The sequence below is a fragment of the Procambarus clarkii genome, chromosome 48 (genome assembly GCF_040958095.1).
Source record: "Procambarus clarkii isolate CNS0578487 chromosome 48, FALCON_Pclarkii_2.0, whole genome shotgun sequence".
In the NCBI taxonomy this organism is placed as follows: Eukaryota; Metazoa; Arthropoda; class Malacostraca; order Decapoda; family Cambaridae; genus Procambarus; species Procambarus clarkii.
Window position 1 is genome coordinate 19,550,625 of NC_091197.1, and position 66,964 is coordinate 19,617,588.

The 66,964-nt window shown below is 44.6% G+C and overlaps 4 protein-coding genes across 4 annotated transcripts in view; 3 read left to right on the top strand and 1 right to left on the bottom strand.

Moving 5' to 3' along the window:
* The window catches only part of LOC138351134 (repetin-like), a 1,182-nt gene extending 823 nt beyond the window's left edge, over positions 1-359 (top strand). The window contains exon 1 of the mRNA XM_069302767.1: positions 1-359. This exon is cut by the window's left edge and continues 823 nt beyond it. Coding sequence (XP_069158868.1) covers positions 1-359 — 359 coding nt within the window.
* A 21,530-nt stretch (positions 360-21,889) lies between these two features.
* On the top strand, positions 21,890-23,083 carry LOC138351135 (streptococcal hemagglutinin-like). Its single transcript, XM_069302768.1, has one exon. The coding sequence runs from the start codon at positions 21,890-21,892 to the stop codon at positions 23,081-23,083; it is 1,194 nt and encodes a 397-aa protein (XP_069158869.1).
* Positions 23,084-23,092: 9 nt separating this feature from the next.
* LOC138351136 (mucin-22-like) lies at positions 23,093-52,976 on the top strand. The gene is made up of 6 exons (XM_069302770.1): positions 23,093-23,267; positions 23,717-23,811; positions 23,934-24,064; positions 27,848-28,049; positions 32,143-32,439; positions 51,885-52,976. Exons 1-6 carry the CDS (start codon positions 23,093-23,095, stop codon positions 52,974-52,976), a joined length of 1,992 nt encoding a protein of 663 aa, XP_069158871.1.
* Positions 52,977-57,038: 4,062 nt separating this feature from the next.
* On the bottom strand, positions 57,039-58,550 carry LOC138351137 (golgin subfamily A member 6-like protein 7). The gene has a single exon (XM_069302771.1). The coding sequence runs from the start codon at positions 58,548-58,550 to the stop codon at positions 57,039-57,041; it is 1,512 nt and encodes a 503-aa protein (XP_069158872.1).
* Between the last annotated feature and the right edge of the window lie 8,414 nt (positions 58,551-66,964).

The following is a 66,964-nucleotide window of genomic DNA, read 5'->3' on the forward strand; positions in this document are numbered from 1 at the left end:
GCCAGCCACCGTGGGAGAGGAGAGACAAGAGGCTGCCAGCCACCGTGGGAGAGGAGAGACAAGAGGCTGCCAGCCACCGTGGGAGAGGAGAGACAAGAGGCTGCCAGCCAACTTGGGAGAGGAGAGACAAGAGGCTGCCAGCCACCGTGGGAGAGGAGAGACAAGAGGCTGCCAGCCAACGTGGGAGAGGAGAGACAAGAGGCTGCCAGCCACCGTGGGAGAGGAGAGAGACAAGAGGCTGCCAGCCACCGTGGGAGAGGAGAGAGACAAGAGGCTGCCAGCCACCGTGGGAGAGGAGAGACAAGAGGCTGCCAGCCACCGTGGGAGAGGAGAGACAAGAGGCTCTGGCTACAAATTAATCAGTATTAATTTTCTCCTCTCACTCGCTGTGTACACCAGTCTAATGACGCTCTCTCCCTCTCCCTCTCCCTCCCCCCCCCCCCCTCTCTCTCTCTCTCTCTCTCTCTCTCTCTCTCTCTCTCTCTCTCTCTCTCTCTCTCTCTCTCTCTCGTATTGTTTACAGTAAGCCAGGGATCATTAAGGCTGTCAAGGCAGACAACTACGTGCAACAAACAAACACTGGTGACCTTCCTCAGCTCATCTGAAGCCTTCCTCTACAGACTCACTTGTCTCACCACATTATAATTTAAACCATTAGTAATAAACTTAATTTAAATTTAAGAACCATATAACGAACAGTACTGAAATTTAAATGCGTTTCTTGAGGTATAAATACATGCAGAGAGATGAGGTACCTGAAGCTAGCCTCGCCCCGTTCAGTAGAACGTATTCATATATCTCAACATATCAACGAGTCAACATGCAATCATTCAACATTACAGAACATTTTGAATGATAAACATATACATTTCTTCCCTTTACACTTGTCATATGCTACCAGCCGTACACACTTCTATGACCAGGGACACACACACATTATGTGCGACAGACACCAGTAGCTGGTACTGTAGATTTGTGGACACATGCGAGGGCTTAATGGTGGGTCAGTAATGGTAGTGGTCCAGGACCACACCGTCCTCGTGTCTACATCTTCTGATGTTTGGCTTAGTGATGACGGCGGCTGTGTGTAGACCCGCTGTGTTGAGGCACGAGGCCACCTACTGGGCCTGGGTATGGACACAAACATTGTTGACGAGTAGGAGTGGCCATCAAATGTGAATAATTCTTAGAGTGATCCCAGATAAGGTCTCTAAACATTTGGTCCTGCCTATCCAGAACCCTTTTGGTTCGACAAGTGTGCTGGTGATGCCCTCCTCGCTGGCAGTGACGGCACCTGAGATCACTGCGACGGGTGTCAGCCGTATGCCCCCCCAAATTTCGGGAGGGAGCCGGTCGGCCGAGCGGACAACACACTGGACTTGTGATCCTGTGGTCCTGGGTTCGATCCCAGGCGCCGGCGAGAAACAATGGGCAGAGTTTCTTTCACCCTATGCCCCTGTTACCTAGCAGTAAATAGGTACCTGGGTGTTAGTCAGCTGTCATGGGCTGCTTCCTAGGGGTGGAGGCCTGGTCGAGGACCGGGCCGCGGGGACACTAAAGCCCCGAAATCATCTCCAGATAACCTCCAGATAACCCTGCGGCTGCATGTAGAGCAGGGCCTTACTACGAGGCTGGCAAGTTGTCCAGACTGATTACTGACTGAGCTAAGCCACTGATTCATGAGTTGAGAGCCGCGCAGAGTGTGTTGCTGGTGTTGTGTTGAGAACATCAACATGAGTATTGCAGCGCCTTGCTGTGATGGCTGCTACGGGGGTGAGGGTAGAGAGAGACGGAGTTATCAGCAGGAACCACGAAGCCATTACGACTGTACAGCAGTTGAAAGGGATAAGGGGAGAAGGATCTAGGATAGAACGAGGGAAAGGAATGGTATCCAACCCTTGGACGGTCGGGGATTGAACGCCGACCTTCATGAAGGGGGACCGTCGCTCTACCGTCCAGACTAAGTCGTTGGGAGAGTGAATGGAGGTAGAAAATTTTGATGAGGGCGGTCACGCCTGCGTCCAGTCTCTCCAGGTCTGTCCTGGCTAGTGGAGTTTCAGTTGACTCTCATACAGGTTCAGCAGTGACTGCTCGAGTGCCTGCTGGAGGTGTAAGTGGGAGTGTGTCTGAGGCGGCAGGAGTGGAGGTCACAGAGGTGTGTGGAGGACCTGCAGAAGGCGCCGCGGGTCTGGAGTTGTGTGCCGCTGCTCCCTGTATACTTTAAGATGGAGAGTATCTCACCGCCCTCTAGCCTCTAAAGGCGCTAGCCGTGTGAGGGGCCCAGGAGCTGCAGCCTCTTGCTACTGGCCACCGACACTTGTAAACATTGGGCATGATAATCAGAGCCTCCCTCTCTTTCTCACTTCATTCTCTCTCTCTCTCTCTCTCTCTCTCTCTCTCTCTCTCTCTTTCTCTCTCTCTCTGATCTCGGCTCACCAATATACACCTTCCACTTGGACTGGTCAGTATAACAACTGCTTCTTACTGGGTTCAAATTTAAGTTCAAATATGTTTACTGAGACAAGAAAAAATACAACTGAAAGGGATAGAGCAGCTTAGGCTATTTCTACCCCCGTTTAATGGGTTGGCGTTCGATCCACGAAGGTCCAAGTAACAGGGCACTGCTCTTTCACTGCGTTCTCATATCCCAGCTCCTTGTCCTCATATCCCAGCTCCTTGTCCTCATATCCCAGCTCCTTGTCCTCATATCCCAGCTCCTTGTCCTCATATCCCAGCTCCTTGTTCTCGGATACTTATCAAGAGCTGTGTAGTTATACTACCTGACGGCTCCTTCCTAATAATCACCTCACCTCTCAGCGTCCTCAGATCACTCTCCCAAATATATCTCCATCTTCTCATATGCCGTCAGACAACACCAGGGAAAGAAAAGTCTTGCCAGAGTCGCTGCTTCAGTATTGCAAACTTCTGCAACACCTGCAGACATCTGAGGTAAATTAGCGAGAGGCGGCGAGACTAGGTAATTCTAGCAGCTGTCTGAGTGATTGTTAAGAAACGATGTAGTCTTGCCAATCAGAGTCCTGTACAGATTGACAGGAAACGCCTGCCTGTCAATCAATGGCAAAGTAACAGCATTAACAAGATCGCTAAGCAAATGAGTCCACGTTGTCAGTCCTAATTGACCGAGACAGCTATAAAAAGAATGTTTCAAAGGATTATTCTAGAAAAGTGTGTGAGCTGCCATATGGCTGACACAGACCGCCTCACACATGTGTTTATTTGCACATAAAATAGCAAAATATTATTATTAGACAGAGTGAGAGTGAGGGATGGAGGGAGGGACAGAGGGGAGGGTTAGGGAGGGAGAGAGAGAGGGAGAGAGGGAGAGAGAGAGAGAGAGAGAGAGAGAGAGAGAGAGAGAGAGAGAGAGAGAGAGAGAGAGAGAGAGAGAGAGAGAGACTGACGGACAGAGAGCAGGTAACAAGACGCCATCGGTTGTTCACGACAAAAATAAGTCTACTCTGGGTTGTGTGTGTGTGTGTGTGTGTGTATATATATATATATATATATATATATATATATATATATATATATATATATATATATATATATATATATATATATACATTAGTATATTTTGGTAGCAGTCTTTCTTGTAAACATATGTTGTTGAATATGACTGAAAAGATAAGATTAATAATTCTAACACGAATTTTCTCAATATTTCTTATGTTTTTCTTCACTGTCGGTGGTAATAAAAATATAAATTCTCCAAAATTAATTTTTTAATAATGGTTTGACTCCTGAACGCGTTTCGTAATGGCTTATTACATTTTCAAAGATTAATTAACACACAAATTCATCGAACTTATACATATTTTGGGTGAGGTGATATGATAGAAAAGTTTTGGGTGAGGTGAACAAACCTATGACAAACACAAGACAGAACACGAATCAATGGGTATTACTTGCATACGTGAACATAATAATGGAAGTAACTGCAGAAGGCCAATTGGCCCATACATCCTCTTGCTGCTTCCATATTGGTTCGGGGTCTTGAAGTGGGTAGAATATAGTTGTGCATTAATTGGCTGTTGATTGCTGGTGTTGACTTTTTGATGTGTAGTGCCTCGCTGATGTCAAGCCGCCTGCTATCACCGTACTTATCGATGATTTCTGTGTTGTTTGTTAGGATTTCTCTGGTGATGGTCTGGATGTGAGAAGAGATTATATGTTCCTTGATGGCGCCCTGTTGCTTATGCATTGTTAGTCGCCTAGAAAGAGACGTTGTTGTCTTGCCTATATACTGAGTTCTTTGAGGCTACAGTCCCCAAGTGGGCATTTAAAGGCATAGACGACCCTGGTCTCTTTTAAGGCGTTCTGCTTGGTGTCTGGCGAGTTTTTCATGAGTAGATTGGCCGTTTTATTTGTTTTATAATAAATTGTACAATTAGCGATTTGTTATAAAACAAACAAAAATAATTGTACAATTGTACAAAAAACAATTATACAATTGACAATTTATTATAACCCCCCCCCCCCCCAAAAAAAAAAAAAAACGCCCAGTCTACTCATGAAAAACTTCCTCATCCAGCTCCTCGGAGGTAAGGTGCGTGCCCAGGATACAGCAAGTATTTCCCCTCTGAACTGCGACACTGAGGCGCTGGAACAGGAAACTGCCCGCTCTTGAGTCTTTAGTTTTCCCATTGAGTTCCTCGCCCAACTCCTTCAGGAACTTAAGTGCACATTTACCCCAGGCGCCCAGAGTCTCAGAGCCTATCGACACGAACCTGTAACAACGTCCTAGGTCCCTGTACTTGTTGGTTTTCTGGGTCTCCCTGAAGGTGGCTGCCCCGCCTCCCTCAGCTGCGCTGTAAGGTAGATAGGTATCAGTCAATGTAGACGCACACGTGTAACCTGTTTACCTTCCCTCCATGGCTGTCGGGTGACTCCATCTGGGCGTTTGTTACTGTTGTCAGGTCTGCACAACTGGGGTTCCCTTTGTGCTGGACACCCAGCTGTAACCAAACTTCTCTTGATGATGTCATTGACTGCTTCATGTCTGGCAATCTTTTCCTGTGTCTTACGACAGATGAGACCATGGCTGCCGTATTGGTCTGCCCGTGTATGGCCGCAAACACACCGGTGTTCGGTGGAGATAGGGGCGGCAAGGCGCAGAGCGACACCAATACTTAGGGCCCGATGGTCCAGGCGGGTACCCAAGGTGGAATTAGGGACTACCAACAGGAAGTCCCCGGCATGGGGGGCTTGCACAGCTAGGATACGCGCTCTGTCCTTCTGAGAAGCTGTGTCTCCAGCAATACTGTGGCGATGTTCTCCACTATGGGGCTATCCCATTTGGCCTGTTTGCCGTCGTTTGGAAAAGTTGGTCGAGGGTGAATTGACAAGAGTGTCCCACTGGCCGGCTCCGTCCGCGAATTTGGGATCATAAATCCCAATGAAGTCTCTTAGGTATTCTAGTAATATTTCATTCACTAAGTCACTTGTAGCACTGGTCGAGGATAAGAATGCCGGCAATGCTGTGTCGCCTTGCGAATACCTATACCCCCGAGTCTAACTGGGAGCGTTGCTTGGTCCCATTGGTCATCTTGCAGGGAGAGGTTTAACACTTGCATGGTTATTGATTTTAGGAGTAAGTCGTATTCTGTTATTTTTTCACTGTCGAAGGAGGGAGCATATCTTAGGAAATAGGTAAGCCTGGGCAAAGCCAGGCACCTTTTGAGAAGGTATAAAGCATCGTTGGCGTCCAAAGCCCCTATTCTTCCCTCCATCCTCCTCAGGTTGTTCAGCTTTTCTCCAAGGATTACCTCAATGGCACTCGAGTCCAGAGGTGCCGCTAGCAGCACACTGTTGGTGGGAGCGATCACTGGGGCTCCTGGCAACACGGTTCGTACTGCATGTATTATTGGTTGGCTGGATGAGATGATTTCACACTTTGAAGGGTTTAGGGTGAGGCCTAACTAACTACACTCCCCTATATTTCACCAGCTATATATCTCCTAGCAGGGATTCCTGTGCCCCTGCCAGGGTGCCATCGTCCAGGAACCAGATGTTGAGTTCGCTGGACAACCTGCTTGTGACCTCTATAGCTGCCATGCAGAAAAGGAAAGGGGCAAGTGGGTCTCCCTGCTGGACACCTTCTGCAGAAACAGCTTCATGTTCCCCAAACAACAGTGTCGATTCCCTACTGTACCCTGCTGAAACGAAGGGGAGTAGACAAGGAAAGCTTGTTCGAACTGCTTCCAGTACCACATCCCATTTTACCTGGTTGAAGGCATTTTTTAAAGTCTAATTTAATTAATGTTTTATTTTCTGGGAGGTGTTTAATATAGGCTCGTGCTGCATGACCTCTTGCTTCACAGCCATGGGGGACACCACAACCTAGTTGATGGGGTCGAAGCATCGTTGAAGGTTTCGTGCGGGTGTTTCTGACAGCTGCTCTAGCAACGAGGCGCCGAAGTGTGTCACCCACGGCAATGGGTCTGACTCTACCATCCTTCTTCTTAGGGAGGCATAACACCGGATATTAAAAGTTGTTCAATGTCAACCAAACTTTTTGTTATTAGTTGTATATGAAAAGGGCGGCAACTGTTCCAAGTTTCAGTATCGCACCCTAAATAAAAAAGGAGAAAAAATTCAACGAATTTTACACATTTTCAATAATTCAGTACAACCACAAGTTTCAAATGAAATCATTTCTATGACACTCGTCTATCACATTAGCATATATTAAACGATTTGTCAAAGGGAATTATCCAAAATATGTTTAGTTTTACTAATACAAATAGTCAAAGTTCCCCAAAAATTTATGCAAATATTTCATGTTTGCAAATATTTCTAAAATCAATCAATAAACTTAGGAATAAAGTTTTTATAAAGGTTGTAGAGACGTTACCTCTACACATAAGGTGTAAGTTTCATGTAAATTGATTAAAAAAAGAACATTCTGCCACCTGTGGTTGAGGTTGACGTCAACCAATATCCTCCAAAACTTGTTCTCCCTTACATATAGATATACGCTCATTAAAGTTTATAAGTTTAATGTATTTATTTTGGCATAAAAGTAATTATTAAAATACTTTATTATATGCTACTGTGATAGCTTAGTCATAGATATGATTTCAGTCGACACTTGTGTTTAATGATAATTTTTTACCATTTTGAAAAATGTTTGACACACAATTCAATATTTTTTCTCCCTTCCTATTTATGCTACGATGCTGAGACTTGGACCAGTTGAAGCCAATTTCATATACAACTAGTCAAAAAAGTTGATTGAAATCATTCAGTTTTCAATTATTGCATATTTAGGCATTATATATTACTAAATTAATTAAATTGTACAATATAAGAAGGGCTTAATTGTATCTGGGATCAAGCCAAAGAGGACCCAATCCAAGAGAGGAGAAGATCCAACCCGGGATATATATAACAAAATGTATCAATTATATCGCAATTTGCAGTACGTTTAATATATACATAAAAACTGGATTTGTTGTGAATAAGGCAAGACCCGAGTAATACGGGTCTGTTGTCATTTTAGGTGACACCATTCACACTCACCATTCACACTCACCATTCACTCTCATCATTCACTCTCACCATTCACTCTCACCATTCACACTCACCATTCATACTCATCATTCACTCACCATTCACTCTCACCATTCACTCTCACCATTCACACTCACTATTCACACTCACCATTCACCCCTCACCATTCACCCCTCACCATTCACTCACCATTCACACTCACCATTCACACTCACCATTCACCCTCACCACTCACCCCTCGCCATTCACCCCTCACCATTCACCCTCACCATTCACCCTCAGTAGTAGGGAGTAAGACGCACAGGCCCCTTTTTTTTCAGACCAGAGGACCCCTGTACGGTGTAAGCCGCACAGGCCCTTTTTTTTCAGACCAGAGGACCCCTGTGCGGTGTAAGACGCACAGGCCCTTTTTTTCAGGTGAATTTGGGGACTCTAAGATTTGGAATTAAGGATTTCTTATGAGTAAGTAATTTCCGAGATTTTAGAAGTATGGAATTCTTATGAGAAAAATAATTTCCGAGACTTAGAAGTTTGTTAAAGGCCTTATGGGAGAAATTCAAATAACGTATGTAGCGCTTTAGGGTTTCCAGGAGAACTCTACGGACATATTTTACATGTTTTCAACTTACAAATATCGTCTATGTAAGCCATAGTTTTCATGTAAATTTAGAAAGTTATCTGTGTAAGTCAGGGTTTTCAGGGGCTCCTACCTCACACCCCCTCCCTCCCCCCCTTACCTCGCAATCTCTCGCGTCACCTTTATTTACCTTAGGCCCTGCCAGCCAGACGCTTCTTGTAGGTCGCCTCTTATCATATCTTATCTTCTCCATAATATCTGGACCGTTCCTCTCTCTCTCTCTCCTCCTATTTCCTTATAGCTATTTTCAGAGTTTCAAATAATCATAGAAGTTTATTTATATGTTTATGACCGAATTTGTAAAAGGACCATTTTCAGAGAATATTGTCTTAGATGTTTTGTTAAGGAAAACAGACAACTTATCCATAACATTTAGTTTTATATCCGTTTACGGCTATTTCACCTGTAAGACCAAAATTAGTCAGAGACAGTTTTAAGCTCATATTTCTTCAGAGTCCAATTATCAACAGAAATTCGCCAGAGTATACTTTGAGAGCAAAATTAGTCAGAGACAGTTTTAAGCTCATATTTCATCAGAGTCCAATTATCAACAGAAATTCGCCAGAGTCTACTTTGAGAGCAAAATTCGTCAGAGACAGTTTTAAGCTCAAATTTCATCAGAGTCCAATTATCAACAGAAATTCGCCAGAGTCTACTTTGAGAGCAAATTTCATCAGTGTCCTGTAATCTGTGAAAATTTGACAGAGTCCATTTTATACCCAATTTTCGTCAGAGTCCAGTTTATGCTCAAATTCGCCAGAGTCTACTTTAATAGCAAAATTCATCAGAGTCCAGTTTTCTAGCAAAATTCATGAGAGCCCAGTTTATACCGAAAATTCGCCAGAGTCTACTTTGTGCCAAATATTCAGAGTCCAGTTTTCTAGCAAAATTCATCAGAGTCCAGTTTATACCGAAAATTCACCAGAGTCTACTTTGTGCCAAATATTCAGAGTCCAGTTCATGATCGAAATTCATCAGAGTTCCAATTGAAGACCCAAATTTGGCAGAGACCACATTTTCGCTACTAGCAGTCCAATTTCCCTGAAATTTTTACCCTCTGTATTTCAGACATAGTAAATATGAAGTAAACAATTATAAAACTCTAGCTCTTGTCCTCTGTCCAAGTTCACTCATGTAAATTCATTACTCTCAGTCCAAATCCCCCTGAGATTTAAACACCCAACTACATTTTCAGACATAGTAAATAAAAACCAGTTCAGTTATCAAGTTTCAACTCTTGTCCCCCCAGCTTAGTTCATTTTGTACAAGTTCTTTATTTTCCAACTAAATCACCCTAAGATTTAAGATCACCTTATTTTCTAACGTAGTAAAATTAATCTGGACATTAACCAAGCTCCATTTTCTCAGCCTTAGATCATCAGACATAAATATATTCCATCAAGTCCGTCTCCAGCCTAACTCTTATCCGAGTACACACATAACCCCAACCTGTGTAATTATCTTTCACCCCCTCCCACCTTCCTCCATCTCATCTCATCTCACCTTACCCTTTCCCTCCCTTACCTTCTCATCCCCAACTTATCCAAACCTTCAATAATCGTACTGTATTTGCATATTTTCTCTATATTCACTGTGTTCTTCGTATTCTCATCCGTGTTCACTCCATGTTCTACAAATGTTCACAGTCCCATTCAGTTCATATTTTCACAAGTATCTCCATTGTTTCTGTAATCTTTCTCTTAGTCTCATTACTTTCTCTACAAATTCTAGTCATATTTTCTATGTTTTCATGTTCATCACATGTTCTCTTTACAACTTTTATACTCAATATTCATGCTAACTTCCATATTTTGTGTTCTTTGTCAATATTCATGTTCCTCTACAAGTTCATATTCCCTGCATGTTCACTCTATTCATCAACTTTTTCTTACATGTTTTCTGTGTTCACCGTATGTTCACTGTGTTCATTCCCTTACTTAACCTCAATTTTTTTTTATGTTCTTTGTTTCTTCCATTCACTAACTAGTTCTTTGTCAAATATTAGCATCAGCAATACAGTTTCCTCAACAATGTTAGTCACCAAGTTTTTATTTGCAAAAACTATGTCAAAGTAATTCTTGTAGTCAACTTAATAGTTCTACCAGCCATGTTCTTAAACAAATCTACACTTTATTCAGTTCCAAATTTACAAAGACAAACCTTTCTTGTAACTTCTTAACTAAAAATCTTTCGCCAATCAACTGAAACATAGTCACTTTCCTCATTTCTCAACTAACTTATTATCCAATCAAGAAAAAATTGTCAAAGGAATCTTTCCAACACTGTTCATAACTAAACTTATTCCCTAGTCATCAGAAAATAACCGTGTTCTTCATGTTTCATTGTCATTTCATAACTAAAAAATCTTTCGCCAATCAACTAAAAAACATAGTCACTTTCGTCATTTCTCAACTAAACTTATTATCCAGTCAACTAAAAATAGTCAGAAATAGCCTCGTTCAACACTGTTCTTAACTAAAACAACCTTTCTCTTAGCTAAAAATTGTCAAAGGAAACTTCTTTCAGCACTTTCTTAACAGCCGCTATGTTTCATCAAGTAAGAAAAAAATTGTCAAAGGAAACTTTCCAAAACTGTTCATAACTAGCTTTTATCCATCGTCAATCAACTAAAAATAATAACTTTCATCATTTCTTAACTAAACTTATTCCCCAGTCATCAGAAAATAACCGTGTTCTTCATGTTTCAATGTCATTTCATAACTAAAATTATCCATCAATCAACAGAAAAAGCCATGTTCATCATGTTTTGTCTTTTTGCTTAACTAAAATTATGTTTTGTCAAGTAAGAAAAAATAACCAAAGATATCTTTCATCGCTGTTCTTAACTGACATTATACTTTGGGGAGCACAAAAATAGTCTCCCTCGTCATGTTTTGTCTTTTTCCTTAACTAAAGTATTCATCAGTCAACTAAAAAATAGTTACTTCATCATGTTTCCTTGTCATTTCTTAACTGAAATATCACTTCTCTCATTTAAAATAGTCAGGTGTAGCCTCTTTCCAACACTGTTCTTAACTAAAGTAACCTTTCACTTCGCTAGAATAGTCATATTCATCGTTGTTCCTAACTAAAATTATATGTCGTTAAGTAAGAAATATAGTCAAAGACACTCTTCGAGACATCAAAGTTAATCTCAGAGTTATCCAAAGACATTCTCAAAGTCATCTAAAGTTATTCTCTAAGACATCAAAGTTATTCTAAGAGTTATCAAAAGTTATTCTCAGTCATGTTATGTTATTCTCTAACTCACTTCCATTCATCAAAGACATTCTCTAAGCCCTCAAAGTTATTCTCTAAGACAACAAAGTCATTCCCAGAGTCATCAAAAAAGTTATTCTTCGAAACATAAAATTTGCTCTGTAAGATATCTTCGTTCATCAAACTTATTCTCAGAGATATCTAAAGTTATTCTCAGAACAATCAAAAGTTATTCTAAGACAACAAAAGTTATTCTCAGAGCTACCCAAAGCTATTCTCAGAGTCACCTTCGTTCGTCAGAGAAACTTTCAAAACATCTTTGTTCATCAAACTTGTTTTCAAAGTCATCAAAAGTTAATCTAAGACATCTTCTTTCATCAAAGTTATTTTCAGAGACATCTAAAGTTATTCTCAGAGTCATCAAAGTGATCTCTAATTCACCTTTGTTCTCCCAAAGTTGTTCTCTAAGACACCTTCGTTCATCAAAGAAACTCTCCTTCTTCCATCATGTTATTCTTTAAGACATCTTCAGTCATAAAATTTCTCTCCAAAATGTAACTAGTTCAGCTTTTCATACCAAACCTGCATTTCTGTTGAAACATATTTTCTTAGTTGCTTTACCCTAAAACTGTTCTCTGAACTACACTGTTCAAACCTACGTAACCTATCCTCTCCACCCAATGTTACTTAGTTAACGTAACGTTCCTAAACCTAACTTTACCTATCCTAACATAACTTACCTTACCTTACCTATCTTACCTGACTTTACCAATCTTACCTAACTTAACCTGCATAACCTAACTTTACCTATGTTACCTTACCTTACCTATCTTACCTAACCTAACCTAACTTTACCTATGTTACCTTACCTTACCTACCTTTCCTAACTTAACCTGCTTAACCTATCTTACCTATCTTACCTAACTTTACCTATGTTACCTTACCTTACCTACCTTTCCTAACTTAACCTGCTTAACCTATCTTACCTATCTTACCTAACTTTACCTATCTTACCTATCTTACCTAACTTTACCTATGTTACCTTACCTTACCTACCTTTCCTAACTTAACCTGCTTAACCTATCTTACCTAACTTAACTTTCATAACCTAACTTTACCTATCCTAACATAACTTACCTTACCTTCCCTATCTTACCTAACTTTACCTATCCTAACATAACTTACCTTACCTATCATACCTAACTTAACCTAACTTTACCTATCCTAACTTAACTTACCTAACTTATTCTGCTTAACCTAACTTACCTACATTACCTAACTTAACCTGCTTAACCTAACTTATTTAACTTATCTTACCTATCCTAACCTAACTTGCTTTACCTAACTTAATCTTACATTCCCAAACTGATGTATCCTAACTTATCTAGTCAAACCAGACATGATCTAACTTACATAAGTATTCCTTCTTGTCTTTTGTGTTTCGTCAATCATTGTCTCATATTCATTTACTCATTTCTTTAGTTAATTTCTCAAATGGTCACTTATGGATTTCAAGTGCTATTTGTTAGAGATTGGATATTTAAGCATTTCAAAGAATTATAATTTCTCAAATGGTCACTTATGCATTTCAAGTGCTATTTGTTAGAGATTGGATATTTAAGCATTTCAAAGAATTTTTGTTATATATGGGCATTTACTCATTTCAAGGGATAATTTCTCAAATGGACGTTTTTACATTTCAAGTGTTATTTGTTTAAGATTGGGTGTTTAACCATTTCAAAGGTTTTTGTTATATATGGGAACTTACTCGTTTCAAGGGCCAATTTCTCAAATGGCCTTTTTTGCAGATCAAGGGTTATTTGTTAAAGTTCATCAAGTTGCTCATAAGTTGTATTTATTATGTTTGTTATCATTTATTCTTATTCCCCAACCCCTTAACCTAACCTCTTGTAATCTTAGTGTATTTGGTAGGTTCTATCATATGTTCTTATTCCCCAACCCCTTAACCTAACCTCTTGTAATCTTAGTGTATTTGGTAGGTTCTATCATATGTTCTTATTCCCCAACCCTTTAACCTAACCTTTCAGATGTAGTTTATGGTGTTTTTGACGTATTTGTTGAATATATTATCCTTTTCCTAACCTTTCAGATGTAGTTTTGTTTCTCCTTTGTATATTTTTACCCAAACCTTCTTTCCTTCTTTTACTTTGATTTCACATATAAGTTCATTCTTTATCTTAGTAATAATAGAATTACAATAGTAAAGAATCAGATCTACTAAGACTTGAAATTGAGAAACAAGAGCTCAAGGGAGTGAGAGCATGAAAGAAGAGCAAGGAGTAAGAGAGAGGGGGCGGAAGAAAATGGGACCAAAGAAGAGAGAATGAGAGAGTGTGGGCATGGGGGAACTAAGACTTGAATTTGAGAAAAAAGAAAACTAAGTGAATGAGAGTGAGGGTGTGAGAATGGGAGCATTAAGACTTGAATTTGAGAAACAAGAGAGCATTTGAGCAAATGAGGAAGAGAGAGAATAAGGGAGAGAGATAGAAAAGGAGGGTTAGAAGGAGTAGGAGAATCAAAGTAAAAGAAGGAAAGAAGGTTTGGGTAAAAATATACAAAGGAGAAACAAAACTACATCTGAAAGGTTAGGAAAAGGATAATATATTCAACAAATACGTCAAAAACACCATAAACTACATCTGAAAGGTTAGGTTAAAGGGTTGGGGAATAAGAACATATGATAGAACCTACCAAATACACTAAGATTACAAGAGGTTAGGTTAAGGGGTTGGGGAATAAGAACATATGATAGAACCTACCAAATACACTAAGATTACAAGAGGTTAGGTTAAGGGGTTGGGGAATAAGAATAAATGATAACAAACATAATAAATACAACTTATGAGCAACTTGATGAACTTTAACAAATAACCCTTGATCTGCAAAAATGGCCATTTGAGAAATTGGCCCTTGAAACGAGTAAGTTCCCATATATAACAAAAACCTTTGAAATGGTTAAACACCCAATCTTAAACAAATAACACTTGAAATGTTAAAACGTCCATTTGAGAAATTATCCCTTGAAATGAGTAAATGCCCATATATAACAAAAATTCTTTGAAATGCTTAAATATCCAATCTCTTACAAATAGCACTTGAAATGCATAAGTGACCATTTGAGAAATTATAATTCTTTGAAATGCTTAAATATCCAATCTCTAACAAATAGCACTTGAAATCCATAAGTGACCATTTGAGAAATTAACTAAAGAAATGAGTAAATGAATATGAGACAATGATTGACGAAACACAAAAGACAAGAAGGAATACTTATGTAAGTTAGATCATGTCTGGTTTGACTAGATAAGTTAGGATACATCAGTTTGGGAATGTAAGATTAAGTTAGGTAAAGCAAGTTAGGTTAGGATAGGTAAGATAAGTTAAATAAGTTAGGTTAAGCAGGTTAAGTTAGGTAATGTAGGTAAGTTAGGTTAAGCAGAATAAGTTAGGTAAGTTAAGTTAGGATAGGTAAAGTTAGGTTAAGTTAGGTATGATAGGTAAGGTAAGTTATGTTAGGATAGGTAAAGTTAGGTAAGATAGGGAAGGTAAGGTAAGTTATGTTAGGATAGGTAAAGTTAGGTTATGAAAGTTAAGTTAGGTAAGATAGGTAAAGTTAGGTAAGATAGGTTAAGCAGGTTAAGTTAGGAAAGGTAGGTAAGGTAAGGTAACATAGGTAAAGTTAGGTAAGATAGGTAAGATAGGTAAAGTTAGGTAAGATAGGTAAGATAGGTTAAGCAGGTTAAGTTAGGAAAGGTAGGTAAGGTAAGGTAACATAGGTAAAGTTAGGTAAGATAGGTAAGATAGGTTAAGCAGGTTAAGTTAGGAAAGGTAGGTAAGGTAAGGTAACATAGGTAAAGTTAGGTTAGGTTAGGTAAGATAGGTAAGGTAAGGTAACATAGGTAAAGTTAGGTTATGCAGGTTAAGTTAGGTAAGATTGGTAAAGTCAGGTAAGATAGGTAAGGTAAGGTAAGTTATGTTAGGATAGGTAAAGTTAGGTTTAGGAACGTTACGTTAACTAAGTAACATTGGGTGGAGAGGATAGGTTACGTAGGTTTGAACAGTGTAGTTCAGAGAACAGTTTTAGGGTAAAGCAACTAAGAAAATATGTTTCAACAGAAATGCAGGTTTGGTATGAAAAGCTGAACTAGTTACATTTTGGAGAGAAATTTTATGACTGAAGATGTCTTAAAGAATATCATGATGGAAGAAGGAGAGTTTCTTTGATGAACGAAGGTGTCTTAGAGAACAACTTTGGGAGAACAAAGGTGAATTAGAGATCACTTTGATGACTCTGAGAATAACTTTAGATGTCTCTGAAAATAACTTTGATGAAAGAAGATGTCTTAGATTAACTTTTGATGACTTTGAAAACAAGTTTGATGAACAAAGATGTTTTGAAAGTTTCTCTGACGAACGAAGGTGACTCTGAGAATAGCTTTGGGTAGCTCTGAGAATAACTTTTGTTGTCTTAGAATAACTTTTGATTGTTCTGAGAATAACTTTAGATATCTCTGAGAATAAGTTTGATGAACGAAGATATCTTACAGAGCAAATTTTATGTTTCGAAGAATAACTTTTTTGATGACTCTGGGAATGACTTTGTTGTCTTAGAGAATAACTTTGAGGGCTTAGAGAATGTCTTTGATGAATGGAAGTGAGTTAGAGAATAACATAACATGACTGAGAATAACTTTTGATAACTCTTAGAATAACTTTGATGTCTTAGAGAATAACTTTAGATGACTTTGAGAATGTCTTTGGATAACTCTGAGATTAACTTTGATGTCTCGAAGAGTGTCTTTGACTATATTTCTTACTTAACGACATATAATTTTAGTTAGGAACAACGATGAATATGACTATTCTAGCGAAGTGAAAGGTTACTTTAGTTAAGAACAGTGTTGGAAAGAGGCTACACCTGACTATTTTAAATGAGAGAAGTGATATTTCAGTTAAGAAATGACAAGGAAACATGATGAAGTAACTATTTTTTAGTTGACTGATGAATACTTTAGTTAAGGAAAAAGACAAAACATGACGAGGGAGACTATTTTTGTGCTCCCCAAAGTATAATGTCAGTTAAGAACAGCGATGAAAGATATCTTTGGTTATTTTTTCTTACTTGACAAAACATAATTTTAGTTAAGCAAAAAGACAAAACATGATGAACATGGCTTTTTCTGTTGATTGATGGATAATTTTAGTTATGAAATGACATTGAAACATGAAGAACACGGTTATTTTCTGATGACTGGGGAATAAGTTTAGTTAAGAAATGATGAAAGTTATTATTTTTAGTTGATTGACGATGGATAAAAGCTAGTTATGAACAGTTTTGGAAAGTTTCCTTTGACAATTTTTTTCTTACTTGATGAAACATAGCGGCTGTTAAGAAAGTGCTGAAAGAAGTTTCCTTTGACAATTTTTAGCTAAGAGAAAGGTTGTTTTAGTTAAGAACAGTGTTGAACGAGGCTATTTCTGACTATTTTTAGTTGACTGGATAATAAGTTTAGTTGAGAAATGACGAAAGTGACTATGTTTTTTAGTTGATTGGCGAAAGATTTTTTAGTTATGAAATGACAATGAAACATGAAGAACACGGTTATTTTCTGATGACTAGGGAATAAGTTTAGTTATGAACAGTGTTGGAAAGATTCCTTTGACAATTTTTTCTTGATTGGATAATAAGTTAGTTGAGAAATGAGGAAAGTGACTATGTTTCAGTTGATTGGCGAAAGATTTTTAGTTAAGAAGTTACAAGAAAGGTTTGTCTTTGTAAATTTGGAACTGAATAAAGTGTAGATTTGTTTAAGAACATGGCTGGTAGAACTATTAAGTTGACTACAAGAATTACTTTGACATAGTTTTTGCAAATAAAAACTTGGTGACTAAAATTGTTGAGGAAACTGTATTGCTGATGCTAATATTTGACAAAGAACTAGTTAGTGAATGGAAGAAACAAAGAACATAAAAAAAAATTGAGGTTAAGTAAGGGAATGAACACAGTGAACATACGGTGAACACAGAAAACATGTAAGAAAAAGTTGATGAATAGAGTGAACATGCAGGGAATATGAACTTGTAGAGGAACATGAATATTGACAAAGAACACAAAATATGGAAGTTAGCATGAATATTGAGTATAAAAGTTGTAAAGAGAACATGTGATGAACATGAAAACATAGAAAATATGACTAGAATTTGTAGAGAAAGTAATGAGACTAAGAGAAAGATTACAGAAACAATGGAGATACTTGTGAAAATATGAACTGAATGGGACTGTGAACATTTGTAGAACATGGAGTGAACACGGATGAGAATACGAAGAACACAGTGAATATAGAGAAAATATGCAAATACAGTACGATTATTGAAGGTTTGGATAAGTTGGGGATGAGAAGGTAAGGGAGGGAAAGGGTAAGGTGAGATGAGATGAGATGGAGGAAGGTGGGAGGGGGTGAAAGATAATTACACAGGTTGGGGTTATGTGTGTACTCGGATAAGAGTTAGGCTGGAGACGGACTTGATGGAATATATTTATGTCTGATGATCTAAGGCTGAGAAAATGGAGCTTGGTTAATGTCCAGATTAATTTTACTACGTTAGAAAATAAGGTGATCTTAAATCTTAGGGTGATTTAGTTGGAAAATAAAGAACTTGTACAAAATGAACTAAGCTGGGGGGACAAGAGTTGAAACTTGATAACTGAACTGGTTTTTATTTACTATGTCTGAAAATGTAGTTGGGTGTTTAAATCTCAGGGGGATTTGGACTGAGAGTAATGAATTTACATGAGTGAACTTGGACAGAGGACAAGAGCTAGAGTTTTATAATTGTTTACTTCATATTTACTATGTCTGAAATACAGAGGGTAAAAATTTCAGGGAAATTGGACTGCTAGTAGCGAAAATGTGGTCTCTGCCAAATTTGGGTCTTCAATTGGAACTCTGATGAATTTCGATCATGAACTGGACTCTGAATATTTGGCACAAAGTAGACTCTGGTGAATTTTCGGTATAAACTGGACTCTGATGAATTTTGCTAGAAAACTGGACTCTGAATATTTGGCACAAAGTAGACTCTGGCGAATTTTCGGTATAAACTGGGCTCTCATGAATTTTGCTAGAAAACTGGACTCTGATGAATTTTGCTATTAAAGTAGACTCTGGCGAATTTGAGCATAAACTGGACTCTGACGAAAATTGGGTATAAAATGGACTCTGTCAAATTTTCACAGATTACAGGACACTGATGAAATTTGCTCTCAAAGTAGACTCTGGCGAATTTCTGTTGATAATTGGACTCTGATGAAATTTGAGCTTAAAACTGTCTCTGACTAATTTTGCTCTCAAAGTAGACTCTGGCGAATTTCTGTTGATAATTGGACTCTGATGAAATATGAGCTTAAAACTGTCTCTGACTAATTTTGCTCTCAAAGTAGACTCTGGCGAATTTCTGTTGATAATTGGACTCTGATGAAATATGAGCTTAAAACTGTCTCTGACTAATTTTGGTCTTACAGGTGAAATAGCCGTAAACGGATATAAAACTAAATGTTATGGATAAGTTGTCTGTTTTCCTTAACAAAACATCTAAGACAATATTCTCTGAAAATGGTCCTTTTACAAATTCGGTCATAAACATATAAATAAACTTCTATGATTATTTGAAACTCTGAAAATAGCTATAAGGAAATAGGAGGAGAGAGAGAGAGAGGAACGGTCCAGATATTATGGAGAAGATAAGATAAGATATGATAAGAGGCGACCTACAAGAAGCGTCTGGCTGGCAGGGCCTAAGGTAAATAAAGGTGACGCGAGAGATTGCGAGGTAAGGGGGGGAGGGAGGGGGTGTGAGGTAGGAGCCCCTGAAAACCCTGACTTACACAGATAACTTTCTAAATTTACATGAAAACTATGGCTTACATAGACGATATTTGTAAGTTGAAAACATGTAAAATATGTCCGTAGAGTTCTCCTGGAAACCCTAAAGCGCTACATACGTTATTTGAATTTCTCCCATAAGGCCTTTAACAAACTTCTAAGTCTCGGAAATTATTTTTCTCATAAGAATTCCATACTTCTAAAATCTCGGAAATTACTTACTCATAAGAAATCCTTAATTCCAAATCTTAGAGTCCCCAAATTCACCTGAAAAAAAAAGGCCTGTGCGTCTTACACCGCACAGGGGTCCTCTGGTCTGAAAAAAAAAGGGCCTGTGCGGCTTACACCGTACAGGGGTCCTCTGGCCTGAAAAAAAGGGGCCTGTGCGTCTTACTCCCTACTACTACCCTCACCATTCACACTGACCATTCACCCTCACCATTCACACTCACCATTCACACTCACCATTCACCCTCACCATTCACCCTCACCATTCACACTCACCATTCACACTCACCATTCACCCTCACCATTCACACTCACCATTCACCCTCACCATTCACCCTCACCATCCACCCTCACCATTCACCCTCACCATTCACCCTCACCATTCACCCTCACCATTCACACTCACCATTCACCCTCACCATTCACCCTCACCATCCACCCTCACCATCCACCCTCACCATTCACCCTCACCATTCACCCTCACCATTCACCCTCACCATTCACCCTCACCATTCACCCTCACCATTCACCCTCACCATCCACCCTCACCATTCACCCTCACCATTCACCCTCACCATTCACCCTCACCATTCACCCTCACCATTCACACTCACCATTCACACTCACCATTCACCCTCACCATTCACACTCACCATTCACCCTCACCATTCACACTCACCATCCACACGCTGAATGTAATTTGTACATTATTCACGGCAACAAGTTCGGATTATTAGATAATCCTTCATTTGATTTGACAATTAGCAATCAGGGGAAAAGTGGGTGAGGACTGGAGGGGGGGGGTTAGAGAGAGAGAGAGAGAGAGAGAGAGAGAGAGAGAGAGAGAGAGAGAGAGAGAGAGAGAGAGAGAGAGAGAGAGAGAGAGAAACAATGAAGAGGTCTTTTAGTATAGTTGCCTTCATTATCGGCTCTCAATCTGGGGCACCAGGGTTCGACTCCGGGGCAGGACAGTTGTCGCCGGAGCCCTAAGTACTGGTGCTTGTATTACCTAAGTTAATAATACTATCTCTGCCTGCCGCGATTTATTAATGATACTATATGAATTATTTATTTATGAATTATTATTATAATACAAATATTATGTATTTGTTTCCTGGAGACGTTTTGTTAGTCTTACATATGTTATGACTTCTTGTACTTCCGGAGTGATGTAAGGAGCTCCAGCTATTGTACCTGGCCACACCCTGCCCCTAGGGACGGGTGGGCACCCTAGGGACGGGTGGTCACCCTAGGGACGGGTGGTCACCCTAGGGACGGGTGGACACCCTAGGGACGGGTGGACACCCTAGGGACGGGTGGTCACCCTAGGGACGGGTGGACACCCTAGGGACGGGTGGACACCCTAGGGACGGGTGGACACCCTAGGGACGGGTGGACACCCTAGGGACGGGTGGTCACCCTAGGGACGGGTGGACACCCTAGGGACGGGTGGACACCCTAGGGACGGGTGGACACCCTAGGGACGGGTGGACACCCTAGGGACGGGTGGTCACCCTAGGGACGGGTGGACACCCTAGGGACGGGTGGACACCCTAGGGACGGGTGGTCACCCTAGGGCCGGTTGGTCACCCTAGGGACGGGTGGACACCCTAGGGACGGGTGGACACCCTAGGGACGGGTGGACACCCTAGGGACGGGTGGTCACCCTAGGGACGGGTGGACACCCTAGGGACGGGTGGTCACCCTAGGGACGGGTGGACACCCTAGGGACGGGTGGACACCCTAGGGACGGGTGGGCACCCTAGGGACGGGTGGTCACCCTAGGGACGGGTGGACACCCTAGGGATGGGTGGGGTCAGGTCACAGACGTGACCCACCCTCTTTCTGCTTCCCTTAGCCACACCCACCACCCCATCCCCTCCCCCCCCCCCCCACTGCCCACCACCCACTCCCCACCGCCCCCCTCCAGCCCCCCCCACCACAAGCCCCCTCCACCAGCCACCCCCACCAGCCCCACCACCCTCCACCAGCCCCCCCCCACCCCTCTGGGTACAGTGTTTGTCCCATGTCGGCGGATTACAGAGTTTTACTGAAGTAATCCCGCTCCAGGGCGCCTGTGTTATGTATAAGTTTAGGGAGAGCGGAGAGAGGAGAGAGAGAGAGAGGTGAGGAGAAGGTGAGAGAAAGACGGGGTGAGAGACGATGAAGAGAGGGAATGTGAGGGAGAGAGGGACGAGAGAATGTATGGAATTATTACTTGATCAAATGATACAAACTCACCCCATTCGTGCAATAGAACACAAGCAAGCGGCACTTGAGAACGGTCTTGTATGGTCAGCTCCAGCAACCCGGAGCCTCGTGCATGGTGATCCAACACGTGCTGTTAAGGCATATGTCAGCAGACACAATGGTGCCATCACGTCAGCACGTGTCAGCAGACACAATGGTACCATCACGTCAGCACATGCCAGCAGACACAATGGTAGCCATCACGTCAGCACATGCCAGCAGACACAATGGTGCCATCACGTCAGCACGTGTCAGCAGACACAATGGTGCCATCACGTCAGCACATGCCAGCGGACACAATGGTACCATCACGTCAGCACGTGTCAGCAGACACAATGGTGCCATCACGTCAGCACATGCCAGCGGACACAATGGTGCCATCACGTCAGCACATGCCAGCGGACACAATGGTGCCATCACGTCAGCACATGTCAGCAGACACAATGGTACCATCACGTCAGCACGTGTCAGCAGACACAATGGTGCCATCACGCCAGCACATGTCAGCAGACACAATGGTACCATCACGCCAGCACATGCCAGCAGACACAAAGGTGCCATCACGTCAGCACATGTCAGCGGCCACAATGGTGCCATCACGTCACCACATGTCAACAGACACAAAGGTGCCATCACGTCAGCACATGTCAGCAGACACAGTGGTGCCATCACGTCAGCACATGCCAGCAGACACAAAGGTGCCATCACGTCAGCACATGCCAGCAGACACAAAGGTGCCATCACGTCAGCACATGCCAGCGGACACAATGGTGCCATCACGTCAGCAGACACAATGGTGCCATCACGTCAGCAGACACAATGGTGCCATCACGTCAGCACATGCCAGCAGACACAATGGTGCCATCACGTCAGCAGACACAATGGTGCCATCACGTCAGCACATGCCAGCAGACACAATGGTGCCATCACGTCAGCACACGTCAGCAGACACAATGGTGCCATCACGTCAGCACGTGCCAGCGGACACAATGGTGCCATCACGCCAGCACATGTCAGCAGACACAATGGTGCCATCACGTCAGCACTTGCCAGCAGACACAATGGTGCCATCACGTCAGCACATGCCAGCAGACACAAAGGTGCCATCACGTCAGCACATGCCAGCAGACACAAAGGTGCCATCACGTCAGCACATGCCAGCAGACACAAAGGTGCCATCACGTCAGCACATGCCAGCAGACACAAAGGTACCATGACACCAGTGTACACTAACGTCAGTCACCACAGAACACATAATAACACAGGTGAACATAACGCACATGGCGCATCTGATGACAAACTCAGAATGTGAATGTATATGATGTATATGAAGTATATGATGTATATGAAGTATATGAAGTATATGAAGTATATGATGTATATGATGTATATGATGTATATGAAGTATATGAAGTATATGAAGTATATGAAGAACATCTCACTATACTACAATAGAACTGCACTGGAGTTCGTAATTGAATTAATGACATCATACAGTACGTCGGTGAACACCAAACTGACGTCATAGTGAACAAATCCACAGGGGCCGTAACGAGGATTCGAACCTGCGTGCGAGAGCATCCCAGACGCTGCCTTAATCGACTGAGCTACGACATTATATAAGAATTGCAACCAGAAATCCTACTGAATTTACTTGAAGAGGTAGAACAGCCTATTGACATAGATCGAGTGCATGGGGGAGTTGTGTAAAATCCTGGTTTGTGTCTCGGAGAGGCTGCAGGATCCAAGTAAATTCAGTAGAATTTCTAGTTGCAATTCTTATACCATGTCGTAGCTCAGTCAATTAAGCTCAGCTCAGCGTAGCTCAGCGTCTGGGATGCTCCCGGACGCAGGTTCGAATCCTCGTCACGGCCGTCGTGGAGTTGTTCATTTGATGCATCACGCTATTGTGATTTATGTGTGTATTGACGTCATAGTGCTACAGGAGACACTGGAGATAATGACTTCAGCCCAAGGTTCAGCGGTTATCGCAAGTTCTCCCTGCCCTCCGGGGAAAGAAAACGGGGTCTCATCACTTTTGTAAGTAACATTCCTGCACAGATTATTGATGACCTGCACATGGGGGATGAGTATTCATCACTGGAGTAACAATTCACTTAAACAATAATGCCCTACATATAATCAACCTATATGTGCCACAGAGTAAACTTGACTTTGACACACTACCTAAATTTACTAATGAAGAAGTAGTGTGGGCAGATCACCTACCCTGCTGGTCGGTGACCTTAATGCCAGGCACCCGCACTTTGATGCCAACTGTCATCAGCCCAATGTCAGTGGACGGAAACTGTCACTCTTTGTTAGAAGAAGTGAACACGTCAGGGTCCTGGGAGATAGATGGACGGCCAACTCACCTCAGAGGAGGAAGATTAGACTATGATAGCTGAATGTACAGGACACGGATGCCAGTACACACATTGTGCACAGTTTATGTAGTGAGCACTGGACGCTGATTACCACCGTCGACATGAGCAAGAGAAGGAAAGAGACGAATAAAAGAAAAGGGTTATCACTAGGAGCGAGTATATTTAATTCGTAAACAAGATGAGTGACTGGTTCACGGAATACCAAATCCCAGAAGACATTGATACATTTGTTGATGACCTTAATAACCAAATTGAGCACTGTCTCAGAGTTCCGCGCCGCACGACTGGGCGCAGTAACCCTCAGAAGAAGAAAATAAACTAGTATGAGAACGATTACATAAAGATGCTCAATGTAAATGTTAGGAGCATGAGTAGAGAGTACCGGAGACATCCCACTGACGGCAACCAAGAGCTGTTTAAAACTGTGTGTCAAGTAGCCGGGGAAGAGAAGATTAAAGAGTAAGAAAGACAATGGCTTGAATTCACTAGCTCCATTGGAAGAGAAACATCTGCAAGACAAGTGTGGGCAAAGATACAGATAGCTAAGGGTGGCAGAGCCCGGCCTGCGGCTCACAAAGACCCCCAGGGTAAGGCTGAAGAATTAATTCACAGTGGAGTGATGCAGCATCCTCCTCCTCCCTCCCTGCAGAAGTAAGCAGGGAACAGCTCCTGCGACATGATGACAGAAAAATTAAGATAACAAGAGCACAATTTAGTGATGACGAGTACGGCCAACCAATCACAGCCCAGAAAGTAAGGGGCACTATGAAAAAGTGTAAAAGTACAGCACCTGGTGAAGATGGCGTCACCTACGACATACTCAATGCACGGTGTGAAGTTTCTGGGAATCTACTACTCTACCTGTTTAACAAATCATTCCTATGTGGGGTGTTGCCCACACAATAGAAACATGCAGTAATCGTTCCCGCACGGAAGCCCAATGACCCTGGAAATTACAGACCTATCAGTCTCATGTCATGCAAGATGCTTGAAAGGATCATCTTAAACCGATTGTTGCACAAAATAGGCAGGCTAAGGGAGGGGGTCAATGGATTTGTTAAAAGACGGAGCACAGCCAATTGTATAGTTAATTACTTGGCTAATGACACAGCTAAGTACTCTGTATTTGTTGACATTAAAGGAGCCTTCGACAAAGCACAGGGGATTGTGATCCTGGACGAGCTTGCATGCATGGGTGTCAAGGGGAGACTCATGAAATGGGTTGAAGACTACCTCACAGGGAGGAAAGCCAAGGTCTGCTTCAATGGAGCAGTCTCCAGAACAATGAATATGGAACTCGGAACCCCTCCCCCCCAAGGAGGGGTCTTAAGCCCCACACTATTCAATGTACTTATTAACGCCATTGCAAATATTGATTTTCCGGAAGGAACACAATAAGTGGGATATGCAGATGATGTTCTAATACAAGCCCCAACCCTGGGGAAAATTAAACAGTCCAATGAACTCTTTGGAAGAAAATGTATTGAGCTCGTTTTCACTCTCTCCACAAACAAGACAAAAGCATAGCCCCATCACAAGCGGAGAGAAAATGAAGAACTACAAATTAATGGTGTAACACTTGAATGGGTTGACCACTATCGGTACCTTGGCGTCACTGTCGGCTCTCACAAGGGGAAGAAAGAGGAGCTCAACCAACTCATAAGAACATGCAAAAGTCGACTCAGGGCACTGAAAGCCTATGACCTGGAATGGACATGGGGCATCTATTGCCGTGCTTAAAATGATGTACACAGCCTATGTGCGCTCCGTCATAGACTATGCCGCACCAGTTTTATGCACCTACTCCCAAAGCGATATGAAAAGGCTTGAAAACATACGAAATGAAGCCATGACAATCATTCTTGGAGTCCCAAGATCTGCCAAAACGTCTAATCTACGAGAGGAGTTGTCATGTGGGGGATTTTTCTCCACTATTTAATATCATATAATATTTAAGTAAATAATTAATTTAGAATAAAGTTGTAGAAGTGGACTGTATAATCTTCTATTTAAAGTGGAGTGATTCCCCTACACACTTTTTTTTTTTGGGGGGGGGGGGGGTAAATACTAGAATGTTAATCTACTAATGATATCGATATGACATTTCATATAGAAGAAAAAATAATTGTAACATGGATTAGTAAGCTAACTACTAAATTCAAACGTTTGGAAGCTTAGCTGCCAAAGATGAAGAACATCCGACAGTTGTACGACTCGTTTGATCGTGTCAGTGCCTGATATCTCGGGCAACACATGACCCACAGAGCGAAGTACGCTTCCCTTGTAGTTAACTTCATGCTGAAATACCAATATCAAGTAATTTCCATCTAAGAGTGCATATTCCCACACATATTCATAAATTTAGTGCTGGTAGAATATAATAATTACATTCATGAGGTTATTTTGATGGTCATGCGTCCTGACAAGACATCCTATATATTATATAAATTGAGGCCACAACTATATAAAAGGGGTTACTTATACTTGCCGGACGTAGTGTCTGGAATAAGATGAAGCTGTCGAGTCTATTCGAGATCCGTTAAAGCTCGGATGCTCCAAGTATAAGACGATAATAAGAGGAGCTCCAGGACACTCCCAAATATGGCGTCTCTCCACCAAGTCTCTCGTGACACTGTACCGCGCGCCACCTAGCGCCGGATATTAGAAACTTGGTTAATAAATTTCAATATTTCAATTTAATTTCCAAATCGACGGAAAGATTGGCGACGTCATTTAACGTCTCTATAACATACTTTAGGTAACAGCTGCTTATATCTTGCTGTGTTTATCATTTAACCTAAATGACATTGGATAAAATATTAATATTTGTGGATGAATTTCAATTCAACATTTTGTTTACTGGATCAGCTGATTTCAGGCTGTGGAAAACTCTATTCAATAAACGACTATATAATTTGCTAAATCAAACTAAATCAATTGCCAATCTATTTTCCTTAAGAAATTCTACAAGGTTAGACTGAGTTTAATTCGATTTATGGATAACGGAAATTTATTCTCTTGAGCTGGGCGGCTGAGGCAATCGTAGCCATGAATGCTAGGCAATATTTGGCGGTATTACACCTCAGATTAATGAGAATTAATATTGCTACACTACTGGTTAGTGGTATTAGTAAATTAGATTTCTTAGTACAACAAATTTATAATATTGCACTAGGGTTTGGCATTTGGGTGTTAGAAAGTGCCAACATGTCCTTCCCCAGTGTCAAAAGCAGAATTTAGGAACTGAATGCTAAGCTTGCCATTAAGATTATATTGCCAAGAGAAAACTGAGTTCTGTGCTACTTACAGGAGGAAACAGGAGAAACAAAAAATGGCATCACAGATCAGTCTGCTTCCTCGAAGAGCTTCACCTGCTTGAGCAAGCCCGTGAGCTCCTGCCTGTAGAGAGGTTACCTCCCTGGGAGGATGACTCGTGTAAGAGCAAGCCCGTGAGCTCCTGCCTGTAGAGAGGTTACCTCCCTGGGAGGATGACTCGTGTAAATTCATCATCAATGAGATGACAACGAAAAAGTTCAAATGATTCCACAAGAAATGAGGAATCATGAGGAAATTGGCAAAGAAGCCGGAGATGAACAAGATCAAATCTACACTGTTGGAGCATTTAATCCTGTCAGTGGCAGGGCTGGTGCAGCATACACGGTAATTGGGAATAATGCCTTTCAATGCAGAAATAGAGAAAAAGCTCGTATTGAGAACTATGCCTCTTCAACGCATGCAGAGCTAACTGCTATTGTTATGGCGTTAAGATTCCTTAAACGAAACACTAATGGTGCAATGATCTGCACTGATTCAAAAGCAGTACTACAGAGCCTAAGTACAAATCGGGAAGAAAACCTTGCGATAATCGCTGAAATCAAGAGAGCTGTGAGGGTACTAACCAATTAGAGAAGAGTTGTCAAGTTTCTGTGGAGCCCCTCCCATGTTGGAATATGTGGGAATGAACGAGCAGATGACAAACATAGATACTGTTATTAAAAGATTCCCCAATTTTGCACCCGTAAGATAACGTAAGATTTTAAGGGTTGACAGATTGTTTGAGGAGCTGTTCACTCTAGGCAGTTAAGCAAGTCCCAGCTGTGTCTGGGTACTAGTGACAGGATGAACAACCCAGCGGGTTTTCTTCCTATTGGGGAGTGTTGTACATGCTGCTATGGCGGTGTGTCCACTCACAAGTTGAGTAGCGCTGCCCAATAAACGCGTCCCCTGGGCCAAAATTTATAAAATTTAAAAAAAAAACAAAGAGTAGGGAAAGAAGATGAGGTATATATGTATATGTATGAGAAAGGGGGGGGGGAGAGAGAGAGAGGAAAGGAGAGAAAGGAGGGAGAGAAAATGAAGGGGAGAGAGAGAGAGAGAAGGGAAGGGGGGCTGGCGGTGTATTGTTGGTGCACTCTATTAGGTGAATGTTAATGGCCTTGAAAATGTTGACAGGGTCGACGAAACGCAGCTCTTAGCGTCAGACCCTAACAAAACAGTAAAATGAACTTTGGAAAATACATTTTTTATCGTTCTGAAGAGAAGACAATCATGAAAAATATAGAGAAGATTCGTGCTAGAATCTGACGTATGATTCTGCGCGAGAATCACGGGTCTCACAGCCTGCCACGTGTATGTGTCTACGAGAAAGACTTACTTCAAGACACTAACATTTATACATACCAATGTCTATGAAAGAGAATGTCTGAAATATTCAGTATATTGAATGTCAATATAATGTGGGGGAGAGTAGGGGTATAAGGTATTGTGGGGGGATATTAGGGTATACTGTAGGTAGAGGTATTGTGGGAGGATATTGGGTATACTGTAGGTGGAGGTATTGTGGGGGGATATTGGGGTATACTGTAGGTGGAGGTATTGTGGGTGGATATTGGGGTATACTGTAGGTGGAGGTATTGTGGGGGATATTGGGGTATACTGTAGGTGGAGGTATTGTGGGAGGATATTGGGTATACTGTAGGTGGAGGTATTGTGGGGGGATATTGGGGTATACTGTAGGTGGAGGTATTGTGGGTGGATATTGGGGTATACTGTAGGTGGAGGTATTGTGGGGGATATTGGGGTATACTGTAGGTGGAGGTATTGTGGGGGAGATTGGGGTATACTGTAGGTGGAGGTATTGTGGGGGAGATTGGGGTATACTGTAGGTGGAGGTATTGTGGTGGGATATTGGGGTATACTGTTGGTGGAGATACAGTGGGGGATATTGGGGGAATGCTGAAGGTGAGTCACATGTCATCCATTACACAAGACTGCCTCACTAGAAGGGAAACAAGTCTAGGGTTATCATCACAATCGAGTCATGTGTCTATCATCAGTGTATGCAAATGAAATGTAATCCTTAATTGCCACAGTGGCATACATCAAGGTGGGCATCACTGTATATTCTCTGGCAGTGTTAGTTTCACAGTGTAAATTGTTCTTTATGACTAGACAGTGTTCAAAATGTCCCTAATTATCCTGACAGTGCATAGGCCTAAATAATCCTGGCTGTTCATAGGCCTAAGTGGTCCTGATGTACGATTGGCCTTCAGCCTGTACGGCTAAGTAACCTGAGGTGAACACACACACAAGTGAATGATAGACACATGTAAAATAATGCATATGAACGTTAGTGTATGGGAGTACCCCCCCCCCCCACCCCCACCCCACCACCCTGGAACTCTGCCCGGGACGCTGACAGATGATTATAAATTATTCATTTTGGGGACCGATTATTATTCATGGCGCTCAGGTATTCATGCATTTATATACATTAATTGAGTCTGGTGATGACGCTTACCTGCGTCCTGGGAGCCGCTTGATTGACAGGTGTTACCTGGAGATTATACAGGATTGGTCAGTTATTCACAGGTGATTGTATGGATCGTTTTCGGGAAACATATGGAAACTAATGCTGATCAAGCAACCGTGTTCTCTCTCTCTCGATTTGCCTCAACGTTAAATATGCAACTGTTGTCTCTGACCAGATACCTGACAAAATCCAGCTGTTTGGCCTAGTTAGAAAAGAACTAACTCGAGCTAATCATCTTGCCTATAAAGGCCGATGCATAGAAAACGTCGGTATTACGGTGGTTTAATTTGTGCTGACACGTCGAATTTTTGACGGATTGGTCAGTTCCGTTATATAAGCGACGTGGTAGGTGAGAGGGGAGGGGGGGGGGAGGGGCTGAATTATAAGTTACTTATAGTGAGGTATGGTGACTTACAGTGACATTAGTTATAGTGAGGTATGGTGACTGACAGTGTTTTATCAGCCAGGAACAGTGATGTTTAGTGACTTATCAGTCACGGATAGTGAGATAAAGTAACTGACAGTGGCTTACCAATCACGGATAGTGACGTGTGGTGACTGACAGTGCTTTATCAGCCCCGAACATTGAAGTATGGTGACTGACAGTGACTTGTTAGTCACGAACAGTGAGGTATGATGACTGACAGTGACTTCTTAGTCAGGAACAGTGAGGTATGGTGACTGACAGTGACTTGTTAATCAGAATCAACGAGGTATAGTGACATTATAATATAGGTAGCAGATAGATATGTACGATGGTAGGTGGAAGCACCATATGGGTCAAGGATAATACTCACCTCCTCACTCATATCGTTTTTTGCAGCCATTTCTGATGATGCTGTGAACTCTTACCCAGATGTTCCTTTCGCATCTCTTCGGCACATCTGTGTCTCAGGCTCCACCCGTGTCCTCTGGTCCTGCCTCATCTGTGTCTCAGGCTCCACCCGTGTCCTCTGGTCCTGCCTCATCTGTGTCTCAGGCTCCACCCGTGTCCTCTGGTCCTGCCTCATCTGTGTCTCAGGCTCCACCCGTGTCCTCTGGTCCTTCCTCATCTGTGTCTCAGGCTCCACCCGTGTCCTCTGGTCCTGCCTCATCTGTGTCTCAGGCTCCACCCGTGTCCTCTGGTCCTTCCTCATCTGTGTCTCAGGCTCCACCCGTGTCCTCTGGTCCTGCCTCATCTGTGTCTCAGGCTCCACCCGTGTCCTCTGGTCCTTCCTCATCTGTGTCTCAGGCTCCACCCGTGTCCTCTGGTCCTTCTTAAGTAGGTTGAATATAATGCACAAAGAGAGAGAGAGACAGAGTGAGAGAGAGTGAGAGAGAGAGAGGGAGAGGGAGAGAGAGAGAGGGAGACAGTGAGAGAGAGGGAGAGAGAGAGAGAGAGAGAGAGAGAGAGAGAGACAGTGAGAGAGAGGGAGAGAGACAGTGTGTGTGTGAGAGAGAGAGAGAGAGAGAGAGAGAGAGAGAGAGAAAGAGAGAGAGAGAGAGAGAGAGAGAGGGAGACAGTGAGAGAGAGGGAGAGAGACAGAGAGAGACAGAGAGAGAGAGAGAGAGAGAGAGAGAGAGAGAGAGAGAGAGAGAGAGAGAGAGAGAGAGAGAGAGAGAGAGACAGTGAGAGAGACAGTGAGAGAGACAGTGAGAGAGACAGTGAGAGAGACAGTGAGAGAGAGAGAGAGACAGTGAGAGAGAGGGAGAGAGACAGTGAGAGAGACAGTGAGAGAGACAGTGAGAGAGAGAGAGAGAGAGAGAGAGAGACACAGTGAGAGAGACAGTGAGAGAGACAGTGAGAGAGACAGTGAGAGAGAGAGAGAGAGAGAGAGAGAGAGAGAGAGAGAGAGAGAGAGAGAGAGAGAGAGAGAGAGAGAGAGAGAGAGAGAGAGACAGTGAGAGTGAGAGAGAGGGAGACAGTGAGAGAGAGGGAGAGAGAGAGAGAGAGAGAGAGAGAGAGAGAGAGAGAGAGAGAGAGAGAGAGAGAGAGACAGTGAGAGAGAGGGAGAGAGACAGTGAGAGAGAGGGAGAGAGACAGTGAGAGAGAGAGAGAGAGAGAGACAGTGAGAGACAGTGAGAGAGAGAGAGAGACACGCAGCATCACTTGCATGACTGACAAAGGCAGCCCACGAAGCGAGCCACATTATCTGTCGCTGAGCAGTAATTGCAACTCTTGAGACGATCTAGTCATTGAAGACTCCGGCACAAAAGATTGCCTTCGTGTGCGCCTCCTGCCGCTCACCGGCCACCAGAACACCGGCCCCTCAATCATGCCTCACATCTGAGACGTCCTCGTCGTCGCCTGTCAGATCTGAGACGTCCTCGTCGTCGCCCGTCAGGTTTGAGACGTCCTCGTCGTCGCCTGTCAGGTCTGAGACGTGCTCGTCGTCGCCCATCAGGTCTGAGACGTCTTCGTCGTCGCCCGTCAGGTCTGAGACGTGCTCGTCGTCGCCCGTCAGGTCTGAGACGTCTTCGTCGTCGCCCGTCAGGTCTTAGACGTCCTCGTCGTCGCCTGGCAGATCTGAGACGTGCTAGTCGTCGTGCGTCAGATGTGAGCAGTCCGTCCCGTCGGCTGTATCGGAAATCTTGGCGGGTTCTTTTCTCTTGTCAATTATGCAACCCGATCTTGAAGAGCCTCCTTGAGGCGGGTATCGTGTTTGTCGATTTGTGTAGTGGCTTGACGGATGTTGCTTTAGTATTGCTGCAGCGTGTGTTGTTGCTGCTTGTGTTGCTGCTGCTTGTGTTGCTGCAGGTGTTGTTGCTGCATGTGTTGTTGCTGCATGTGTTGTTGCTGCAGGTGTTGTTGCTCCATGTGTTGTTGCTGCTTGTGTTGCTGCTGCTTGTGTTGTTGCTGCTTGTGTTGTTGCTGCTTGTGTTGTTGCTGCTTGTGTTGTTGCTGCTTGTGTTGTTGCTGCTTGTGTTGTTGCTGCAGGTGTTGTTGCTGCTGCTTGTGTTGCTGCAGGTGTTGTTTCTGCAGGTGTTGTTGCTGCATGTGTTGTTGCTGCTTGTGTTGTTGCTGCTTGTGTTGTTGCTGCTTGTGTTGTTACTGCTTGTGTTGTTGCTGCATGTGTTGTTGCTGCAGGTGTTGTTGCTGCTTGTGTTGTTGCTGCTTGTGTTGTTGCTGCTTGTGTTGTTGCTGCTTGTGTTGTTGCTGCAGGTGTTGTTTCTGCAGGTGTTGTTGCTGCAGGTGTTGTTGCTGCTTGTGTTGTTGCTGCTTGTGTTGTTGCTGCTTGTGTTGTTGCTGCATGTGTTGTTGCTGCTTGAGTTGTTGCTGCATGTGTTGTTGCTGCATGTGTTGTTGCTGCAGGTGTTGTTGCTGCAGGTGTTGTTGCTGCATATGTTGTTTCTGCATGTGTTGTTGCTGCAGGTGTTGTTACTGCAGGTGTTGTTGCTGCATGTGTTGTTGCTGCTTGTGTTGCTGCAGGTGTTGTTGCTGCATGTGTTGTTTCTGCATGTGTTGTTGCTGCAGGTGTTGTTACTGCAGGTGTTGTTGCTGCATGTGTTGTTGCTGCATGTGTTGTTGCTGCAGGTGTTGTTGCTGCATGTGTTGTTGCTGCAGGTATTGTTTCTGCATGTGTTGATGCTGCTTGTGTTGTTGCTGCTTGTGTTGTTGCTGCTTGTGTTGTTGCTGCTTGTGTTGTTGCTGCTTGTGTTGTTGCTGCTTGTGTTGTTGCTGCAGGTGTTGTTGCTGCTGCTTGTGTTGCTGCAGGTGTTGTTTCTGCAGGTGTTGTTGCTGCATGTGTTGTTGCTGCTTGTGTTGTTGCTGCTTGTGTTGTTGCTGCTTGTGTTGTTGCTGCTTGTGTTGTTGCTGCATGTGTTGTTGCTGCAGGTGTTGTTGCTGCTTCTGTTGTTGCTGCTTGTGTTGTTGCTGCTTGTGTTGTTGCTGCTTGTGTTGTTGCTGCAGGTGTTGTTTCTGCAGGTGTTGTTGCTGCAGGTGTTGTTGCTGCTTGTGTTGTTGCTGCTTGTGTTGTTGCTGCATGTGTTGTTGCTGCTTGAGTTGTTGCTGCATGTGTTGTTGCTGCATGTGTTGTTGCTGCAGGTGTTGTTGCTGCTTGTGTTGTTGTTGCATGTGTTGTTGTTGCATGTGTTGTTGCTGCATGTGTTGTTGCTGCTTGTGTTGTTGCTGCTTGTGTTGTTGCTGCTTGTGTTGTTGCTGCATGTGTTGTTGCTACATGTGTTGTTGCTGCAGGTGTTGTTGCTGCTTGTGTTGTTGCTGCTTGTGTTGTTGCTGCATGTGTTGTTGCTGCTTGTGTTGTTGCTGCATATGTTGTTGCTGCATGTGTTGTTGCTGCAGGTGTTGTTGCTGCTTGCGTTGTTGCTGCTTGTGTTGTTGCTGCTTGTGTTGTTGCTGCAGGTGTTGTTGTTGCTTGTGTTGTTGCTGCATGTGTTGTTGCTGCAGGTGTTGTTGCTGCTTGTGTTGTTGCTGCATGTGTTGTTGCTGCAGGTGTTGTTGCTGCTTGAGTTGTTGCTGCTTGTGTTGTTGCTGCATGTGTTGTTGCTGCATGTGTTGTTCCTGCAGGTGTTGTTGCTGCTTGTGCTGTTGCTGCAGGTGTTGTTGCTGCTGCATGTGTTGTTGCTGCATGTGTTGTTGCTGCTTGTGTTGTTGCTGCTTGTGTTGTTGCTGCATTTGTTGTTGCTGCATGTGTTGTTGCTGCAGGTGTTGTTGCTGCTTGTGTTGTTGCTGCTTGTGTTGTTGCTGCTTGTGTTGTTGCTGCTTGTGTTGTTGCTGCTTGTGTTGTTGCTGCTTGTGTTGTTGCTGCATGTGTTGTTGCTGCATGTGTTGTTGCTGCAGGTGTTGTTGCTGCTTGTGTTGTTGCTGCAGGTGTTGTTGATGCTGCTTGTGTTGCTGCAGGTGTTTTTTCTGCAGGTGTTGTTGCTGCTTGTGTTGTTGCTGCATGTGTTGTTGCTGCTGCAGGTGTTGTTGCTGCTTGTGTTGTTGCTGCTTGTGTTGTTGCTGCATGTGTTGTTGCTGCAGGTGTTGTTGCTGCATGTGTTGTTGCTGCATGTGTTGTTGCTGCAGGTGTTGTTGCTGCTTGTGTTGTTGCTGCATGTGTTGTTGCTGCAGGTGTTGTTGCTGCAGGTGTTGTTGCTGCTTGTGTTGCTGCTGCATGTGTTGTTGCTGCATGTGTTGTTGCTGCATGTGTTGTTGCTGCTTGTGTTGTTGCTGCAGGTGTTGTTGCTGCTTGTGTTGCTGCTGCATGTGTTGTTGCTGCATGTGTTGTAGCTGCTTGTGTTGTTGCTGCTTGTGTTGTTGCTGCAGGTGTTGTTGCTGCAGGTGTTGTTGCTGCTTGTGTTGTTGCTGCTTGTGTTGTTGCTGCTTGTGTTGTTGCTGCATGTGTTGTTGCTGCATGTGTTGTTGCTGCTTGTGTTGTTGCTGCAGGTGTTGTTGCTGCTTGTGTTGTTGCTGCTTGTGTTGTTGCTGCATGTGTTGTTGCTGCAGGTGTTGTTGCTGCTTGTGTTGTTGCTGCTTGTGTTGTTGCTGCAGGTGTTGTTGCTGCTGCATGTGTTGTTGCTGCTTGTGTTGTTGCTGCTTGTGTTGTTGCTGCTTGTGTTGTTGCTGCAGGTGTTGTTACTGCTTGTGTTGTTGCTGCATGTGTTGTTGCTGCAGGTGTTGTTGCTGCTTGTGTTGTTGCTTCAGGTGTTGTTGCTGCTGCTTGTGTTGCAGCAGGTGTTGTTTCTGCAGGTGTTGTTGCTGCTGGTGTTGTTGCTGCAAGTGTTGTTGCTGCATGTGTTGTTGCTGCTTGTGTTGTTGCTGCAGGTGTTGTTGCTGCTGCTTGTGTTGCTGCAGGTGTTGTTGCTGCTGCTTGTGTTGCTGCAGGTGTTGTTTCTGCAGGTGTTGTTTCTGCTTGTGTTGTTGCTGCTGGTGTTGTTGCTGCAGGTGTTGTTGCTGCATGTGTTGTTGCTGCTTGTGTTGTTGCTGCAGGTGTTGTTGCTGCAGGTGTTGTTGCTGCTTGTGTTGCTGCTGCAGGTGTTGTTGCTGCATGTGTTGTTGCTGCAGGTGTTGTTGCTGCTGCATGTGTTGTTCCTGCAGGTGTTGTTGCTGCTTGTGTTGTTGCTGCTTGTGTTGTTGCTGCAGGTGTTGTTGCTGCAGGTGTTGTTGCTGCAGGTGTTGTTGCTGCAGGCGTTGTTGCTGCATGTGTTGTTGCTGCAGGTGTTGTTGCTGCAGGTGTTGTTGCTGCATGTGTTGTTGCTGCAGGTGTTGTTGCTGCATGTGTTGTTGCTGCTTGTGTTGTTGCTGCAGGTGTTGTTGCTGCATGTGTTGTTGCTGCTTGTGTTGTTGCTGCTTGTGTTGTTGCAGCATGTGTTGTTGCTGCAGGTGTTGTTGCTGCAGGTGTTGTTGCTGCAGGTGTTGTTGTTGCAGGTGTTGTTGCTGCAGGTGTTGTTGCTGCAGGTGTTGCTGCTGCTTGTGTTGTTGCTGCAGGTGTTGTTGCTGCATGTGTTGTTGCTGCAGGTGTTGTTGCTGCATGTGTTGTTGCTGCAGGTGTTGCTGCTGCTTGTGTTGTTGCTGCAGGTGTTGCTGCTGCATGTGTTTTTGCTGCAGGTGTTGCTGCTGCTTGTGTTGTTGCTGCAGGTGTTGTTGCTGCTTGTGTTGTTGCTGCTTGTGTTGTTGCTGCATGTGTTGTTGCTGCAGGTGTTGTTGCTGCAGGTGTTGTTGCTGCTTGTGTTGTTGCTGCATGTGTTGCTGCTGCATGTGTTGTTGCAGCAGGTGTTGTTGCTGCAGGTGTTGTTGTTGCTTGTGTTGTTGCTGCATGTGTTGCTGCTGTAGGTGTTGCTGCTGCTTGTGTTGCTGCTGCTTGTGTTGCTGCTGCAGGTGTTGTTGCTGCTTGTGTTATTGCTGCATGTGTTGTTGCTGCAGGTGTTGTTGCTGCAGGTGTTGTTGCTGCAGGTGTTGCTGCTGCTTGTGTTGTTGCTGCAGGTGTTGCTGCTGCATGTGTTTTTGCTGCAGGTGTTGCTGCTGCTTGTGTTGTTGCTGCAGGTGTTGTTGCTGCTTGTGTTGTTGCTGCTTGTGTTGTTGCTGCATGTGTTGTTGCTGCAGGTGTTGTTGCTGCAGGTGTTGTTGCTGCTTGTGTTGTTGCTGCATGTGTTGTTGCTGCATGTGTTGTTGCAGCAGGTGTTGTTGCTGCAGGTGTTGTTGTTGCTTGTGTTGTTGCTGCATGTGTTGCTGCTGTAGGTGTTGCTGCTGCTTGTGTTGCTGCTGCTTGTGTTGCTGCTGCAGGTGTTGTTGCTGCTTGTGTTATTGCTGCATGTGTTGTTGCTGCAGGTGTTGTTGCTGCATGTGTTGTTGCTGCAGGTGTTGCTGCTACTTGTGTTGCTGTTGCTTGTGTTGCTGCTGCTTGTGTTGCTGCTGCTTGTGTTGCTGCTGCAGGTGTTGTTGCTGCAGGTGTTGCTGCTACTTGTGTTGCTGCTGATCGTGTTGCTGCTGCTTGTGTTGCTGCTGATCGTGTTGCTGCTGCTTGTGTTGCTGCTGATTGTGTTGCTGCTGCTTGTGTTGCTGCTGCTTGTGTTGTTGCTGCTTGTGTTGCTGCTGCAGGTGTTGCTGCTGCTGATTGTGTTGCTGCTGATTGTGTTGCTGTTGCTTGTGTTGTTGCTGCTGATTGTGTTGCTGCTGATTGTGTTGCTGCTGATCGTGTTGCTGCTGCTTGTGTTGCTGCTGCAGGTGTTGTTGCTGCTGATTGTGTTGCTGCTGCAGGTGTTGTTGCTGCTTGTGTTGCTGCTGCTTGTGTTGCTGCTGCTTGTGTTGCTGCTGCAGGTGTTGTTGCTGCAGGTGTTGTTGCTGCAGGTGTTGCTGCTGCAGGTGTTGTTGCTGCAGGTGTTGTTGCTGCTTGTGTTGCTGCTGCAGGTGTTGTTGCTGCATGTGTTGTTGCTGCAGGTGTTGCTGCTGCAGGTGTTGTTGCTGCATGTGTTGTTGCTGCATGTGTTGTTGCTGCTTGTGTTGTTGCTGCAGGTGTTGTTGCTGCTTGTGTTGTTGCTGCATGTGTTGTTCCTGCAGGTGTTGTTGCTGCTTGTGTTGTTGCTGCTTGTGTTGTTGCTGCAGGTTTTGTTGCTGCAGGTGTTGTTGCTGCAGGCGTTGTTGCTGCATGTGTTGTTGCTGCTTGTGTTGTTGCTGCAGGTGTTGTTGCTGCAGGTGTTGTTGCTGCATGTGTTGTTGCTGCAGGTGTTGCTGCTGCAGGTGTTGCTGCTGCATGTGTTGTTGCTGCAGGTGTTGTTGCTGCATGTGTTGTTGCTGCATGTGTTGTTGCTGCTTGTGTTGTTGCTGCTTGTGTTGTTACTGCAGGTGTTGTTGCTGCTTGTGTTGTTGCTGCAGGTATTGTTTCTGCATGTGTTGTTGCTGCTTGTGTTGTTGCTGCTTGTGTTGTTGCTGCAGGTATTGTTTCTGCATGTGTTGTTGCTGCTTGTGTTGTTGCTGCTTGTGTTGTTGCTGCTTGTGTTGTTGCTGCTTGTGTTGTTGCTGCTTGTGTTGTTGCTGCTTGTGTTGTTGCTGCAGGTGTTGTTGCTGCATGTGTTGTTGCTGCAGGTGTTGTTGGTGCTTGTGTTGTTGCTGCATGTGTTGCTGCTGCAGGTGTTGCTGCTGCTTGTGTTGCTGCTGCAGGTGTTGTTGCTGCATGTGTTGTTGCTGCAGGAGTTGTTGCTGCAGGTGTTGTTGCTGCAGGTGTTGTTGCTGCTTGTGTTGTTGCTGCTTGTGTTGTTGCTGCAGGTGTTGTTGCTGCTTGTGTTGTTGCTGCTTGTGTTGTTGCTGCAGGTATTGTTTCTGCATGTGTTGTTGCTGCTTGTGTTTTTGCTGCTTGTGTTGTTGCTGCTTGTGTTGTTGCTGCATGTGTTGTTGCTGCAGGTGTTGTTGCTGCATGTGTTGTTGCTGCTTGTGTTGTTGCTGCTTGTGTTGTTGCTGCTTGTGTTGTTGCTGCATGTGTTGTTGCTGCATGTGTTGTTGCTGCATGTGTTGTTGCTGCTTGTGTTGTTGCTGCATGTGTTGTTGCTGCAGGTGTTGTTGCAGCATGTGTTGTTGCTGCTTGTGTTGTTGCTGCTTGTGTTGTTGCTGCATGTGTTGTTGCTGCTTGTGTTGTTGCTGCATGTGTTGTTGCTGCTTGTGTTGTTGCTGCTTGTGTTGTTGCTGCTTGTGTTGTTGCTGCATGTGTTGTTGCTGCAGGTGTTGTTGCTGCTTGTGTTGTTGCTGCAGGTGTTGTTGCTGCTTGTGTTGTTGCTGCTTGTGTTGTTGCTGCTTGTGTTGTTGCTGCTTGTGTTGTTGCTGCAGGTGTTGTTGCTGCATGTGTTGTTGCTGCAGGTGTTGTTGGTGCTTGTGTTGTTGCTGCATGTGTTGCTGCTGCAGGTGTTGCTGCTGCTTGTGTTGCTGCTGCAGGTGTTGTTGCTGCTTGTGTTGTTGCTGCATGTGTTGTTGCTGCAGGAGTTGTTGCTGCAGGTGTTGTTGCTGCAGGTGTTGTTGCTGCTTGTGTTGTTGCTGCTTGTGTTGTTGCTGCAGGTGTTGTTGCTGCTTGTGTTGTTGCTGCTTGTGTTGTTGCTGCAGGTATTGTTTCTGCATGTGTTGTTGCTGCTTGTGTTGTTGCTGCTTGTGTTGTTGCTGCTTGTGTTGTTGCTGCATGTGTTGTTGCTGCAGGTGTTGTTGCTGCATGTGTTGTTGCTGCTTGTGTTGTTGCTGCTTGTGTTGTTGCTGCTTGTGTTGTTGCTGCATGTGTTGTTGCTGCATGTGTTGTTGCTGCATGTGTTGTTGCTGCTTGTGTTGTTGCTGCATGTGTTGTTGCTGCAGGTGTTGTTGCAGCATGTGTTGTTGCTGTTTGTGTTGTTGCTGCTTGTGTTGTTGCTGCTTGTGTTGTTGCTGCATGTGTTGTTGCTGCTTGTGTTGTTGCTGCATGTGTTGTTGCTGCTTGTGTTGTTGCTGCTTGTGTTGTTGCTGCTTGTGTTGTTGCTGCATGTGTTGTTGCTGCAGGTGTTGTTGCTGCTTGTGTTGTTGCTGCAGGTGTTGTTGCTGCTTGTGTTGTTGCTGCTTGTGTTGTTGCTGCTTGTGTTGTTGCTGCTTGTGTTGTTGCTGCAGGTGTTGTTGCTGCAGGTGTTGTTGCTGCTTGTGTTGTTGCTGCTTGTGTTGTTGCTGCATGTGTTGCTGCTGCAGGTGTTGCTGCTGCTTGTGTTGCTGCTGCTTGTGTTGCTGCTGCAGGTGTTGTTGCTGCTTGTGTTGTTGCTGCATGTGTTGTTGCTGCATGTGTTGTTGCTGCAGGTGTTGTTGCTGCAGGTGTTGTTGCTGCTTGTGTTGTTGATGCATGTGTTGTTGCTGCATGTGTTGTTGCTGCATGTGTTGTTGCTGCAGGTGTTGTTGCTGCATGTGTTGTTGCTGCAGGTGTTGCTGCTGATTGTGTTGCTGTTGCTTGTGTTGCAGCTGCTTGTGTTGCTGCTGCTTGTGTTGCTGCTGCAGGTGTTGTTGCTGCAGGTGTTGCTGCTGCTTGTGTTGCTGTTGCTTGTGTTGCTGCTGCTTGTGTTGCTGCTGCAGGTGTTGTTGCTGCTGATTGTGTTGCTGCTGATCGTGTTGCTGCTGCTTGTGTTGCTGCTGATCGTGTTGCTGCTGCTTGTGTTGCTGCTGCAGGTGTTGTTGCTGCTTGTGTTGTTGCTGCATGTGTTGTTGCTGCAGGTGTTGTTGCTGCAGGTGTTGTTGCTGCATGTGTTGTTGCTGCTTGTGTTGCTGCTGATTGTGTTGCTGCTGCAGGTGTTGTTGCTGCTGATTGTGTTGCTGCTGCTTGTGTTGTTGCTGCTGATTGTGTTGCTGCTGATTGTGTTGCTGCTGATCGTGTTGCTGCTGCTTGTGTTGCTGCTGCAGGTGTTGTTGCTGCTGATTGTGTTGCTGCTGCAGGTGTTGTTGCTGATGATCGTGTTGCTGCTGCTTGTGTTGCTGCTGATTGTGTTGCTGCTGCTTGTGTTGCTGCTGCTTGTGTTGCTGCTGCAGGTGTTGTTGCTGCAGGTGTTGTTGCTGCTGCTTGTGTTGCTGCTGATCGTGTTGCTGCTGCTGCTTGTGTTGCTGCTGCAGATGTTGTTGCTGCTGCATGTGTTGCTGCTGCTTGTGTTGCTGCTGATCGTGTTGCTGCTGCATGTGTTGCTGCTGCATGTGTTGCTGCTGATTGTGTTTCTTGTGCTGCTGTTCCTTTTGTTGCTGTTCATTGTTTTAAAGTTCATAGTGTTTCTATATATACTCCTTATGTTCCCGTTCATTGTTACTGTTCCGTGTGTGTGTTGCTTGTCACTTACTCTTCCTCCCTCTCCCCTTCCCACACCTCTTTTCCCCTTTCCACCCTGACAAGGGGCCTGACAGCTGAGTGGACAGAGCTTGGAATTCGTAGTCCTAATGTCTCGGGTTCGATCCCCGGCGGAGGCGGAAACAAATGGGAAGAGTGTCTTTCAACCTGATGCCCCTGTTACCTAGCAGTAAATAGGTACCTGGGAGTTAAACAGTTGCTACGGGCTGCTTCCTGGGGGTGTGTAACAAAAAATGAGGCCTGGTCGAAGACCGGGCCGCGGGAACGCTAAGCCCCGAAATCATCCTAATAAGAGAACGTTAAGATAACACTCTTCCTCCCACATCTCTCGCCTTCTCTCACTTCTCCTTTACTCTCCTTTCCCTCTTACCACATCCTCTGCCTCTCCCACCTATCTCCCACTCTCTCTTTCCCTTGTCTGTCCTTTCAAACATCCCCGTCCCTCGCACTCGTCCCTTGTCTCCCTGTCTCAGACTCTGTCTCTGCCCGTGTGTCTCTGTTGTCTCTCTGTCTCTAAGTTTTTCTCTGTCTACTTATCTTTTTCCCTGGTCGACCGGGTCTTTCTGTAGAACTTTCTGTGTATCTCTGTTTCAATGTGTCTGTGTCTCTATCTTTCTGTGTCTGTCTCATTCTGTATCACTCTGTCTTTGTTGTTTTTTGCTATGCCTGCCTCTCTCTCTCTCTCTCTCTCTCTCTCTCTCTCTCTCTCTCTCTCTCTCTCTCTCTCTCTCTCTCTCTCTCTCTCTCTCTCTCTCTCTCTCTCTCTCTCTCTCTCTCTCTCTCTCTCTCTCTCTCTCTCTCTCTCTCACAGAAATCAGTTATAATATATAATAATTCCCCCTTGACATGCGGGTTGAGCCAGCGAGAACAACTGAGCATCGAAAAACATTACAGCAATAATAAATATAATAGTCTCCCGTTGGCTTCAAGAAAACCTGTGAAGGTGTGGGAGATTCACCTGTTTTCTGCTACTGTGGGCAAAGTATGATTAATAGAAAATTAAGCGGATTATAATATATTACACGTATTAAACGTCAGTTGCAAATTCAGGCGATGGGCCAATGAAAATTGTGATTACACAAATGTGTCAGGTGTTGGACAGAGGGAAACTAGGTGACTGTAGGGGAAGTGGGAAGGTTCTGTTCCATTCCCAGTGATGATGGGGCATTAGGAACTCAAGTGACATCATGGGGATGAGGTTCTGGACAGTGAGGTCATCATTAGGTTGGTGTCTCTTGTTAAGGTGATGTCATGGACGTCTCTCATGTCATTGATAAGAGCACTGATTGAAGATGTCAGATTAGACGCCAGGTGAGCTTGGGTGATGTCACAACCAGGTACTGACATTGAAGGTTACATCCTTCAATGGGGCAGGTGTACATGTATACGTCATGGGGGGCAGATGTACATATACACATCATGGGGGGCAGGTGTACATATACCCATCATGGGGGCAGGTGTACATATAGACATCATGGGGGGCAGGTGTACATATACACATCATGGGGGGCAGGTGTACATATACACATCATGGGGGGCAGGTGTACATATACCCATCATGGGGGCAGGTGTACATATACACATCATGGGGGCAGGTGTACATATACCCATCATGGGGGCAGGTGTACATATACACATCATGGGGGCAGGTGTACATATACCCATCATGGGGGCAGGTGTACATATACCCATCATGGGGGCAGGTGTACATATACCCATCATGGGGGCAGGTGTACATATACCCATCATGGGGGCAGGTGTACATATACCCATCATGGGGGCAGGTGTACATATACCCATCATGGGGGCAGGTGTACATATACCCATCATGGGGGCAGGTGTACATATACCCATCATGGGGGCAGGTGTACATATACACATCATGGGGGCAGGTGTACATATACCCATCATGGGGGCAGGTGTACATATACCCATCATGGGGGCAGGTGTACATATACCCATCATGGGGGCAGGTGTACATATACCCATCATGGGGGGCAGGTGTACATATACCCATCATGGGGGCAGGTGTACATATACCCATCATGGGGGCAGGTGTACATATACCCATCATGGGGGGCAGGTGTACATATACCCATCATGGGGGGCAGGTGTACATATACCCATCATGGGGGGCAGGTGTACATATACCCATCATGGGGGCAGGTGTACGACATTACGAACTATTTGTTTCATTATTCTCTCCTCTCTTATGTTCACTATGCATTGTGGACTTGTAATATTTAATTGAGGTGGTGTAGGTTCTGTTCTTGGTTGAGTATTATACCACAGTCTGGGTGTGGTGTGAGAGTAGTGGTGATCGCGTGGTTACATTAGCCGCTGGTCATCACCTTGCTCTTGTGATGTATTTTTAAACTCCCTTCTCTCGTTGCTCCACTCCCAGCAGTGGCTGAGGGCTACACGAATATAAGGACACTGGCTTTATATCTTTGAGGGCATGTATGCATGCTGTCTATTCAGCCATAATGCTGTGTTTGTGGGCTGTGTGTACACGGTGGAGCTCTTAAATGGGAGCTGTGACTCTCTAAATGGTTTGTTGTGTCTTGAAGTTCTTCTGGGCCTTCTACTATTACAAAAGCCTCGTCACTATACCGGCGGTGTACTCTTGGTGTGCTGGTGCTTCTGAAGACTCGTGGAGGACGCCCACGTAACAGTTGGGCAGCAGCAGACCTTGTGGAGAGTCCACTGGTACTCCGGCGAGATGTAGCACTGTTTACCTTGCGGACTGATGAAGATAACTGGCTCTGTACATGCCTAGAGAAGGGTCATGAGGTACCCGGCGGTGCCCGGGGTAATCTGTCTCCTCCTTCCCCCGATTCCATCCTTTTTTTTCCCTCTCTACATCCCCCCCCCCCTTGTCCGAACATCTTCCCCTTTCACTTTTCTCCTATTTTCCCATTTCCCTCCCTCTCCCCCCTCCCCCCATGCCCTCCAGCCTCTAACAGACGTTCATGTTCTTTTTTATGCATATAAGGTGTACCCGGCTGCACCCGGGTCTCTTCCATCCTCCTTTGCCCAATCCCTCACCCTATCGCCCCCTTGACTGCCTCATCTTGATCGGTGGTTCGAGTCACCGAGTGCCCAGATGAATGATATATATATATATATATATATATATATATATATATATATATATATATATATATATATAATGTCGTACCTAGTAGCCAGAACTCACTTCTCAGCCTATTATGCAAGGCCCGATTTGCCTAATAAGCCAAGTTTTCATGAATTAATTGTTTTTCGACTACCTAACCTACCTAACCTAACCTAACCTACCTTTTTCGGCTACCTAACCTAACATAACCTACAAAGATAGGTTAGGTTAGGTTAGGTAGGGTTTGTTAGGTTCGGTCATATATCTACGTTAATTTTAACTCCAATAAAAAAAAATTGACCTCATACATAATGAAATGGGTAGCTTTATCATTTCATAAGAAAAAAATAGAAAAAATATATTAATTCAGGAAAACTTGGCTTATTAGGCAAATCGGGCCTTGCATAGTAGGCCAAAAAGTGAGTTCTGGCTACTAGGTACGACATATATATATATATATATATATATATATATATATATATATATATATATATATATATATATATATATATATATATATATGATAATATACTATTAAATATAATATATTGAATCGGGTGTAATTAAATCGCATTATCTTGTGAATAACAGTAAAAATAGGTGTTATGCCTGTCGTGTTGGCCACCAGCCCTGGTCGCCGCCCCTCATAAAGACACGCTGCAAAACATCATATTTTTCCCAACATTATTTTTGACGAGAGAATTAACAGTTGGGTTTCAAAAGCGGTATTAGTCGGCGCTGTGATGAAATGAATGTGTCATCAAGGTTAGTTGATGTTGGTATTTTTGTCGTGTGAATATCGTTAACTAGACATGTAGAGGTGGCTGTAAAATTGACGGGTTGCTTAATACCTCACTGAGAGGCTGGCTGCCTGGCTGGCAGGTTGACAGGCAGGTTGGCTGGCTGACAGGCAGCCTGGCTGGCATACGAACTACGCCAGACAGGATCATGTGGGAAGGAAAATAGATAACGTGAATGACAGCAGAGACAAGTCTTATCGGGACAGTCAGATCGAGAGACGTCCGCTGACGGGCAGAGAGACAGAAAGGCCCCTCAATGACAGACCAGAGGACAGTTACCCCACGCCACACTAGCTGAAACTGCAAGTAACTAAAGGGTGATATGGATGCTCTACTGAATTGACCAGAAAGATGGCTGCTAGACTTCAACCCAGATAAATGCAAAGTAATGTGGATAGGAGTGAGAGAAAGAAAGCCATATAAACAGTTCAAGATAAAGTGCAAAACACTTATTGAAATAGGAAATGAGAAAGCTCTCAGAGTTTATATAACTCCAAACTTGGCACCTGAGGAGCACAGTGTGTGTGTGTGTACTCACCTAATTCACCTAATTGTACTCACCTAATTGTGCTTGCGGGGGTTGAGCTCTGGCTCTTTGGTCCCGCCTCTCAACCGTCAATCAACTGGTGTACAGATTCCTGAGCCTATTGGGCTCTATCATATCTACATTTGAAACTGTGTATGGAATCAGCCTCCACCACATCACTTCCTAATGCATTCCATTTACTAACTACTCTGACACTGAAAAAGTTCTTTCTAACGTCTCTGTGGCTCATTTGGGTACTCAGCTTCCACCTGTGTCCCCTTGTTCGCGTCCCACCATTGTTGAATATTTCCTCCTTGTTTACCCGGTCGATTCCCCTGAGGATTTTGTAGGTTGTGATCATGTCCCCCCTTACTCTTCTGTCTTCCAGTGTCGTAAGGTGCATTTCCCGTAGCCTTTCCTCATAACTCATGCCTCTTAGTTCTGGGACTAGTCTAGTAGCATACCTTTGGACTTTTTCCAGCTTCGTCTTGTGCTTGACAACGTACGGGCTCCATGCTGGGGCCGCATACTCCAGGATTGGTCTTACACATGTGGTGTACAAGATTCGGAATGATTCCTTACACAGGTTCCTGAACGCCGTTCTGATGTTAGCCAGCCTCGCATATGCCGCAGACGTTATTCTCTTTATGTGGGCTTCAGGAGACAGGTTTGGTGTGATATCAACTCCTAGATCTTTCTCTCTGTCTGTTCCATTAAGTACTTCATCTCCTATTCTGTATCCTGTGCCTGGCCTCCTGTTTCCACTGCTTAGTTTCATTACTTTGCATTTACTCGGGTTGAACTTCAACAGCCATTTGTTGGACCATTCACTCAGTCTATCCAGGTCATCTTGTGTGTGTGTGTGTGTGTGTGTGTGTGTGTGTGTGTGTGTGTGTTTGTGTGTGTGTGTGTGTGTGTGTGTGTGTGTGTGTGTGAGTATGAGTGTACTCACCTAGTTGTGTTTGCGGGTGTTGACGCCTTGTCTCTTTGGTCCCGCCTCTCAACTGTCAATCAACAGGTGTAGAGATTCCTGAGCCTACTGGGCTCTATCATATCTACATTACACTGTGTATGGAGTCAGCCTCCACCACATCACTGCCTAATGCATTCCACCTGTTAACTACTCTGACACTGAAAAAGTTCTTTCTAACGTCCCTGTGGCTCATTTGGGTACTCAGTTTCCACCTGTGTCCCCTTGTTCGCGTACCACCAGTGTTGAATACCCGCCAAACACACACCGAAACTACAACGTTGGTACAACGTTCGAACAAGTTTTAACACCTCCTAACCAGTTATAACAACCAATATAACAAGTTGTAACAACGGTCTAATACGTCATAAACACGTTAAGCCAAGATGTAACAACTTTATTACAAGTTGTAACAAGCGGAAAATAGAGACAGTTTCGGTTTGTGTTTCCAGGGTACTAGTCTAGTGGCATACCTCTGAACTTTTTCCAGCTTCGTCTTGTGCATGACAAGGTACGGGCTCCATGCTGGGGCCGCATACTCCAGGATTGGTCTTACGTATGTGGTGTACAAGATTCTAAATGATTCCTTACACAGGTTCCTAAACGCTGTTCTGATGTTAGCCAGCTTCGCATATGCCGCAGACGTAATTCTCTTTATGTGGGCTTCAGGAGACAACTTTGGTGTGATATCAATTCCTAGATCTTTCTCTCTTTCCGTTTCATTAAGTACTTCATCTCCTATTTTGTATCCTGTGTCTGGCCTCCTGTTTCCACCGCCTAGTTTCATTACTTTGCATTTACTCGGGTTAAACTTTAGCAGTCATTTGTTGAACCATTCACTCAGTCTGTCTAGGTCGTCCTGTAGCCTCCTACTATCATCCTCTGTTTCAATCCTCCTCATAATTTTTGCATCATCAGCAAACATTGAGAGAAACGATTCTATACCCTCTGGGAGATCATTTACATATGTCAGAATAAGTATTGGTCCAAGGACTGACCCCTGCGGGACTCCACTTGTGACGTCACGCCAATCTGAGACCTCACCCCTCTCAGTGACTCGTTGTCTTCTGTTACTTAGGTACTCCTTTATCCAACGAAGTACCTTCCCTTTCACTCCAGCCTGCATCTCCAGCTTTTTCACTAGCCTCTTGTGTGATACTGTGTCAAAGGCTTTTTGACAATCCAAAAATATGCAGTTTGCCCATCCTTCTCTTTCTTGCCTGAGTTTTGTTGCCTGGTCGTAGAATTCAATTAGTCCTGCGAGGCAGGACTTGCCATCTCTGAACCCATGTTGATGCTGTGTTACAAAGTTCTTTCACTCCAGATGTTCCACTAGCTTTCTTCGCTCAAGATAAAAAAAAAAAAAATCTTCTCCATCAGCTTGCATGGTGTGCAGGTTAGGGACACTGGCCTGTAGTTCAGTGCCTCCTGTCTATCCCCTTTCTTGTATATCGGGACTATGTTAGCTGCCTTCCAAATTTCTGGCAGTTCCCCTGTTGCCAGTGATTTGTTATACACTATGGAGAGTGGCAGGCACAGTGCTTCTGCTCCTTCCTTTAGTATCCAAGGGGAGATTTCATCTGGGCCTATAGCCTTCGTCACATCCAACTCTAGTAAACACTTCTAGTCAATCTTCTCTTCCTGACATATTCATTCCTGGCACTCTGGTATCTTTCTCTGCTCTCAAGTGTCCTGTTATTACTATAGTTTCTCCATGCCCTTTTACTTTGCTGCTTAGCTAGCCTACATCTCTGATTAAACCATGGGTTTCTCATCTTCATTTCATTGGTTTCCTTTTGGACTGGGACAAACTTGTTCGCTGCGTCCTTGCACTTCTGCGTGATGAAGTTCATCATGTGTTGGGCCGTCTTTCCCCTGAGCTCTGTTTTCCATGTTATATCTGTTAGGAATTTTCTTAATTCCTCATAGTTTCCCTTTCGGAATGCCAGTTTTTTGTTTTCAGTTCCCCTCCTCGAGTTCAATAACCCTTCCTCAATCAGATACTCAAACGCCAGTGCACTGTGGTCGCTCATTTGTACTGGGGCCTCATAGCCGATTTTCCTTATGTCGGAGTCGTTCAGAGTGAAGACTAGGTCGAGTCTCGCTGGTTCATCGTTTCCTAGTGTGTTCCCTGACATGTTGGCTTAGAATGTTTCTTGTCACCACCTCCATTAGTTTGGCTCTCCATGTATCCTCTCCTCCATGCGGTTCCTTGTTCTCCCAGTCTATCTTTCCGTGATTGAAGTCTCCCATGATGGGCAGATGGGATCAATTTCTACAGGTAGCAGAGGCTGCCTTGTACAGTGGACTAGACTGCGTCTCGGAACACTCAACGAATAGGTTCGAACCCTCATATGAATGCTCCGCTGTGGATGTGTTCTTGCACATTCGTGGCAGCTACGTGCGCCCCCCTGAGCCCCAGGACACACACTCACACTCTACCTTAACTTTGACAACTGAAAGAAGGCTGAAGTCCAAGGTAAGAAAATTACCCCAAAGAAGTACAAACGAGTAACCTGAACTTGAGCCCTGTTCTTGTCATCAGTTATACAGATTTATAATAGTCTTACTTGAATGATTCTCCATTGAACACTACTCACTGCTTACATTCGGCAAAAGGAGAAACAGATGCAGAGAGAGAGAGAGAGAGGCGTGGCAAGGGAAGAACAGTAACAGAGGGGAAAGAGCCAAAGGTAAAACAGATACTGGGAAAGAGAGGGGCAAAGGAAATAGAGAAACAGGGGAAGAAGAGAAGGAAGAGAAAATGTGAGTGACTAGTGTATGAGAGCCGGTATAGCTAGGCAAGAGGGCGGCACTCATGGTAATTAGCACACCGACGGCACTGAACGAGGGGAGAGTGCCAGGCAACGAGGACTAATGTTGTGTTGGGGGGCAGGGGGAGGTGATGGGGCGGCAAGAACACAAGAACACACAAGAACATAAGAACAAAGGTAACTGCAGAAGGCCTATTGGCCCATACGAGGCAGCTCCTATCTATAACCACCCAATTTCACTCATATACTTGTCCAACCCGCGCTTGAAACAATCGAGGGACCCCACCTCCAGCACGTTACGCGGTAATTGGTTCCACAAATCAACAACCCTGTTACTGAACCAGTATTTACCCAAGTCTTTCCTAAATCTAAACTTATCCAATTTATACCCATTGTTTCGTGTTCTGTCTTGTATTGATACTTTTAATACCCTATTAATATCTCCTTTGTTATGTCCATTCATCCACTTGTAAACCTCTATCATGTCACCCCTAACTCTTCGCCTTTCCAGTGAATGCAACTTAAGCTTTGTTAATCTTTCTTCGTACGAAAGAATTCTAATTTGGGGAATTAACTTAGTCATCCTACGTTGGACACGTTTAAGTGAATTTATATCCATTCTATAGTACGGCGACCAAAACTGAACTGCATAATCTGAATGGGGCCTAACCAGAGCAAGATATAGCTTAAGAACCACACCAGGTGTCTTGTTACTAACGCTTCGATTAATAAATCCAAGTGTCCTATTCGCCTTATTACGAACATTCATGCATTGGTCCGTTTGTTTTAAATTCTTACTTATCATAACTCCCAGATCCCTTTCGCAAACCGACTTCGCAATCTCAACACTATCTAGCTCGTATCTTGTAACTCTATCATCATTACCTAACCTCAAAACTTTACATTTACCAGCATTAAACTGCATCTGCCAATCCTTTGACCATTTCAAAATTTTAGATCAACTTGAAGTGATAGTGAGTCTTCTTCCGTGTTAATTTCCTTGCCGATTTTGTTTCATCGGCAAATTTGCAAATGTTGCTACTCAAACCTGAATCTAAATCATTGATATATATTATAAACAACAGAGGTCCCAGGACAGAGCCCTGAGGTACTCCACTTGCAACATTTTCCCACCCTGACTTAACCCCATTTATACTAACTCTCTGTTTCCTTTGGAATAGCCATGCCCTAATCCAACTTAATATAGCACCCCCAATACCATGAGCCTCTATTTTTTTTAATCAGTCTTTCATGTCAAAAGCTTTGCTAAAGTTAAGGTACACAACATCACAATCCTTACCACTATCAACTGCCTCAACTATGCTGGAATAAAAAGATAGCAAATTTGTTAAACATGAACGGCCATTTGTAAAACCATGTTGCGACTCATTTATTAATTTGTGTTTTTCAAGATGAAGACGAATTTTATTTGCAATTATCGATTCAAGTAACTTTCCCACAATAGACGTTATGCTAATTGGTCGATAGTTTGACGCAAGTGATCTATCTCCTTTCTTAAAAACTGGTATCACATTAGCTACCTTCCATGACTCTGGCACTCTGCCTGACTCTATTGATTTATTAAATATTGTAGACAGTGGGTCGCAAAGCTCCTCTTTGCATTGTTTAAGCACCCTGGCAAACACTTCATCCGGCCCTGGGGATTTGTTTGGTTTGAGTTTTACTATTTGTTTAAGAACATCCTCCCTGGTAACTGCTAAACTCGTCAACCTGTCCTCGTCCCCACCCACATATACTTGTTTGGCTGAAGGCATATTGTTAAGTTCTTCTTTAGTAAATACAGATATAAAATATTTATTAAAAATACTACTCATCTCTTCATCATTATCTGTTATTTGAGCTGTCTCAGTTTTTAATGGACCTATCCTCTCCCAGGGGCAGGGGGAGGGAGGTGATGGTGGGAGGCAGAGAGGCAGGCCACATTACTAACACAATAGTCACAATACTAACACAATAGTCACATTACTAACACAATAGTCACAATACTAACACAATAGTCACAATACTAACACAATAGCCACAATACTAACACAATACAGCAGGAAAAGAGTGGCTAAATGAACACAGCAGCTGCATCAGCAGAACATGGAAGCCTGAACACAGCAGCAACAGCAGCAGAACAAGGAAGCCTGAACACAGCGGCAGCAGAAGCAGCAGAACTAGGAAGTCTGAACACAGGAGCAGCAGCAGAACAAGGAAGCCTGAACACAGCAGCAGCAGCAGCAGCAGCAGCAGCAGCAGAACAAGGAAGCTGAACACAGCGGCAGCAGCAGCAGCAGCAGAACAAGGAAGGCTGAACACAGCAGCAGCAGCAGAACAAGGAAGCCTGAACACAGCGGCAGCAGCAGCAGCAGCAGAACAAGGAAGCCTGAACACAGCGGCAGCAGCAGCAGCAGCAGCAGAACAAGGAAGCCTGAACACAGCGGCAGCAGCAGCAGCAGCAGCATAACAAGGAAGCCTGAACACAGCGGCAGCAGCAGCAGCAGAACAAGGAAGCTGAACACAGCGGCAGCAGCAGCAGCAGCAGAACAAGGAAGCCTGAACACTGCGGCAGCAGCAGCAGCAGCAGCAGAACAAGGAAGCCTGAACACAGCGGCAGCAGCAGCAGCAGAACAAGGAAGCCTGAACACAGCGGCAGCAGCAGCAGAACAAGGAAGCCTGAACACAGCAGCAGCAGCAGCAGAACAAGGAAGCCTGAACACAGCGGCAGCAGCAACAGAACAACGAAGCCTGAACACAGCGGCAGCAGCAGCAGCAGAACAAGGAAGCTGAACACAGCAGCAACAGAACAACGAAGCCTGAACACAGCGGCAGCAGAACAAGGAAGCCTGGACACAGCAGCAGCAGAACAAGGAAGCCTGAACACAGCAGCAGCAGAACAAGGAAGCCTGAACACAGCAGCAGCAGCAGAACAAGGAAGCCTGAACACAGCAGCAGAACAAGGAAGCCTGAACACAGCAGCAGCAGCAGGACAAGGAAGCCTGAACACAGCAGCAGAACATGGAAGCCTGAACACAGCAGCAGAACAAGGAAGCCTGAACACAGCAGCAGGACAAGGAAGCCTGAACACAGCAGCAGCAGCAGGACAAGGAAGCCTGAACACAGCAGCAGCAGCAGGACAAGGAAGCCTGAACACAGCAGCAGCAGCAGGACAAGGAAGCCTGAACACAGCAGCAGCAGCAGAACAAGGAAGCCTGAACACAGCAGCAGGACAAGGAAGCCTGAACACAGCAGCAGCAGCAGGACAAGGAAGCCTGAACACAGCAGCAGCAGCAGAACAAGGAAGCCTGAACACAGCAGCAGCAGCAGAACAAGGAAGCCTGAACACAGCAGCAGCAGCAGAACAAGGAAGCCTGAACACAGCATCAGCAAGCAGGGCAAGGAAGCCTGAACACAGCAGCAGCAGCAGGACAAGGAAGCCTGAACACAGCAGCAGCAGCAGAACAAGGAAGTCTGAACACAGCAGCAGCAGCAGAACAAGGAAGCCTGAACACAGCAGCAGCAGCAGAACAAGGAAGCCTGAACACAGCAGCAGCAGCAGCAGCAGCAGGACAAGGTAGCCTGAACACAGCAGCAGCAGCAGAATAAGGAAGCCTGAACACAGCAGCAGCAGCAGAACAAGGAAGCCTGAACACAGCAGCAGCAGCAGAATAAGGAAGCCTGAACACAGCAGCAGCAGAACAAGGAAGCCTGAATACAGCAACAGCAGCAGGACAAGGTAGCCTGAACACAGCAGCAGCAGCAGAACAAGGAAGCCTGAACAAAGCAGCAGCAGCAGAACAAGGAAGCCTGAACACAGCAGCAGCAGCAGGACAAGGAAGCCTGAACACAGCAGCAGCAGAACAAGGAAGCCTGAACACAGCAGCAGCAGCAGGACAAGGTAGCCTGAACACAGCAGCAGCAGCAGAACAAGGAAGCCTGAACACAGCAGCAGCAACAGCAACATGACAAGAGAGAGACTCACAAAATACACAATTTCACCTCTTCAGGCGAGGCTTATTATATTGTTATTGTTAGAGAATATTGTTTCTGCATGAAGGTGATTGTTAAACTCACGTCACTATATTTAATGTATTATACACACACCAGTGTTGTTCAACACCGCATATTTTGTGCCGTCTCTCATCCTCCCTTTCCCAGTCACACTGTTATTGTAGTGACGTGTTGACCCTCGGGGCTGGGGTCACCTGCAGGGCTTGTGCTCCAGGGACCTAGTTACGGCAGGTCACCGCAGGTCAAGTGGCCCATCTTAAAAATAAAAATTTACAAATTTTCGAAATGTCTTTTCCCCATAATTTTCCCCACCCCAGCCCCGCCGCCCACTGTCTCTGACGCCCAGATAAAAGTTGGAGCAATGCTGATATCGGAAATGGGTTCCGGGCGAGGTGAGCGCCCATTAATAATTGGCTCCTCCACACTAACGTCTCTCAGCCGACGAAGCACTCTTCCGGATTGGTCGGATTACAAGAGGGAAGTGTAACTCAACCGGACGGTGTAGTTCGGGGTCCGTCGGGGGCCCTCAAGGTGGTGTAGGTGTCCTCCCCTGTGTCCAGGAGGGAGGACCCGTGCCACCCATCACAGTTAGGGGGAACTGTCCTCCACGCTGTTGTCGGGGTGAGCAACGCCACCACACACCCGGCGCTTCCACCACATCCACCACCAACACTACCACAACAACCACCACCAATACAACCACCACCAACACTACCACAACAACCACCACCAATACAACCACCACAACCTCCACCAACACTACCATCACAACCACCACCAACACTACCACCACAACCACCACCAACGCTACCACAACAACCACCACCAACACTACCACCACAACCACCACCAATACAACCATCACAACCTCCACCAACACTACCACCACAACCACCACCAACACTACCACCACAACCACCACCAACACTACCACCACAACCACCACCAACACTACCACCACAACCACCACCAACACTACCACCACAACCACCACCAATACAACCATCACAACCTCCACCAACACTACCACCACAACCACCACCAACACTACCACCACAACCACCACCAACACTACCACCACAACCACCACCAACACTACCACCACAACCACCACCAATACAACCATCACAACCTCCACCAACACTACCATCACAACCTCCACCAACACTACCACCACAACCACCACCAACACTACCACCACAACCACCACCAACACTACCACCACAACCACCACCAACACTACCACCACAACCACCACCAACACTACCACCACAACCACCACCAACACTACCACCACAACCTCCACCAACACTACCACCACAACCACCACCAACACTACCATCACAGCCTCTACCAACACTACCACCATAACCTCCACCAACACTACCACCACAACCTCCACCAACACTACCACCACAACCATCACCAACACTACCACCACAACCTCCACCAACACTACCACCACAACCTCCACCAACACTACCACCACAACCATCACCAACACTACCACCACAACCACCACCAACACTACCACCACAACCACCACCAACACTACCACCACAACCACCACCAACACTACCACCACAACCATCACCAACACTACCACCACAACCACCACCAACACTACCACCACAACCACCACCAACACTACCACCATAACCACCACCAACACTACCACCACAACCACCACCAACACTTTCCATCACAACCAACACTAACACTACCACTACAACCACCACCAACACTACCACCACAACCACCACCAACACTACCACCACAACCACCACCAACACTACCACCACAACCACCACCAACACTACCACCACAACCATCACCAACACTACCACCACAACCACCACCAACACTACCACCACAACCACCACCAACACTACCACCACAACCACCACCAACACTACCACCACAACCACCACCAACACTTTCCATCACAACCAACACTAACACTACCACTACAACCACCACCAACACTACCACCACAACCACCACCAACACTACCACCACAGCCACCACCAACACTACCACCACAACCACCACCAACACTACTACCACAACCACTACCAACACTACCACCACAACCAACACTAACACTACCACTACAACCACTACCAGCACTACCATCACAACCACCACCAACACTACCACCACAACCACCACCAACACTACCACTTCAACCACCACCAACACTACCACTTCAACCACCACCAACACTACCAACACAACCACCACCAACATTACCACCACAACCTCCACGAACACTACCACCACAACCACCACCAACACTACCACCACAACCACCACCAACACTACCACCACAACCACCACCAACACTACCAACACAACCACCACCAACACTACCACTACAACCACTACCAACACAACCACCACCAACACTACCAACACCACCACCACCAACAGATCTAACACAACCACCACCAACACTACGACCACAACCATCACAAACAGTACCACAACCAGCAGATCTACCACAACAACTACCAATACCACCACAGCCAAAAACGCTAAAACCACTTTGCCACCACAAACCTTTTCACAACCACCATCAACAACAATACCACCCCCCACAACCACCATCACCAACTATAGCACCCCCAACAACCACCATCACCAACTATAGCACCCCCAACAACCACCATCACCAACTATACCACCCCCCCCCACAACCACCATCACCAACAATACCACCCTCAACAACCACCATCACCAACTATACCACCCCCCCCCACAACCACAATCAACAACAGTACCACCCCCCACAACCATCAACAACTATACCCCCCCCCACAACCACCATCACCAACAATACCACCCTCAACAACCACCATCACCAACTATACCACCCCCCCCCACAACCACAATCAACAACAGTACCACCCCCCACAACCATCAACAACTATACCCCCCCCCACAACCACCATCAACAACAATACCACCCCCAACAACCACCATCAACAACAATACCACCCCCAACAACCACCATCAACAACAATACCACCCCCACAACCACCATCAACAACAATACCACCCCCAACAACCACCATCAACAACAATACCACCCCCAACAACCACCATCAACAACAATACCACCCCCCACAACCACCATCAACAACAATACCACCCCCACAACCACCATCAACAACAATACCACCCCCAACAACCACCATCAACAACAATACCACCCCCAACAACCACCATCAACAACAATACCACCCCCAACAACCACCATCAACAACTATACCACTCCCCACAACCACCATCAACAACTATACCACTCCCCACAACCACCATCAACAACTATACCACTCCCCACAACCACCATCAACAACTATACCACTCCCCACAACCACCATCAACAACTATACCACCATAACAACATGAACAACACAACAACCTCGTGTCAGACGCCTTGCCCCTTCCCACGTCATCGTGAGATAGAAGGAACAACGACCCTTCCCTCTTAATCATCAAATTATATGTCCCGTCCTGTGCCCTGTTTCCGTCCTACCCGTTTCTATCTCATAATGTCCCATTCATGCCCCGTTTCTGTCCCACAATGTCCCGTTCCTATCTGATAATGTCCCGTTTCCGTCCCATTATGTCCCGTTTCCGTCCCATAATGTCCCGTTTCCGACCCATAATGTCCCGTTTCCGACCCATAATGTCCCGTTTCCGACCCATAATGTCCCGTTTCCGTCCCATAATGTCCCGTTCCGTCCCATTATGTCCCGTTTCCGTCCCATAATGTCCCGTTTCCGACCCATTATGTCCCGTTTCTGTCCCATAATGTCTCGTTTCCGACCCATAATGTCACGTTTCCGTCCCATAATGTCCCGTTTCCGTCCCATAATGTCCCGTTTCCGTCCCATAATGTCCCGTTTCCGTCCCATTATGTCCCGTTTCCGTCCCGTAATGTCCCGTTTCCGACCCATAATGTCCCGTTTCCGTCCCATAATGTCCCGTTTCCGTCCCGTAATGTCCCGTTTCCGTCCCATAATGTCCCGTTTCCGACCCATAATGTCACGTTTCCGTCCCATAATGTCCCGTTTCCGTCCCATAATGTCCCGTTTCCGTCCCATAATGTCCCGTTTCCGTCCCATAATGTCCCGTTGCCGTCCCATAATGTCCCGTTTCCGTCCCATAATGTCCCGTTTCCGTCCCATAATGTCCCGTTTCCGTCCCATAATGTCCCGTTTCCGTCCCATAATGTCCCGTTTCCGTCCCATAATGTCCCGTTTCCGACCCATTATGTCCCGTTTCTGTCCCATAATGTCTCGTTTCCGACCCATAATGTCACGTTTCCGTCCCATAATGTCCCGTTTCCGTCCCATAATGTCCCGTTTCCGTCCCATAATGTCCCGTTTCCGTCCCATTATGTCCCGTTTCCGTCCCGTAATGTCCCGTTTCCGACCCATAATGTCCCGTTTCCGTCCCATAATGTCCCGTTTCCGTCCCGTAATGTCCCGTTTCCGTCCCATAATGTCCCGTTTCCGACCCATAATGTCACGTTTCCGTCCCATAATGTCCCGTTTCCGTCCCATAATGTCCCGTTTCCGTCCCATAATGTCCCGTTTCCGTCCCATAATGTCCCGTTGCCGTCCCATAATGTCCCGTTTCCGTCCCATAATGTCCCGTTTCCGTCCCATAATGTCCCGTTTCCGTCCCATAATGTCCCGTTTCCGTCCCATAATGTCCCGTTTCCGTCCCATAATGTCCCGTTTCCGTCCCATAATGTCCCGTTGCCGTCCCATAATGTCCCGTTGCCGTCCCATAATGTCCCGTTTCCGTCCCATAATGTCCCGTTTCCGTCCCATAATGTCCCGTTTCCGTCCCATAATGTCCCGTTTCCGTCCCATAATGTCCCGTTGCCGTCCCATAATGTCCCGTTTCCGTCCCATAATGTCCCGTTTCCGTCCCATAATGTCCCGTTTCCGTCCCATAATGTCCCGTTTCCGTCCCATAATGTCCCGTTTCCGTCCCATAATGTCCCGTTTCCGTCCCATAATGTCCCGTTTCCGTCCCATAATGTCCCGTTTCCGTCCCATAATGTCCCGTTTCCGTCCCATAATGTCCCGTTTCCGTCCCATAATGTCCCGTTTCCGTCCCATAATGTTCCATTCATGACTCTTCCCCCCCCCCCACCTTTTCTGTCCCACAATGTCCCGCTCGTGTCCCGGTCCTATTCACTGCCTATCCCGCTGCTGCACCACAATATTCCGCTTCTCTCAAATTCGGTCCTTCAGTTGTCAATCATTAGTGACCACTCCAACTGTTGTGGCTGGCCCCTCACCCCTACCACCCCCCCCCCCCCCTAGGTGTGTCTTGTGGATGGTAGGGTCGTTGTGGTCTTCGATGTAACGACTGCTGCCCAATTCTAATTATGTCTCCTTCAGTCACTTGCAATGAAACTTCAAGGTAGTTTTATCTCAAGTTCAATCGCGAATAATGAAAAATCTTCACAATAAACAGACTATTGGATAATTATATATATAAATACATGCTGAAGTAGGATATCAGAATAGAAAATTTTGTTCGTACTAAGATATCCATCTTGACATAGGGGATGTATGTATACTCTGAGAGGTGTGCCCCGATCCTGGGCGGATACATAGATACATGGATACATAGTAAACATACTGGTTGGTCAGTAAGTTAGTGTGACGAGTCAGAGGTCGACAGGTGTTAATTATCCTCCAGAGGTCACTATAGGCCTCATACCAACACTTAGCACCAACACTAACACTTACAAAATGAAAATGATTCGATTTCAATCAAACTTTTTGACGAGTTGTATATGAAAATGGATTCATCTGGTCCAAGTCTCAACATCGTAGCATAATTAGGAATGGAGAAACAAAATATTAAATTATGTGTCAAAAATTTTCCAAGATGGTCAAATACGATTATCAAACACAAGTGTCAACTGAAATCATGTCTATGATTCTCAGCTATCACAATAGCACATATTACAAAAATTATAATAAGTTTTATTAAATAAAATTAAGTTTAACAATTTTTTTTATCGGACGATTTGCATAAAACTTATACAGCTACAGATAGGCACGTAAGCCTATCTGTAAGGGTGCCAGTTTTGGAGGAAATTGGTTGATGTCAACCTCAGCCATAGATGGAGCACCTCAGACTTTATTTTTTCTTATATAATTTCAAGTAACATAAATGTTCATATAACTCTTTCATTTTTTATTCAATTTACATGAAACTTACACCTTATATGTAGAGCTTATGTCTCTAAACTCTGTGACCAGCGTTTTTTCCTAAGTTCATTTATTGATTTTATAATAGCAATAAACATGATATAATAGCAATAAACATGATATAATAGCAATAAACATGATATAATAGCAATAAACATGATATAATAGCAATAAACATGATATAATAGCAAATAAACATGATATAATAGCAATAAACATGATATAATAGCAAATAAACATGATATAATAGCAAATAAACATGATATAATAGCAATAAACATGATATAATAGCAAATAAACATGATATAATAGCAATAAACATGATATAATAGCAAATAAACATGATATAATAGCAAATAAACATGATATAATAGCAAATAAACATGATATAATAGCAAATAAACATGATATATATTTAGGGATACTTTGATTATTTGTATTAGTAAAACTAAACATATTTTGGAAAATCCGCAGCATCAGAACCTTTATTTAATGCTAATGTGTCAGAAAAGTGTCATAGAATGATTATATCTGAAAGGTGTGATGGAATATACACACTTGAAAATATGTAATATTCGTTGAAAAAAAATCTCCCTTTCTATTTACGCTGCAGTACTGAAGCTTGGAACAGTTGCAGCACTTTTCCTGTACAACTAGTCAAAAAATATTGGTTGACATTGAACAACTTTTACAAAAAATCTATTGCTTCCTTAAGAGGTTGATAGACTTGAAGAGCTCTCAAGTAGTAGATATACCAGGAGACACTTGAAGATGTTATACGACCAAAGATCACATTCACTCCAAAGATCTACCTCAAACAGCTACCTCAAATATCTACCCCAAACATTTACCTCAAATATCTACCTCAAACATCTACCTCAAACATCTACCCCAAACATTTACCTCAAATATCTACCTCAAATATCTACCCCAAACATCTACTTCAAACATCTACCTCAAATATCTACCCCAAACATCTACCCCAAACATCTACCCCAAACATCTACTACAAACATCTACCCCAAACTTAATCTTCATCGATCAATCAGTCAATCGGTTAAAAAGCCTTAACAACCTTGCAGAGGTTGACAGGCCTTAATTACCCTCCTAAGGTCCATAGACCTAAAACTAGTATCTTAATGTAATATGAACTCATAAATGTCTGAATATTAGAAATTTATGTATTTTTTTTTTACGTCTGGAAGATGTTGAAACATCAACTTTACTTATAACATCTTATTAACATCTAGATGAATAAGATGAAGAAGACCCATCTTCACTACTGTTGATTCATCGTCACTGTACTGTGGACCATTCTTCACTGTACTGTGGACCATTCTTCACTGTACTGTGGACCATTCTTCACTGTACTGTGGACCATTCTTCACTGTACTGTGGACCATTCTTCACTGTACTGTGGACCATTCTTCACTGTCCAGCGGACCCATCTTCACTGTCCAGCGGACCCATCTTCACTATACAGCGGGCCCACCTTCACTGTACCTTCACTATACACAGACACAACTCATACCTGTCGCTATTCAAAGTTCACTATAACGAAATGATCCGTAATAGAATCAAATATTTTATCAAAGCAACATTCAGTATCAATAGAAAAAAAAAAAACTTTCAGGAAATATTTTCTCTCTATTTTTTTATATATTTTAGGAGCGAGTTCTCGATACCAACATTTCAAAAATTTGCTTAAAGATAATTTACATCAGACAAACATTTTTACCTTCTGTACAAAGCCGATTTGTTGGCAATAACGTGATATTCAACACATTTTAAAATGTAATATAGGTAATATGCATAGGAAAAATAACATTAAATGTAGATTAGCAAATTCAATGGAAGGTTTTGCAAGTTGCCTCGTTTGAAATTTTCATGAGAAGTGGAGTGGCCTCTGGCGGCCATACACGCCGTCCTCATGTGAAAATATTTATGCAAATTGAGTCGTGGGGCTGTGTGGCAGAGTGCTCTGGTGGCTACCGTTCACCCAGACGACTGGCAGTGGCTGGAGCAGTCTTATAAACATCTGTGTCAGTCACTAGGAGGGCTGGAGCAGTCTTATAAACATCTGTGTCAGTCACTAGGAGGGCTGGAGCAGTCTTATAAACACCTGTGTCAGTCACTAGGAAGGCTGGAGCAGTCTTGTAAACACTTGTGTCAGTCACTAGGAGGGCTGGAGCAGTCTTATACACATCTGTGTCAGTCACTAGGAAGGCTGGAGCAGTCTTATAAACATCTGTGTCAGTCACTAGGAGGGCTGGAGCAGTCTTATAAACACCTGTGTCAGTCACTAGGAGGGCTGGAGCAGTCTTATAAACACATGTGTCAGTCACTAGGAGGGCTGGAGCAGTCTTATAAACACCTGTGTCAGTCACTAGGAGGGCTGGAGCAGTCTTATAAACACCTGTGTCAGTCACTAGGAGGGCTGGAGCAGTCTTATAAACACCTGTGTCAGTCACTAGGAGGGCTGGAGCAGTCTTATAAACACATGTGTCAGTCACTAGGAGGGCTGGAGCAGTCTTATAAACACCTGTGTCAGTCACTAGGAGGGCTGGAGCAGTCTTGTAAACACCTGTGTCAGTCACTAGGAGGGCTGGAGCAGTCTTGTAAACACCTGTGTCAGTCACTAGGAGGCCTGGAGCAGTCTTATAAACACCTGTGTCAGTCACTAGGAGGGCTGGAGCAGTCTTATAAACACCTGTGTCAGTCACTAGGAGGGCTGGAGCAGTCTAGTAAACACCTGTGTCAGTCACTAGGAGGGCTGGAGCAGTCTTATAAACACATGTCAGTCACTAGGAGGGCTGGAGCAGTCTTATAAACACCTGTATCAGTCACTAGGAGGGGCTGGAGCAGTCTTATAAACACATGTGTCAGTCACTAGGAGGGCTGGAGCAGTCTTATAAACACCTGTATCAGTCACTAGGAGGGCTGGAGCAGTCTTGTAAACACCTGTGTCAGTCACTAGGAGGGCTGGAGCAGTCTTATAAACACATGTGTCAGTCACTAGGAGGGCTGGAGCAGTCTTATAAACACCTGTATCAGTCACTAGGAGGGCTGGAGCAGTCTTATATACACCTGTGTCAGTCACTAGGAGGGCTGGAGCAGTCTTATAAACACCTGTGTCAGTCACTAGGAGGGTTGGGGCAGTCTTATAAACACTTGTGTCAGTCACTAGGAGGGCTGGAGCAGTCTTATAAACACCTGTGTCAGTCACTAGGAGGGTTGGGGCAGTCTTATAAACACCTGTGTCAGTCACTAGGAGGGCTGGAGCAGTCTTATAAACACCTGTGTCAGTCACTAGGAGGGCTGGAGCAGTCTTATAAACACCTGTGTCAGTCACTAGGAGGGCTGGAGCTGTCTTATAAACACCTGTGTCAGTCACTAGGAGGGTTGGGGCAGTCTTATAAACACCTTTGTCAGTCACTAGGAGGGCTGGAGCAGTCTTATAAACACCTGTGTCAGTCACTAGGAGGGCTGGAGCAGTCTTATAAACACCTGTGTCAGTCACTAGGAGGGCTGGAGCAGTCTTATAAACACCTGTGTCAGTCACTAGGAGGGCTGGAGCAGTCTTATAAACACCTGTGTCAGTCACTAGGAGGGTTGGGGCAGTCTTATAAACACCTGTGTCAGTCACTAGGAGGGCTGGAGCAGTCTTATAAACACCTGTGTCAGTCACTAGGAGGGCTGGAGCAGTCTTATAAACACCTGTGTCAGTCACTAGGAGGGTTGAGGCAGTCTTATAAACACCTGTGTCAGTCACTAGGAGGGTTGGGGCAGTCTTATAAACACCTGTGTCAGTCACTAGGAGGGCTGGAGCAGTCTTATAAACACCTGTGTCAGTCACTAGGAGGGTTGGGGCAGTCTTATAAACACCTGTGTCAGTCACTAGGAGGGCTGGAGCAGTCTTATAAACACCTGTGTCAGTCACTAGGAGGGCTGGAGCAGTCTTATAAACACCTGTGTCAGTCACTAGGAGGGCTGAAGCAGTCTTGTAAACACCTGTGTCAGTCACTAGGAGGGCTGGAGCAGTCTTATAAACACATGTGTCAGTCACTAGGAGGGCTGGAGCTGTCTTATAAACATCTGTGTCAGTCACTAGGAGGGCTGGAGCAGTCTTATAAACACCTGTGTCAGTCACTAGGAGGGCTGGAGCTGTCTTATAAACACCTGTGTCAGTCACTAGGAGGGTTGGGCAGTCTTATAAACACCTGTGTCAGTCACTGGGAGGGCTGGAGCAGTCTTATAAACACCTGTGTCAGTCACTAGGAGGGCTGGAGCAGTCTTATAAACACCTGTGTCAGTCACTAGGAGGGCTGGAGCAGTCTTATAAACACCTGTGTCAGTTTGCAGCATCACCAACAGCAGCATCACCAACAGCAGCATCACCAACAGCAGCATCACCAACAGCAGCATCACTGTCACAAACTAATCTTCCATAACCTTTTAAACTCTGTGATCGTCCTCGTGTCCAGAGACCCGTAACCTCGGGAATAAATCAAATGAAAGCATCAAATTATCCCTTATTAAGTACAACTGTCACTATCACTAGCCCTCACGCTAGTGTTCTGCGGTGACGTCTCCCAGCGCCTCACTATCATCCTTGCTAGCACGCTCCAGCAGACACGTCAAAAGGTGGACCAGTGCACTGCTTCACTATCGTCTGCTAGTAGTCACCTGTACCTCTTTACCTCCCAGAACAGCAGACTAGAAGATGGGAAACATTATTAATGGGATGGGATGGGAATTATCATGGGGGGGGGGGGAGCGCCAAGCCATTACGACTATTTAGCTGTCTTAACACTGTTAAAACAGTGAACAGTTTTAACTCGGAACCTGGATCATAGATGGCGCCGAGGTCCGTCACAGTCAGCAGTTGAGCATCACCTATAACACCGTCAGCAGCTGCAGCATTGCCAGCAGCGTCACCAGCAGCGTCAGCAGCATCTGGGGCGGCATCAAGGGGGTCAGGCAAGACTGCCTTACCTGAGGCACCTGTGTAATATTCTCAAAACCTGCGACGTCCCCGGAGTCTCGTCTTCTACTGCCCCGGAGCCCCAGATTTCTCTCCCTGTCCTGGAACTCAGAGCTCCTCCCTCCCTCCCTCCAGCGTCTCTCCTCTCCTTCCCGACACGTAGCTCCCTCTCTTTCCCCAACACTTCTCGCTTTCTCTGTTTTCTGCTCCGAGCACTTCTCGCTCGACCCTCCCTGTTTGCCCCCTAGATCTTTGTGCTACTTCCTCCCTCTCCGGTCTTATGGTATCTACCGTTACCGTCGTCTCTCTAATCTGGCCAGTAGAATGTTGCAACGCATTAATGTGTGACATTGTCTAGTCGATCTGGACTCTAGGAGAGTTGTTTAGGACTCTCTAGTCGTTGAAACTCCGTCTTTACTTAATCTTGTCATACATTGCTTCGATTTATCAATTTCAAATTAGAATATACACTCAGATTTAACAGCAAAATTGTTATCTAAGTTTCGTTACTCTTGCTATTAAAGTATAATTGTTTCTCTGTCTAAACGCTGGTAAATCCCACCCGTGGCTTGCTTCAAGATGCCTCGCTTATATAGGTTGGAAAGTCTAAGATTTCAGGCTTACAGCCTTTGTCAGTTGTTGGAAGCAGGTCTAGGATGAAAGGAAGGTCCTTTAGGTTGAGAATAGCCATTGTTGATAACATTTATGGAATAATCACGGCGCGAAAAACGTAAAGATAAACAATCTCAGAACAAAGAAAGTGGGGATAACAGATGCGTAGGGACCGGAGAAAAAGGGAGATGAGAATTAACATTTTTCTTAACTGAAGGAGGATGGAAGAAGGAGAAATGAATGTACACATTCCACTATGCACAGGCTTGCAATACACAGAGAAAGAGAAAGTAGAGACAGAACTTTGAAGATGTACAACTAGGAAAGGAAGCTGTGAATTTCATTCCCATTTAAAAATTTATGGAAGGAGCCACATAGATAAGAGAGGAGACGAAAGGATGGAACAAACTCGAGTGATGAGACAAAAGAGGAAAAATACCGTGAACATAGCAAAGGAAGAGAAAGGGGCTAGTATCAATTGTGGGAAGAAAAAATTGTCAAAAAAAACTTTCAAAGTATTCCATATAGAAAGTGACAAGAACAGGAGAGATTAGATAGGGTAAGGTGATTATTAGAACAAAGCGCCAATCCATTACGACTATAATGCACACGGAAGGGATCAGGATAAGGATTTCGTATAGAACGGGGGAAGGAAAGGTGCCCAATCACTTGGACGGTCGGAGATTGAACGTCGACCTGCAAGAAGCGAGACCGTTGCTCTACCGTCCAGTCCAACTGTAGAAACAGTTGAGAGAGAGAGAGACAGATCCCATACTGACACCTGAGAGAAATAGTTACCAATGAAAGAGGAGTTAGTCAACATAGTGTGTAATAAGATGGAAGAAGGCGTATAGTAAGTAGTGAGAGGTGAAGAAGGTCTTCAGTCGCCTTCTGACCAAGGAGAGAGAGAGAACATCTTCAAGGGGAACACTAGTAAAAAGAGAATCGACATCAAGACTAAGCATGTTAAAGGAGGTGCTGCAGTCTGGCGACGACCCATTGGGCACAACACCCAGTCGCAGCACCAATTCAACGCCGGATCATCGTTGTGATAACGTTGATTCCAAGTCGACCCCACGCCACTCCTGTGTATTGTGCCCGCTAGGGAAGGTCCTAAGAATGACAATAGTGGTTCAGGAAGGACCGAAACCTCGTCTTATCCTTTCTTTTCAGATGTGTGTGTTGCGTGTCTAGCAAAGCAAGTTAAAGTATTGCCGGGTTAATATAACATCACAACTTACAGATGCATAGCTAGTACAAAATAATAGTCAACACTGAAATAATCTGACAACATCAAACCAGTCCTGACAATTACTGTGTCTGATACACATATATTAAACTTGCTGAAGTTTATAATAGTTCAGGCAAGATTCAGAACACAAGGGCTATCAGGCCACCCTATTGACATTTACTCTACCCGATATATTCCGGAGAGATGTTAGCTCAGTGTCGTGAAGAATCAACCCCGCCAACTTTGAAGCACGGGGACGGGGATCGGAAAACCGTCCTGGAGATCCCCAAACGCGTTCCTTAACCAACTGACCACGATATGCAAAAGTTAAACAGCGTGGGTTCGATAACGGTAAGGTCCATTGGCAAGGCGTGCGTCTGGTGAGTTGTACCCATGACTCGGGTGCGATTCCCATCCTGCTCCAAAAGGTTTTCTCACGCATATACCACGTTATTGTGATTCCATTGTGTGGGTTGGTTT

Bases quoted from the DNA above. Each gene is read 5' to 3' on its own strand.
- LOC138351135 (XM_069302768.1), top strand. From the start codon at position 21,890: ATGGTGCCATCACGTCAGCACGTGTCAGCAGACACAATGGTACCATCA.
- LOC138351136 (XM_069302770.1), top strand. From the start codon at position 23,093: ATGTATATGAAGTATATGATGTATATGAAGTATATGAAGTATATGAAG. The intron at 24,065-27,847 runs GTCAGTGGACGG...CTTTCAATGCAG, and splicing joins CCAACTGTCATCAGCCCAAT to AAATAGAGAAAAAGCTCGTA. The intron at 28,050-32,142 runs GTACTAACCAAT...GAGACGATCTAG, and splicing joins AAATCAAGAGAGCTGTGAGG to TCATTGAAGACTCCGGCACA.
- LOC138351137 (XM_069302771.1), bottom strand. From the start codon at position 58,550: ATGGGACGGAAACGGGACATTATGGGACGGAAACGGGACATTATGGGA.